At 40.6% G+C, this 72,089-nt stretch overlaps 2 protein-coding genes across 2 annotated transcripts; both read right to left on the bottom strand.

Moving 5' to 3' along the window:
• Nucleotides 1-5,794: 5,794 nt before the first annotated feature.
• MSH2 (mutS homolog 2) lies at nt 5,795-52,485 on the bottom strand. The gene is made up of 16 exons (XM_027889905.1): nt 52,252-52,485; nt 49,588-49,742; nt 48,884-49,162; nt 48,417-48,563; nt 47,287-47,436; nt 45,247-45,380; nt 27,926-28,125; nt 22,781-22,890; nt 20,493-20,616; nt 19,298-19,448; nt 16,268-16,365; nt 15,109-15,354; nt 13,400-13,604; nt 12,771-13,018; nt 8,591-8,763; nt 5,795-6,207 (listed from the first exon to the last, which is right to left on the bottom strand). The coding sequence occupies exons 1-16, from the start codon at nt 52,469-52,471 to the stop codon at nt 6,037-6,039; spliced, it is 2,811 nt and encodes a 936-aa protein (XP_027745706.1). The 5' UTR covers nt 52,472-52,485; the 3' UTR covers nt 5,795-6,036.
• Nucleotides 52,486-57,953: 5,468 nt separating this feature from the next.
• EPCAM (epithelial cell adhesion molecule) lies at nt 57,954-64,520 on the bottom strand. The gene is made up of 9 exons (XM_027889906.1): nt 64,384-64,520; nt 63,871-63,975; nt 63,029-63,269; nt 62,680-62,745; nt 61,430-61,493; nt 60,959-61,060; nt 60,601-60,795; nt 60,201-60,242; nt 57,954-59,549 (listed from the first exon to the last, which is right to left on the bottom strand). Exons 1-9 carry the CDS (start codon nt 64,451-64,453, stop codon nt 59,508-59,510), a joined length of 927 nt encoding a protein of 308 aa, XP_027745707.1. The 5' UTR covers nt 64,454-64,520; the 3' UTR covers nt 57,954-59,507.
• Between the last annotated feature and the right edge of the window lie 7,569 nt (nt 64,521-72,089).

The raw sequence follows: 72,089 nt of genomic DNA on the forward strand, positions 1-72,089 counted from the left end.
TACCACCCAAGGTGAAAAGAGGAGCAATGGGTAGGTATAGAAACCAAAACTCCTACGCTGCCTTTCCAGGTCACAGTGAACAAAAGACTACAGCCAGAGCATCTGCACTAAAATGAGTGTCAGAATCCTGTTGCTGGTAATTTGGGTGTTGAACATTGATATGAAGCTTATTGTTTATTTTTACATTCTTCATTAGCACATCAAAGCATAAGGAAAACCACTTGCCATTACATTGAGACCCTGAAAAACAAGGAAGGGACATACAAGTCAGCAACAACTTACAGCAAAAACGTTAAGAAAAATTACTGAAAATATCCAGGCAGAAGAGAATTGCTTCTGGATGGCATTTCCCACAATCACCTAAAACCCATAAGGCTTGCACCATGGTAACCCATGTTGTCATTCCTTGCAAGGCTTGAGACCATATTCTGACAGCTACATTTTTGATCCTTTGTAGAGCATTTTTTGTTGGAGCCAAAGACCCTGGAGAGTAGGTACAGCACACGGCATGGTTTGCTGGGCTCAGTCTGGCTCCCTACAGCACCAGCCTGGATGCACCTGTGTAGGGAGAGCAGGTCCCCAGGCAGCTCTGGATGGGGTCAGGCGGATGCAGAGAGGTTTAAAAGCTTGGACTGCCTGCTGTCAGAGGCATCACAGTGGTGTGGGAATGGCCACACAAGGGGAACCAGCGAGCATGCTGAAAGGACCAACAACCTCTGGTCTAAAGCTCATGGCAGTGGATGCCTTCCTGAAGTTTGGTGCCATCTCTATGCACAAATATGCAAGTAGAAAGCAAGACGAGTAGAAAAGTAGAGAACAAGATTATATTTCAAAATCTCAACATGAAAAATTTTCATGTTCCTCAGGGCATAAACCAGCAGCGTCAGGTAGGCAGAGACACTTCAGGAGTGCTGAGCAGGTTCCTACTTCCCCCCACGGCATGGTCCAGCAGCGAGTTGGAGATGGGACCAGGCTGCCAGTGCGAACTGCCACAGCCCTCCCTGAACAGCCTAAAGGTCTGCTGTCTGCCAGGGCAGTCAGGCTTGCTGCCAGAACCCACAGCAACCCATGTAGAAACAGTTGTCAAATTTTTGGAAAAAGAGCATATTGAAGCCACCCCCCTGAGAGTGCACCGCTCTGACAAGCAAGGACTTTGGTGCAGCAGGACCAGGTGGATCAGCAGGGGGAATGTTCTCATAAGCACAGGCTAGTTACTCTCAGCTTTCTCCTCAGCACCTGTTATTTAGCACAGCTGTTTTCAGCTTTCCAACAGTCTCTACAAAGACAGAACGATTGCACCCTTATGGAAACTGCCACAAGCATCCAGCAGCTCAAACCAGGTGCCAAGGCACCTTTTTCCACAGTGGTGAAAAGGCAAATACATTTTCTCACCTCTAGGAAAGTGCTACTCCCTGTAGCCGCTGGAGCAAACTCAACCTGCCGTCTGCTTTACAGTACTGTTTCCCTTAGCTACAGGCACTGCTGCTGGACACCGTGTCAGGAGGGTAAGTCCCAGCTGCCACTGAGAACGATTAGAAATTGTCACTTCCCTCTTGAGCAGCAGAGGTTGCTCCCTCTCAATTTGACTGGCAAAGCAGGACATGCAGGGTTATATCTACCCCTGTCCCACCCCATGCAAAGGGTAAAAAGCATTTCTGACAGCTGAGAGACACACACACACACACACATAAAAGTAGTACTGCAAGGTGCTCCTCTGTGTATAGGAACAGTGCAGGAGCCTGGCAGGAGTAGGGAGAGCAAAAGCAACAGGCTGGGAAAGGCAGCTGCGAGGCTGGGAGAGGAACGGGAATATCTGAGACACAACTGCAAAAAAGGCTTTTTCACCAAACAGGCAGCATAAAGAGGCAAGTTTCACCTGCAGCCACCTCACAGAAATGACAGCCCCCTCTCCTACTGTCTTTTAAGGCTTCAGGCTCCTGAGGCCACTGGTATTCCTTGTTCCCAGGTCAGCAAGATGCAAAACATTCAATGCACAACCTCACACTACTTCAGATGCAAAGCAGCAACTGCTCTTCCTTGATTTTTCAAATAAATCTGCCACACTGAAGAATAGTAAGGCCAATTGTCACACTTTTGTAGCCATAGAAATTGCTCAGCCTATGTACTGGTTGTGTGTTTGAAAACTCATTAAATGCCATGAACACCTGTTTAAACCGTCACCCTAATCTTGCACCAAACAAGATGAAGCTTCTCACACAATCTCAGACCTCAGCTGAGCTGCAAAGGCAGCATCTCCTCCAGCACAGCAATGAGCTCTTGCACAGGCTTCCCTAAATCCAGGAAAGTTGGACCACAAGCACTCCCAGGCACTTACAGGGTGGTTATCAACCCAGACCAGCTACATCTACTAAGTGCTACTGCAAAGTCCTTATGTTAACAAAGCCAGGCCACTGACGGGGGCCTACTTCTCCAAAGTATCCAGATATCCAAAGCTTTCCCTGAAGAATAAAGTCTCCTTAAGGCAGTGCCAGTGCAGCTGCCAGCGGGCAAGGACTCATATCAGTCACGTTCCTGCCATTTCCGATTCCAAAACCACCTCAGTTCCAGTGGAGGAAAGAGACTAAGAGCCACTTAGTGGCTGCATTATTACATGAGATGAACACACAGAGCTGCAAGTTAGAACATGCACAGCCGAGTCCAAAGCCAGCAGGCTGTCTCCCTGGATTTGTGAGCTTGATCCCCCAGTCCCCCAATCCTAACTGGAGCCTGCTGACTGCCATCTCACCTGCACAACCCAAGAGGTAAACCCAGCACTTTCTCATCAGGCTGGCTACCAGGTGCTCCCGCACAAAACCCGGTTGAACTCTGAACTCCTGATCACTAAAAGGGCAGTAAAACAATCAAAGGAAAATAATTCCTGCAGTGTTTGCTCGTGTCCCCTCTTGTTTTACCCCATCTAATGCAGGTTTTTTTATAAAACCCCTAGATGAACAGGAATGGCACAGTATAAAAAGACCACTTGCCTGCAGCAAGCATTCAAGGCCAAGCTTTTTCAAATGAATGAGCAAAGAGAAACTTGCATCTTTATTCCAGGTGGAGAGTACATGGCCTCACTGCTCCTCAATAGCCACATTACTTTGTTTTGAATCTTTGATAATCTCTGAATCCTTGGCACAGCTCTGTAATAAGCAGACAGGTTCTGGAATTGCTCCTGTCTCATAAGTACTTTTCTGAACAAAAAGCTAAATTGGAACCAGCAAAAATAGCCATCCGCCTGCTCACATGAAATCCCACTACCTGTAACCCAGTTTGCAAGAAGCACTGACATATGGAGACTTAACCCTGCCTGATCTCCTCTTGCCTATATCCGGCAGCAGCAGTACACTCAGAGGGAGGGGGAAGTGCAGTGTAGAAGAGAAAATAGTTCAAAAGATTAGTTTTAAAATCCCATTAACTTTTACCCTTCTTCCTTGTGAGTGCTGAAGGGCACGAGAAAAAGTGAATCCTTTTTGCTGCAGATACACGACTCCCTTCCTGAAGCACAGAGGGGAAGGTGCTGCACGGAACTGGTCCAGTCAGGGTACCCCTTCACTCCCAGGTAACACACAGGCACTGCTTTCACCCTCAGGTGGGCAAATCTGGTTACTGGGGAACAGCTCTACCAGCCTCGAATTGCAATACAAAAATAAAAGCAGCCTTCCCTCAGCATACTGCACCTGCTGAACTGATGCACCATGTCCAGAGCGGAAAGAGTGGACACAAAGAATATGAACAAGAGGGACTGAATAAAACTGGGAATCAGGTTCAAAGCACAGAAGTGGTCCCTCGTGCAAGTGGGAGCTCAGTGAGGACCAACAGTTGGACTTGATGATCTTAGAGGTCTTTTCCAACTCCTTGGCTAAGAGTGCTGTAGACACTGAAGGCTCAGACAGGGTCAAGGGGAAAACAGAGAAGTTCCTAGAAGAGGTAACCACTGATGGTTTTATGCCTGTCCCACAGTTAGGGACACGGCATGGATAAAGGGGCATCTCCGATCAGACTACAGGGATCTCAGCATATGCAGGAAGAGGCTGTAAGTACCAGCCATTCCAGTCACTCACAAGAACTGCTCATTTCTAGCAACAGTTAAAGCAGTTCGATCCAACACTGCAGTATTTGATCCTCTAAAATTGATTCGCATTGTCTATTTTATGTATAACGCTGCATTTTTGGATAGCTTATGCCTGAACCAATCAAATTTGCAAACCCAGTTATATTTTTCATTACTTTATGTAACAGATTTTTCCATTCACACACTTTTCCAGACCATGCATCAACTGCGCTGTTTGTAAGTGCAAGTCTATTTTTGTCTTTTTTAAGTAGAATGCACTTTAATTTTAAGACCAAAAAGGTGTTATGCAGCACTCAAAACTCTCAAACAAGCCTTTAGTTCTTCTGTTAAGAAGCAGACCTAGGATGTCCCAGTTCTAGTCTAACTTCAAACAAGTATTATCCAACAGTAAGTTGAACACCACACCTTGTCACACCTCTGTGACTATTGGAATGTTTAAACGCAGACCACTGCAACACATTAATCCAACACAGCTTTAACAGCAGCACTGCTGTCCTCAGCACACACCCACTGATGCAATCTCTGAACACAGTAAGTGTGCCCAGCATCTTCAGCAAGATTTTATTCCCATCATCTCATGCGATAAACACCTTTTCCCATTAGTCTTTCAACACTGACAGTTTTAAATATAGGTAGTGCTCTTGAGCTACAATTTAAAATGCTAAATTTCAAGGAGAAAATAAACTTGTACCAGCATGCTTTCAAACTGTCTCAATGAGAAAAGTACATTAGATAAAAATCAATGCATTCTCACCTTGTAGACAGACCTCACAAATCACGACCAACTCAGAACTTCCAGTTAAACTGTAACTTCACTCCAGCCTCTGCTTTCATTACAAACCCACCAAAATATGCAAGACTTATCACCACTCAGGCATGAAGAGCAGGCCCACAGTATATGTGACTCAAGCCTTATCATCCACAGAGAAAACAAAAAAAATCCTATCCATCCCACCCCTCTTCAGCTCCGTGCAGAGACACATGCAAAAATTTCTGGGAAACCATAGAAACATTTGGTTGGAAAAGAACTGCAAGGTCATCAAGTCCAGCCATTAACTTGGCACTGCCAAGCCCAGCACTAAACCATATCACTAAGTCTACACATCTTTTAAGTACCTTGAGGCTGTTTCTTTTTGTCTTGATGCTTGTTACCCGAGAGAAGAGACTGGCATTCACCTGACTACACCCTTCTTTCAGGTACTTGTAGAGAGCAATAAGGTCGCCCCATGATCCTCCTTTTCTCCAGCTCCCTCAGTTGTTCCTCACAAGACTTGTGCTCAAGACCCTTCCCCAGCTCTGTTGCCCTTCTCTGGACACGCTCCAGCACCTCAATGTCCTTCCTGTAGTGAGGGACCCAGAACTGGACACAGGATTGAAGGTGTGGCCTCACCACTGCCGAGTACAGGGGGACAATCACTGCCCTGGTCCTGCTGGCCAAACTATTTCTGACACAAGTCTGGATGCCACTGGCCTTCTTGGCCACCTGAGCACACTTAGATTAGATGGGTTTTTTTCTAATGGAGCACTAACATAGCCTTACTAAATCTTCAATGAATTAATTAATGTAATTGCATCCTACAAAAAACAATCATGATATAGGACAAACATTCTGTGTATGCACTGTTGTGTTTTAAGGCTGTGTTGGTGTATGCCACCTCAACTGTTACACTTGCTAGAACACTTCCGGTAAAATATGACGCATTCTGTTTGTGCTGCCAATAATTCTCTCCATGTGAAAAAGCACTTTATTGAAAACTTCTAGAAGAGCACAGTGGTCACAACTAAAGCAGGAATCTGGCACATAATGCGCTCAGAATTTTTTACAAAATAATTACAATCCAAGAAAAAAAATGCCTACATAAATCAGTACAAGTATCATAAGGTATAAAAGCTACAAGACAAGAAAATTACAGTTCTTTCAATGCAAAATATGCTTCAAGAGCTGTATGCTGTTCTCACACCTATCATGATGTAACTTTTGTTCGAGAAACTATTTCATTCACAAAACTGTTGTTCTTTGCCAGCACATCATTTCTCAGCTGTTTCAGCTTGATTTTGACGTCTTCTTCGGACATATCTGTCAGGGGCAATGCTTTTACTTGACAAAGAAAATCCTGAATTATCTTTTCACCTTCCTGAAATGGAGGGAAGAGAAGTAAAAGAAAACAGAAAGAATGTTTAGATTGCAAGCAGGATTTTTGCAAATTCCCTAAAGATACAAAGTACTGTTCATCAGAAGAAACTCGGTGCAGGCAAAAAACATGCTTATTTTTGCACCTGCTATCAAGTTCTCAACACCAGAACAATCCAGTTATACTGGTATCAGGAGTTCTTTCCCCTTTCAATCCCTAAGCAAAAAGCAACAGTTGATCAGCAGAAGTACAATACTTAGCATTGAGATGTCATATATATGTTCCACATTTAATCCCAGTGTGCAGACACATGAGGTGAGGATTGCCAGGAACAACAAGAATGGCCATGTTATCCAATCTAGTTACTTTTAGGAGAGACTGTAAATCAAAAGCAATGTTTCAATATGCAAAAGGAAAGAACAAACTGTAACCAAGCAACTGGAGAGTGGCCGTCACCAAGGAGAACAGATGATAATTAAGCTTTATGCATATGCTTTTACACAAACAGGCAAAGTGGAACTTCTAAACAATCTGAATTGAATAGCAAGAACAAACATTTCAATGAACAGTATTCAGAATCCCTGTATTGGAAACAATTTGCCCATAATACAGAATTTTGTGTAGTCCTCTCTATTTTAGAATTCTACTAAGAGGTTTTCTTAATTTTCCCCTACCATTTAAGGCTAATGGAGTATGTTTTCTGTGCACAAGCACTTGGAAATGGAATAGCACACTTTTCCCTCTAAACATGATGTCAGCCAAGGCAGATAAATTGCCTGGGTGAGACATCTAAAACTCTGCCATTCTATTGCCTAAAGAGTTAATGAAATATTAGGTATTACTGAAATATCCAAGAATAAAACATGACATTTGTCACAAGTGTTTGCCATGTCAATTTAATTTACATCAACGTATGACCATGCAGCCAGGTCCAACTAATCTGAAAATTTCTTCACCATGACATCTAGCACGCTGACAAAGGAAAGGTAAGAGTGGAGCAGCAGAGGTAGCTGGAGAGAAAATCTCCTGGTAGTAAAAGTACAGCAAAACAAAGATTGTTCATCTACAACATCAGATCCACTTACTGAGCCAGGAACAAATGCAGTTGACCTCTGAAATTGAAAATAAAGTAACAGATAACAGCAAAGGCTTTTTAAACGTAGAAACTGCTTTGGATACAGACTAACACTTCAAGGCTTCCATACACTGGAGTATTACCAAGATTGCCAGGAAGAGATAAATGAGGTACAAGGCTGTGAAGTTTCAGATTGACTGCTGGGACACATAACTAAGATCTATAAGCAGATTTCTATGCACACAGCAAGGAGGACCTGACTACTGGTGAAAACCAATGCAAGCCATAAGGCAGCACGTGGATTCCCTAGAAGGCTGCCACGGATGTCACTGGAAGGATTCTTAATCCAGCAACAAGATGGCACAGGGTATCCTGAGAAAGCTTCCTGCAAGCCCTTGTTTTCTTTTACACTGCCTGCTAATGAAGCTTCTTTAAAAAGAAGGCAAAGGGAGAAGAGACAAAACAGTTCTCTCAACATTACACAATTGTATTATACAATGTAGACATGATCAGACCTATGTTGAGATGTGGGTTTCCTCAATCTATGCTCAAAGACTGTGCAAAGCCGGGAACATTTGACTTCCCAGTTGGGTAGAGAAAGCCAAGCTAAAATTCTCTCCTGTGAAATGGTAAGAACTTCATGACATCTATAAATCAGACATTCCAGGTCCTTTGATATGATCAGCTTGTGAGATGTCTTAGTACTGATGGGACACAGAAAGGCACAAAGGAGAGAGCAGTGTACTCAGCTTTTCTGTGATGTGAACACACTGAGCTTTAAGAAATCAGCACTAACGAGCCCTCATATAAGGGGAAGCAAAACCAGGTGCAATCCAACTGCAGAGCTAAGAATAATCTACACAATTATAATAAAAGCTTTGTCCCAAGGAACTTTGCACACAAACTAAATAGTCAACAAAAGTGATGAACACAAAATTCTGGCTTGGTTCACAGTATAAATAAAACTCCACAGGTCAGGCAGAGACATGGTCCCTTGTATGACCCCAGTTATTCGCCAATCATACTAATTGGTGATCACTATTCTTTAAGAAAAAAAAATAGTTTCAATCTCACAACTATGTCTTCAGATAAAATTCTTGCCTACGTTAACTTGAAATGCATCTAAATCAAAACTGCACTATTCCTGAACATCTCTTCAATTCCTAATGAACTTCATGGCTAAAACATTTTGTTATGGAAAAATGTATTAAAGGTAATTATCCTCAAGCGTCGGGGGAATATGAACCCTTATACTATTTTGCTTGAGCTATTCCAGCAAAAAAAAATTTAAAAACATTTCTGATAGCAAACCTCTCTTTCTCTGTATAGTTTCTTGGCTGGTGGTTCTCCTTCAGAGTCCTTGGACTTGCCAATGTTTTGAAACTCCTCCAGCTCCAAGGCTTTCTCTCTTGCACTTTCTATCACGTGTTTTGGGAAAGCTGCCAACTCCGCTACATGTATTCCGAAACTCTGGTCACAAACACCTGGATGCAGAGAAATAACCCAAGAGTTAAGAATGTTCAGAAGATAATATGGCTACACAGAAATTATATGAACAATCTTGTAATAGTTCTCTGTTCTGAAGAATTAAGTGTGTAATATCATTTGGTTCTCCCCAACACTTTCTGATTTACCTTTTGGACTAAACCTGATAACACAGACTAAAGAATATGCTCTTATTTAATTAAGCTCTCTTAGAGCGGTAATTGCAGAGCTCCAAAGTGCTTCAGGAAGAAATGGAAAATTCTTCAGGCAGAAAGAATTTCCCTCTAGTACTTGAATGAAATTGAATAATGACTTTTATTAAAGCACTTCAGCACAAGTCTATACAGTAATTTGCCTCTTTTTTAATATATATCTCTCACACATATAAATTAGTTATTTATATAAATATATATGCGTGTATGCATAAATATTAAAAATGCTGCACTATCAAACATCCCTTTCCTCCTCTGCATCTGTGCCACATAACTCCTCAGTCTCCAGGAGTCGCCTTTAATTATATCAAAACCTTTCAACTTTAAGTTTACACTTATTTTAATTAATACATGGTTTATAACACTTCGTTGAGAAAGAAAAGTTCTCATAATTGCTCAAAATATCTAAATTATACACAGTTACATAAAACAATTTTTACTTCAATATCAAAAGCCTCTGATAAAATCTGTCAACTTCATTAGTTTACATTATCATAATTCCATTTGGCCTCCCACAAATATTATATCCTTTTAATTCTGGTCTCCAGCCAAGAGTTATGAATAAATGAATTACACATGCAAAATGACAGTTAACTAATCATCTATTAAATACTAGGTATCCAAAGAATAGGTAAAGGAAAACTTATCATTTAGATTTTTTTCTGTTTTATTAACCTTGTAATCTCTTAAATATTTCTTAAAAGGAAACTAACATTTTTAAGCAGAAACTAGTCTCCTTGATTTTAGATTAAAAACACACCCCTTCCCAGACACAAAGCTAACTCAGTTCTCGCTCAGAGAATCGTGAGCAGAGGCCTGGGGAACAGAACTTTCTGTGTCTCCTCTTCCAGTAATCTTCTCACACTCCTGAAGCATGAAGGCAGGGTTGAACATACTGTATAAAAAGTTCCTTGTCATGCATTTCAGATTTAGTTATGCATTTCAAATGACATGAAACCTGTTATTTGTTTCAAAACACAGCTGTATCCAAGCTGCCTATACTCACATCCTTGTCAGAACAACTTAACACTTCCAAAAGGGAAAGAGCACAACACTAAATGCAAAAACTTATGGGAGAGAGATCCAATTTTAGACCAGGTATTTTAAGATGAAGGCTTCATAATGTTGTATCTCCTCTGTAGATAGATAGATAGATAGATAGATAGATAGATAGATAGATAGACAGACAGACAGACACAAACTATTGTGCCTCTATGCTCAATAGCACTCCCAAGAAAATGGATGGAATGAAAAGACATTGCACGTACAGCAAAAAGGTGTGTATGACTAAAAATGGCAAAGCTGATTCAAGAAAAATATGAAACTGGGCTTCTAGAATTTTTATCAGGACCAGAATAGTTGAGTTAATATGGGTATTAAAAAAAAAACGAGTGGGTTGAAGAAAGAAAATTCATCCAACTATCTGGGGAGTATTAGGGGATTTTATCATAAGAGCTGCTATTCCAAAGGATTTAGAAGGTTTGATACAGTGTGTATTAATTTCCTCCCCAGCCAACGTGCTCAAAATAAGGCATCTAAATAAAGAAGGCCTGTTTGAAGACACTGTACATCACCAGCTCCTGCTGCACCAAAACCACTCATGGTTTCAGTGTATGCTTGCAGCAACTTATTACTACATTTTTCTTCAGTTCCCATGCCACACTAAATCATCTTCTAAGCACAGATTTGAGCAACACATTCAGAGTGCTCTGAACTGTCACTCGGTGGAAGGAGCTCAACATATGCTGGAGAAGATGGGAAACAGCAAACTCAGGAAGAACCATAGACACTGCCTCTCCACAGGCAAGGTTGGGTACCAGGACCACAGCACCCTGCACTAATAACCAAGACCATTTCCAAGGGAATAAAGATCCCAAAAGGCAAGGACACAGAGTTAAAAGAAACAAGGCTGTGGCAGCCAGAGCTAATCTACCCAGCTGTAAGCAGACTCTCAGTAAAACCAGAGGAGAGCAGCAATTCTGGTCCTGCTGTGATTCCCCTTGTTCAGAGCAGTCTCCTAATTTTACAGAAAAGTATCCAAAATCTAATTGGAAGATTATAGCCAGAGGGGAATACAAAATTAGAAATGGTCATACGTGTAATCAAAGGGCAAGAAATAAAGTAATTTCATGGATTTAAAACCAGAAGAAATGAGTAAGAAATAGTGAATTAGTAATGTCACAGGAGTAAAATTTGCATGGTACCACTCCAGGGAGGCTCAGATCAGGATATAAAAACACATTTACCAATTATCTAAGGACACTTAATAGTATGGTGATAGCCTGTGAAGATTATAAAAAATATCTTTAAAAGCATCTCAGTAAAATTTGATAGCTGGGCAGCATACTAATTACATTTCAGGACAATATATGCCAGAAGGAATGAACTGAAAACTCCTAAATTGGCTAAAAAAATGAGGAAATAGTGGAGAGAGTTCCAAGATAATACATACTGAATATGTACTGTTCATGAAAAGCAGAGTTATTAGGATGAACTAGGCAAGCAAAAGCAAGTGTCTGATATGTCAGTATAACAAAACAGCTTTTAAAATGAGGAATGTAGTTCAGCAATTGTACCAGTAAGATTAAATCCTTAACGAAAAACATAAGTAAACATCAGTCTCCAGGATCTGAGATGAGACATGGACTAGCTCCTTAGCCTTAACAAGGATGGATGATACTGAGTAACTGTTTTAGTAAAGATAACAGCCTAACTCCTGAAACGATGACTCCTTTTTTGAGACAAAACCACTCCACAAGGTAAGCTGTTGATCAGATCCAGTCTAGCCAGAGTGTTCTACAGGAGCCATGTTCTACCTATTTGAGCATCATCTAACTCATTCCTTCGCTGTGGAACTCAGAAAAGGAAAATTAGGAGGTATTTTTATATGAGAACATAGAATAACAGTACTCTGCCCAGATTTTAAATCAAAATCTCAGTCCAGCGGTTGCCAACCTGACTGAAATGCTCCAACGAGAACAATAAAAAAATCACTGTAGGGTTGACAGCTAAATTAGAGGGCCATAAACAAGCACACCTTGCAAGCCACAGTTACACAGCCCTCCTTTATGTAGCATAAATACAGGCTCCTGCTGAAGGGAACAAGAAATAATGACTGGAGATACAGAGAAGCAGGAGGAACTGCTTATTGCAGTGAACAGATTAAATTTATGCCTAATAAAATTTTGTTTAATTTAACACTGAAGGAATAACTGGATCCACTAAAGGGTTTTAATTAAATACATCTAACTGATTTTACACTAACAAAACAGGCTACTTAGTGTTTCACTATGATGCCATTTGCTAAAAATAAACCATATGATTTTTCCTACATCAAACTACCGCATAAACTGGTCAACATAAGACTAAATCATATTACAATGAAATAGACATTATCAAAAACTGTCAGTACATAAAAATCGTACTCATTTCTTTAAAAAAAAAAAACAGTTTAAGGAACATAAGTATTTTCCACCAGCATGTTAAAATGGCTGATTTAAGAAAACAGAAAATAACCCTTTGGAACCATATCCTCTAGTCCTTTAAAAAGGAAAAGGTAGTGACTCAAAAGCACCGACCTGAGTGGCAAAAATAACCTAGAAGTCTTAATAATCATCAAAATCATCAGCAACTCTGTTCACACATGGTCAGAACTCCTGCCATACACACTCTATGGACAGAGAAGAACGTGTCTATTATAAACTCAAACCCTGCAGTATGACATGAATTTAAGACTTTATCCTCCCTCAGGGCAAAATGAAGTTCACTCTGATTCACCATATACACCATCTCACCTTCCTTGACACGATAAAGCATCGTCAGTGTGTCATCAGTGGTCAGAGCAGTAACATGTAGGTTATTTACTGTTGGCACTTCGTCAGCAAGAGCTGTCAGTTCATGGAAATGTGTAGCAAACATAGTGAAAGCACAGATTTTGCTAGCAATGTATTCTGAGATAGCCCACGCTAAGCCAAAGCCATCGTAGGTAGAAGTTCCTCTTCCCAGCTCATCAATAATTATCAGGGAGTTTTCAGATGCTGTCCTAAAAACACAAGAGCATTTTGTAATGTTTGAGAACAACACAAACTCAGGATATTGGGGCATCACAAGTTATGAAGAAGCAAAACACCTTTCCTGTTTACAAAACAACATACAAATAAAAAAACCACAAACACAGTGTCACACAGATCATTCCAAACTAGTTTCTTTGGCCCATTCCGACTTTGGCCTCCTGGTAGCAGCTCTGTATTGACCACTGAAATAAATAGAAGGCAACTTCAAGAACTTATGCACCCGCTAAAAAGGCCTTGAGATCCTCCACTGAGATTCTTCTGTTAAAAAGAAAATCTTAAATGAATCTCTCTTAGAGCACCTCCTTCCCCATCAACCCCAACCAACACAACCAAATAAGCACAGGACTTGCCTAAGGATTGAAGCAGTTTCCAGCATTTCAGCCATGAAAGTAGACACGCCTTTCAGCTGACTGTCTCCTGCTCCCACCCGAGCCAGGATACAATCCACAATGGTTATTTCTGCAGAGTCACATGGTACAAAACACCCAATTTGGGCCATGAGAACAATCACCCCTGTCTGCCGGATGTAGGTTGATTTTCCCCCCATGTTAGGGCCTAAAGAAGAAATTTTGCAAGAAATAATTAGAAAAACATAATCTTTTTACAATTCAACAGTTCCTTTAGAGGAGAACAAGCTCTAAATTAAAACAAAGAATGGTTAAACGTATTAGTCTCTTGCCAGGAAAAAGCAGCAAACTTGTCTAACAGGTGCAACAAGTGGCTCCAGTACTAACAAGGCTGGTTTGTTTGTCTTGCTGAATGTGCTTTTTCAAAAAGAAGAGTGATCAGAGAGCACTTGAAGCCTTCATAAGTTTTAGGACTTTTCAGAAGCATAAGCAGTCATCTAAAACATGTCATCAGTCATCACCTAAAAGTCATCAGTACTGCTGTTCAAGAATAATATTAATTTGTTTTCACCTCAAACAACAATTAAAATTTCTCTGTAAAAAGGAAACAACTTAGATACAGAGTGGGTACAAGCTAACGGGTGATTTAAAATTAGCAAACCTAGATACTAATAAGTTAATTCTAATGAAGTATAAATGAAATAAAAATTATTTTCCAGAAAATTGATCATTAAAACCAATTTTATGCTTTTGTTAACCAGAAAAACAAGTGTCTTACCATGCATTTATTCAGATTTTCAGGTTTTCTTTTTGATTATCTTAGAAGTGTTCATTAATCATTCTCTAATTTCAGATCTTTGCTCGACAGAATGTAAGTCAAGGACATATGGATGGAAATTAAGATTCAATTAAATCTGTAAACACTAAAAATGTTTTCCTGTGTAGTAAAATGATCTTAATTACACCAGAGAAAAGGGTAAAAAATGGTAGAGTCATTGAAACATGTTTTGCATTTAAAATCAACCTTAATACTTAACAAAAAAAGCCACTAACAAAGAGGCTGCTTAAAATCTCGCCTAGAAAAGATGTCTATGTGGCTACAGTACAATTGATGCCCAGTGGAATTTTCCAAATCACTTCAGCAGGTTCAGGTTCTCCAGCTCCTGAGGTTGCCTGGTTTGTGGAGTAACATTCACTAAGGCAAAGAAAACATTAAGGAAGGATTAAATTCTTCTTTTTTACTGTGGTAGCTCCCTCTCTCTTCATGAATGACTCTTTCTAAATTAATGATCACGTTCTTCAAAGAGTGCACCATAACTACAATCACAATAACCAAATCCATTAATATTAGTTTGGATGATGAGAAATATGCCTGGATGTGCAGAAACATGTAGAATACTCATAATCAAAGGCAACATTTCACAAAAATATTGTGGACATTTTCTTTTTTTTAGTATAATAAACAACAGTAGCTTACAAACACCCTCCCCTCTTTTCCAGAGCTAAATCTTATTCCCCATAGAGAAAGATGAGTAATTTGCTAGCTGTTCACCCTTTGTTGATTAGAGAAATTGTTGTGACAGAGTTCTATTAGATTGCTGGTTTCTTTTGCTTATTGTTGGTTAGATTTTTTAAAAAAAAACATCATTATTGGAAATACTCAAGACATTCATAAAGTAAATAAAACAGAAAAAGACAACAGAAATATTTACCAGTAATAATGTGGAACATCTGCTTGCCCTTCTCAAATGTAACATCGTTGGGGATGAAGGCCACCTCATCCTGCATTTCGATGCAAGGATGCCTTGCACCTTTCAGCACAATCCTCCCCTGCCCCTTCTCCAGCATGACGGGACGGACATACGGCACTGGTGCTCCGTTGGACACGTGAGCAAAACTGACAATCGCGTCTAACTGAGCTATCACATCATTCATGGTCTGCATTGGCTCTGCATAACCTGTTTTGATTAGGGAGATACACAAATTCATTACTGTTAGAAATTTTTCTGCCCTTGCTGAAGAGGTGTCTTAAAGCCTATATCGAGCCCATAAAATTAGTTTATCTGCATTAACAATTTTGTGCATGGTGGCAGCCACCTTCTGGGAGAGTCTAAGATGTAATTCTAAAGTTCCCATGCCTTGAAGGAAGGATATTGATAGGATATATATATTTAGGATATATATATTTAGGATATATATATTTAGGATATAATCCTAAAGTTCCCATGCCATTCAGGAAGGACAGTGAGGTGCTGGAGCAGATCCACAGAAGAGCAACCAGGCTGGTGAAGGGACTTGAGCACAAGTCGTGTGAGGAGAGGCTGAGGGAGCTGGGGTTGTTTAGCCTGGAGAAGAAGAGGCTCAGGGGAGACCTCATCACTCTCTACAACTCCCTGACAGGAGGTTGTAAGCCAGGTGGGGGTTGGTCTCTTTTCCCAGGCAATTATCAGTAAAACAAGAGGGCTTAAGCTGTTCCAGGGACGGTTTAGGTTAGATGTCAGGAAGAAATTCTTTAGAGAGAGGGTAATCAGGTATTGGAATGGGCTGCCCAGGAAGGTGGTGGATTCACCATCCCTGGAGGTGTTTAAGAAGAGACTGGATGTGGCCCTTATGGGCTTATTTTTATCCCTTCAATGGGATTAGCATGTGCATACACCTCATCACTGCCCACTTGTAGCAATGCCAGGAAAGGGTCTGGCCACAAAGGACAACATATTTCAAACTTCCAACATCTGTCTGAAAGCCACACCTCACTTTTCACACTAATTCTGTGGGGAATGTTACAGTTCTTCTCTATAAAAGGCTCTCAAAGTAACTGCAAGTCCTCCCAGCATTCCACGCTGTGATACACATCAACACTGGCTTTTTCACCTGAAGCAATGCTAATGATTTCCTTAACGATTGCATCCTGAGCCTCTTCATACTCTTCTCTGTTCCTTATATATTCTTCATTGACAGAGCTCAGTTTGCTGTAAAAAAACAGTAACATTTAGAAGCTGTGGTGTTCCATCTTCACCTCCAATCCCAAACTTCTGGCCTCCTCATCTATGAGCCAATACCAGTTGTCCCCACCTGTCTTAAAAGCAAGGTTCAGCACAAGGACCACAAAGCAACTAATCTACAATTCATTCACACCAGGATATCTGCAAGATTAATTCCAAGTTGAAGAACACTCCACAAGGGCCAAAAGAGCAATTCTAGCATCAACACATGATTCTTCAAAACCTTACAATAGTTGTTTGTTATAGACACTCCATGTGATACGGACTATCTCTTAAAGCTGAACTTCTGGCCATTTTGCTATGGGATGTGGCACATTACAGAACTGGCAGAGGAGAACTGCTGCTAGGCAACTGTGTAATTAGCCCAGAGTCCTACAGCAGGCTTATCAGAGCTGAAGGCAATGAATTATTTCATTTAGTAAAAACCTCAGTGAACTACTGTCACTAAAAACAGGTTCTAGTCTTCAAAATAAGGCAAGCTGAAATCAAGAGAAGAGTTTAAACAAGTCTTAAATTTTCCCAAGCTCATCTCTCAAACAAGGAACAGAGTCTGCAAGACTAAGAAACACACTCAAGTAGTGTATCCACGCTATAAATTGAAGTCAGCCTTGTGCTTCTAGCAGCACCAACAGAAGCAACTGTAACTCAAGTAAGCACAGAGAAGTCTGTTTTATTAGTGATGCACTGGGCTGCTTCCCTAAGGGAAAGTAACAGATGACACAGAATAGGTTCTAAGTACCATCTTCTCAGTTACAGAAAAGCCTAACTTCACCATACATTTAGATTCATAACATATTTAGAACCAGAAAAGGCTGTTTTAAATTTGAGGAATGTTTCTAAAAAATATCCTCTGAGCAAATCTTAAAACAAAATGTAATTAAGGTTTACACTTTGTTCATTTAAGTAAATTGGTGTGAAATACACCAACATATTGGTTAGTGTGAACCAATATGTTTGCCTTCCTTTTCAAAGCAAAGGAGTTATTATTATGAAAGTGAGTGATTAACAGAAAACAGTCACTATTGGTAATAGCCCTGTCTTGAAACCAAGCTTGCCCTGTAGGCAGTGCTCCTCATACTTGTCAGTCAAGACCTCTCTCTCAGTAAACTCCCTTCTCTGCTGCTAATTCCAGCAGGACCAGTTATACATAGAACAGTAAGAAACAGGGTTTGTTTGAAACTGCATAATATATTAAACTCAGCTGCTTTTACCCTTCCAGGTAGCACATGCAGGAGACTTAAAATTTAGTTTTCTCTGGGACCTGCCATTGACAGACTTGTCAGAAGGCTGAAGTCCAATTAGTGGCTGATTATTAGAGGCATTTCTTAGGGCTGATACTGGGGCTGATTCTGTTTATGCCTTGATTAACAATCTGAATGATGGGGCTGAATAAACTCTCAAAGACTGTGAACAATACCCAGGAAGGAGAGCTGTCAGTATGCTGGAGGACAGGGCTGCTGTAGATATCCATTGGGATATCTACAGACTTGAAAAATAGATGGATAACAATTTCAGCAAAGGCAAATGTAAAATCCTGCACCTGGGATGAAATAACTTCACGTAACAGTAGAGACTGTAGTCCAAACAATGAAAAAAAATAATAAAATACTTTGGGGAACCAGTGGACAAGAAGCTGAACACAAGGCAGCAGTGTGCCCTGAGGCAGAGAAGGCCAAGCACATTCTGGTTGCACTAGCAAGAGTGGATCCAGCACGGTGAAGGAAGTAATTCTTCCCCTCTCTTCAGCACTTGTGAGTCCATATCTGCAGAGCTGTCTCTGTTTTCTTCTTCCTTGTGAGAGAGATCAAACCTGGAGCAGATGGCCAACACAAAGATACAGAGCTGGAGCACATGGCACACAAGGACAGGCTGACAGAGATGCCTGCCCAAGCTGAGAATCTGAAGTCAGTCCTGAGGGAAGGGGCACCAGATCTTTCTTGGAGGTGCACAGCAAAAGGATGAGATACTAAGACCCCAAGCTTCTGAAAGGAAAATTCTCATTAGATCCAATCAGAAAAGTTTTCACAAAGAGTGATTCAGCACTGGAACTTGTGCCCCACTGGGCCGTGAAGGATGGCTGAAGGATGGGCCCCTGGGCAAGGCCTTGGGCTACCTCATCTAACTTGGAAATAGGATCTAATTTCCAAAGTGGATCTGCTTTGAGTGAGGGATATGAGAAAGCCTTCAACCAAAGTTATTGCCCAATTCTGCATATCTTTCTATTTCATGTGCTCTGAGTAAAAACACTGAAGGACAGAGAGACACCTGATGACCAATGTAGTCCTTGTTCCTTCTAGAATGATCTAAAAGAGCTAAAATTCAACAAAAAAATATAGACTTTTTGCTTGGCTGACCTGTGACAGAACTGCTGTCCAGACAAGGATACATTGAAACAGCATCAATTAGCCTGAAGACTGAAATTTTTAAATAGTTTAATCAAAAGAGGCATCAAAATTGATGTCCAATACATAGGACTAAGAGAAATTAGAGCATGATTTGAACCAAAAAAAAGGTAATCACCAACAAAATTGCTGCATGTCGTATTTGGTGATAAACATAAATAGCTCTTTCCTTACTGCAGCTTGTAAAAGTGCCTGTATAAACACTCACAGTGAATGCAATTACGCTACTCGCTGCAGCTAAAAGGGAGGAATTAGTCCAAGTCAAAGGACCAAAAATAGCTAACAGTTGGCATTGGGGAATGCAGCTTTTAACACAAACTGTATGACTATTCTTCCCTCATGCCAGTCTTGCTCAATATTTCAATCTGTGAGCCAATTAAAAACGTGAAAATTCAGCCATTCAAGATGTAGGGAAACCAGTTCATCAGTGTAATTATAAAGGAACAATTCCATTACTTTCACAATAGGCTTGGAAAAGCACCACGATGACCTTATACCTGTTGGTGAATTTCACACCATTCTTCTGTGTATCAACTATTGTATATTTTGAATTGTTACGGAGAACTTTCTCCTCCTTGCAAGTTATTCGAAAGTGATGTCCAAACTGTGAATTTGTCTCCAGTTTGATACTTTTGCCAGCTTCCAAACCTTTTGGATGAAAAGAAAGAAAAAGAAAGCAACTGTATTATCACAAATCCAGCAGCCTGTCCTATTTCTGCTCACTATTCCCCAGTTTCCATGATAAGCTAATTCAGCAGACTTGCTTTGGTTCCACTGCAGGTATGAGAAATACCCAGACATAACAGAAGTACACTGATACATTCTCTGCTCTTCCACTGATATGCTCTCAAACTGCACATTCAAATCAGACTCACAATTACTGCATTGCTATGAGTTCTCCAAAAAAGTGAAAAATGTTCATAGCAAATTGCAAGGACAGTCTGCATTGCTGCTGTAAGCACAGCACCTGTACTCTTGTGTTCCTTCTACTAACACATACTTCTGCTGGTAAAATTTCTCATTCTCATCTCATCCCTACACAATCCTGTCTCTCCTTCTTTTCACCCAGGTATCTTGTTTACACAAAAAAAATATCAAGACTAATAAGAATATGCAAGGCCTTAAAGGTGTAACCTAAAATGGTGTTGCCGGTTTTCCTTGCCACATTTGCATTAAAAGTTGGTGGCTTTTGTTTTTTGAAGTTGCTCTTTGAATGCCTGATTCATCAGCTGCACATGGAATTTTTTTGCATAGGATAATCAATTCTTTAAATGTCTCATTTGCTTATACATTACATTTTGCAAAGAAACATCAAAAGAAAACTGGCATGCCCTGAATGGACACTCAGGAGAATGCACAGAGGGGGGAAAAAAAGTTTCAATGCACATGCTCAAAGGATGTAAAACAGAACTAGACTTAGCCAAGAGTTTGACGAGTTACAGTTCTACAAAATGAACTCTCCAGCATATTGCAACACACTTGATAATTTCTGAAATGCTTTGGAAAAAAAAAAAGGCCAAGTTCTAAACCAAAAATCACTGTTTTCAACAGATTGTACTGCGACAACCGGTCACACCAATTCAACAGCAAAATAATACAAATTTACCTTAACTCCTCTGTACCAGTTTTCATCACTTCATGGCAAAACATTTTACAAAAGAGGTAAAAATCAAAGGCAGTTCCAAACCCTACCTAGTTCTTTGGCTGCAGTCTTTAGGAAGGACTGCATTTGCTCTTCCAGTTCATTCATCTTCTCTCTTAATTCTGTTAAATTAGGATCAAAAGAAGACTTGACAAGAAATTCATGATTCTCCACCTAGGGAAAAATAACAAGAAAAAATTCACATGAACAGAGGCAATAAAATAACAATTACCTCCCTGATCATACACAGTGAAATGAATTCACTTAATCATGTATTCAATTTTTAAAATATGTGTAATTTTGTAATGCAATGTTGTTTATGATAGTTGGTGTCTGATTCAAATGCAAAACAAATACACCTCAAACACTCATTTTCTCAAATAATATACTTTATACAATCAAAACATACCAATTTAACAGACTCCTTTCTGCTGAAATGAAGTTGCCTGCCTATTTACAAACAAGTAACTGAGCAGTAGGCAAAGAAAAAAGAGAAGTCAGGGGAAATGAAATCTGTATGCTAGCCTGGACTTTTGCAGCTAATCCAGAGTGTAAAAGGATGGGACATTTCAAAACAAGAAGTCTTTGGAAATGGAAGTTTCTGAAACAGTAATTCCTGCCCAAAAGAGATTCAAAAGGTTATGGAAGGAACCTACTTAGTATTACCACAAGTCCTCCCCAGTTTCAACCCAGCTCTTGAGTTGGAAAGCATGTACAGTTCCTTCTAAGCTTAACATTTCCATAGGCATAGATAAAATAAGTTGTATTTCATCTTTTTTCTCTCTCTTCCCCATGCTTTCACTGCCAGGTGTCTGTACACTGAAAGCACCAACAAACACTGAAGCTGCCCTAAGCTGAGGAGGAGGTTGGAATAGAGGGTTTTTCAAAGGCCCCTTATGATTCTGTGAAAGACAGGAATGGAAGTGACAGTTTCTCAACTTCTATTACAGCTAGGTAAATGAATAACCACATCCCACGCTTTTTGAACTCAGATGTTTCTTTTTATATTAGAATGGATTATTGACATAATTTAGTTGCTATGACAACCTATCCTTCAATTGCACTCAGAATAGAGCTGGTTATTTCGTTTGAACTCCCTAAAAATCTAATAGAAATTTCAAGTCCAAGTTTTAACGTTCATATAGACAAGGGTTATCTTCCTGGTAAAACCAGCGTTGGCTTATCTATAGCTATTTTCCAGTATCTTGAAGGGGAGGAAAAATCAAATCCAACATACCAGATTCTCAGAACTTGATTAAAAATAACTGACTTGTTATTCTGTTTAGGACAACAAAACACTTTTAAAGTAGAACCTGAAAAGAAGTTTAAAGAGCTGGACTCTGAAGGGTGAAGGCTTAGAACAGCTGTTAGTTTTAAAGAAAACAGAGTCCCAGGGCACACAAACTGCATCAACAGATGGTCTGTAACTAGTATAAAGCTATAAATTTCTTCATTACCATACATCACAAATTACAGCAACATGTCAATCAAGCAGTTTTTCCATAAACAGTAGAAGGCAGTTGATGGATGCATAACACAACACAAAGAGATAAAATGCAGTGCTTCTGCCTTTGGAGAAAAGTATGCGTGTTCAAAATTTTAAAGCCACTGCAGTTTCCACAAGTTCGACACCTTGCCCTTGTACCACGTCTGGCATGGTTAGGTAGATCTCAGACTTCCAGAGTCAACTGAGACTGACACTTATGGCAATCCTAAAAGACTTCCCAAGTTTACCAAAATTACCAGAAGACCTTGCTGAGAGGGGAACATTAAATACGTTTCTAACCAAGTATATCCATTTCAAAATCCATCTTATAAGTTCTCTAACAAATATAATGGGAGAAAAGTAAAGTCAGTCTTTAAGCCTAAGTCAATAATTTTTCAGAGAGGCAAACTGTTAGTTATGAAGACCTAATCCCATCTAATAGCACCAAGTCCAATGAACTTCTTAGAAACAAACAAAAAAAATTGTAATAAACATCTTCTGGCTACATTCTAGATATAAGACATATCACAGTAACTTTAAAAATACAAAGAAGCAGAGAAATGACAAAATTACTTCTCCACTTTTAATATTGATGAGGTTTTGAAAAAATGGTTTCAGCATCCATGTATACAGAGCCTTTTCTCATTGGCTAGATAATTTCAGATAGCAGGTGAATATCCTGTTGATATTCAACTGCTATACTAATAACAGACTTTATATATTCCACAGACAAATTATCACTTACTTCTTAATATAGAAGATCAATTAAATTTAGTGAGTGTAGAGCAGATTGCAAAGTTCAATAAGAAACTTTAATTGCCAAGTAAACCCCTCCCACACACCAGCCTATACCTTATCCATGTCCAATGTTGTCTCTATCATCTCCAGAAATTTTGAGAAGTCAGAGCAGATATCAGTAAGAGGTGTTATAAACACTGCCAACAACAACATCTGGTGAGCTCCTGTTAAGAACAAACAAGAAAAATTATCATTCACAAAACGCCACAAATTTTCCAGAATTCACTTATCCCAGATAAACAACACAACTACAAAGCTGGTTAATTTTTACTAAGACGGGCTGTGATTATTTCACTGAAACATGTGTACCTTTTCCTAAATTGGCATTATCCCACCTACATTCTGATCGAGTTTGTACCTATTCTGTCATCTTTGTTCATAACTGGTTGTATTCATTTCCTTCTACTATGAGTAAGACTACAGACAAACAACAGTTTGAAAGCAAACCTGCAGTCTCAATGTTACCAATTCTTGCACATAAAAAGTTGAAATGGCTTTAGTAAAAAGTGTAGGTCTTATCATCTACACTCAGTTTTTAACTTTTCTTAAGACAAAATTACCAAAACTTGGGAATATTTGGTAGATGACAAATACAGACAACTAGAAATTGAGGTGTATGTTATTTGATTTCGTTTTCCACAAAAAAAAAAAAAAAATCTTTATAGTCACTGATGTTTCCACTAAACAGGAAGTCATCAAAATTAAATTAGTCTTTTCCAAGGTACTTTGTTAGCGCAGATACTCTGTGGCACTAAGTGACATATTGGCTGGGAGTAACCAAAAGCAGTTCACAGTTAACATGCACAGATATTGCAAATTTTGTGAAATAAGTATTTTCTTCAGGCCTACAAATATGCACCTACATCCAGCAGCCAGCTGTGAAAACGTTCTGCCAGGAAATAAATGTTTACACCTTTGCAGCCACTTCAAGTTATGATTTAATGACAGAAAGATTAGCATTATTGACTATGTGATTCACAGAAAATGTCTCAAATTGAATCCAATACTACGAGCTTAGAGTCACAGGATTATGTACATAATTATGCTATTTGTCTCTAATGTTTACAAGCAAGGCTTTGCACATTAACAGAGAAACACAGAATTGAACTTTGGCTATTCCTCTCAATGTCTCACCAGACTAGGAAAAAACTCCTAAACTTTCATAAGAAAAATTTCCATACAAATTTATACAAGTCACACAGTGAGGACATGATTACCCAAGGGAATCTCTCTTCTCTCTCAGCTCTGTAATTCAAGTAGAAAGAAAAAGTTTGGTTTGATTCCTTTTCCTCACATGCCTTTTTGCTTCTCCACTCCCTCAAGCTTTTAAAGTTAAAGCTCTAAGCTGATTAGTCTCTATTATTAGAGAAAAAAAATTATATATTATTGAGAGATTATTTAACTTGTAAAAATGGAGTTTTCTGCTGACTAAAAATCTTAAAAATTAAGAGAGATATGAAATAAAGTACAGCTCGTTTTTTATTCCAAATCTCTTGCTTGGTCTCATTCAGTATTTTTTTCCCCTCCAGTAAGAAGACACATCTAAAACAACCTAGAAAATAAAAGGAGTCAGCAAAGAAGGAAGAGACTGAAGAGCAGAAAAAATTTCACATCCACTCTTCAGAGTGGACTTCGCAGTTCTCAGTGCTCCAGCTGACACAGTAGATGGCACACACCATGAAATGGGCTTCAGTATTCCCAAATTAATGAAAAATAACTGTGCTTGAACCTAAAGTAGCTATTAGAATTTCTTTTATTGAAAGGAGTGAGTAGGGAAGTTTCATTATACCATTTCATTATTTAAGTTTGAAGATTACATCTTCAGACACCACAGAAAGATGTTACATTCAAAAATTAAAATATATTAATTTATTAAGTAAAATACCAATGTATTTACATATAATTATTATATGCTTAGAACCGATACATTGCAAAATTTATTCACACTTTCAGTCCAACTTCAAACTCAGTATCCAGCATTTGAAAGAAGTAAAATAGTGGAGTTAGTAACTACTGAGTCTTTATAAAAGTTATATGGGTATGCCTTTCTTAAAAGCATAACACCTGGCATTAAGAGAATATGAGCAAGAAACACCACTGAAAAATTCTAAATTAAACTCCAACATGTCTTGCACCTGCATTCATAAACTCATAGAGCAGATGCATAGTAAAAAAAAAACACTTTTGCACCTACTCAACATTAGCAGCATGTCAGCTAACCATTGAGAGAAAGACTAATGAACCTATTTACAGTCAAAAAGCATAGATGCATACTGATCACAGAGCCTATCTGTTCCCAGGTACAGTTTTTAATTTCAACCATAATTTACTTACTGAAGCACAGAGAAGTGTTTATTATACACATTAAAAACTTGACTATTATTATGGTTTAAAAGTGTTGTATAGAAATTAAAATCAAGCACTAATCTTCAGACTTGAAACACACAGTTAGTCTGGCAACAAACTGATACTATCCAGGGAGAATAGACAAATCTCTTGACTAAGTGCACCAGCCATTTTCATAGTATAAATGAAATTGGGATAAAAGGAAAAGAACAATGGAAATTGGGATAATACATAGTACAGTTTACTAGAGACAGATCATACCCATATAGTGCAACATCTCTCTGAGATACTGAATGCCTAAAACAAAGGGAAATCTGCAGACCTAATTTGGGCTGTTCTAAAGCACTCAGCAGGGTGTCACAGGAGATGCTAAGGTGCAAGGTCTATGATTTATGAAATGATCAGGAGGCAGATAAAAGGGACATCAAGAACTTGCAAAGGATGAATGAGCTGAAAGGACATCAGCAATACAGTTCCAAGGCTCAGACAAGCATTTATCTTTAAAAGATGTGTGAATTTTTATTATTGCACAAAAGAAGACTGCTTATAAAAGCCACTGAATTATACAATATGGAAGATACCAGTAGATTATACTGGAATAAGATGAATCAGAAATAGATCAGCACTAACTGACCTTAAAAACTGGGCTAATAGAAATGAAGTAGAATATAACACAGAGTAAGATGACACATAGATATATAAATGTGTTTCCACTATGACTAAGGGAATAATCAGCTGGATATGAGAAAGGATGGGAAACAGCCACGTTTTGATCACAACAGGTGATAAATACACCAGTGCAACAGTCTTGGAAAGAACAGTACTGAAGCAGGCAATAAAAGGTATTTCCAAAAGCAGAGGAGAGCAGCAGAGGTTCAGGTCACTGTATACAGAATGCTAAAAGTACACCTGAAACCCAGGTGCCCTGCATATTTACAGCCTTAAGATAAAGCGTGTCCATTTGAGATGGAAGATGTTTCAGTAGCTTCTTGAAGACAAAAATCTTGTAAGAACCTACATTTTATGCCCCAGTAATCTGAGTAATGAACTGCTGCTCCCTTTTGCCAGCCATAGCAAAGTGATTTGATGACTCAAGAGTCCTTTCCCATCTTATGCTGATTTCTTAGGTTTAAAACAGAAAAAGTCACCTTCACTCACTAGCTCCCTCAGGTTTCACCATCCATAAAAACAAGGATCTCAATTACGCAGTGCTTCATACTGAGGGAAAGGCAATCACTGCTGATCACTTCATGGTATAGTTGCTCCATCTCCCCATAGCCATTCATGAGGCAAGAAGTTCTGAAACTGGCAGATACTCAGAATGGTCAAAAATCTTTCTGTCTTCCCATCCACTGACGAGTTAAAACATTTTGTACAGTCACAAACAGAAAAATTATCACATCCAGTCTGAGTCAGTCACATACATTCAAAATTACCAGACCGCTCATGTAGTTTAAACAGGTGGTACAAGCACAAAGAAAAATAAAAATAACACATCGCCTATTTTAAATTATCTTTGATATACTGCTGGTGATTGCCCTACTAAGGCCAACTTATTCACATGTAGAACAGCAAGAACCTTTCGCAGTCTATTAATTTTTCCATATGGTGAGCTTAGCAGTTTGCCTTACACAGCTTGCTCAAAACTTCTAAAAATGGAATTGTTTTCCTACCCTAATATTATGACAGAGAAACTCTGTTGATCCAAATGACAACTAATAGAAGAAGGAAGCCAGCATTCTGAACTAATACCTCAGTTTAAGATGGGACTCCAAGAGCTCCACGTCAAGGCTAAAACAAGCAGAGTCTGTTAGGAAAAGCCAAAGGGGCATGACTGAGGCAGCTAAAGAGTGGCACAGCTCTTTAAGAACAAAAGCAAATAAAAAAGTTGCATCTGCCAGTTCCTTCCCAGCTTCATATTTTAACTGCTTTTGGAAATAACACAGCCAGCAACCAAAAATTAATTTATTTTAAGATTAAGAATTTAGAAGATAAGTTTCATTACCTGAAGTCATAAAACTATAGTACAGAAAGTATAAGACACTGGGTAGCTTTATGGCCTACTCAATACAGGAGAAAAATTTTTGCAACCATACCATTTCAAATAACAGTTCTCTTTAAGGCTTTGGTGCTTGCTTTATGCACAGAGGTTTTCAAATATATTAATGGGCTTCTACAAAAATATGCTGTCTGGCAGGTTGGGACTGCTATAGCTAAATTGAATCACCCTTCATTATGCTGATCTTATCCTGCATTTTCTTGGCTACATGCAGAAGAGAAAAAGAAATAGCGGTTTTCTAGAATTGCCTGTCATAGTATTGCTCTTCCTACTAACGAAGATCAGACAAAACTCTGCCACGTTACTCCTATCAAATACAGGAGCACTATGATTTTAAAAAGAAAAGCCATTCCAATTATACTAACAATGCTTAAACTGGAATTTTTTGTGTTTAATTACAACCCAAAGTGCAAAATGTCTTCAAAAGGAAGACAACAATATTGTATGAATGGTATCTTTTTTGTAAGATCATAATAACACACACAGTTGGTCAGAAATTCTTAGAGACGTGTCCAGATCAAAGATTACCACACCATCACCCAAGTATTCAAGTTCAAGTATTTCAGGTACACACTAATTGGAACACTCATTCATGTAAGGATTTGGCTATGAATATTATTAAGTATCTAATGGGCATTTCAGAATTTCAGCTCATTTCAAACTCAAATGTGTTTAAGCTTTATCCCTGCAACAAAAGAACACAGGAAAAGAAGTAATTTTTGGAAATCTACACACTCTTTCTTTGCATCATCAGTACATTATGAAACACTGAAAATAGATGGTGGTAGTATTACCTTCATGTTTTTCTAGTGCTTGTATAACATTAGGCACTTGATTAATAGCCTGGTACATTCGGTAACAGTCCTGTAAGTTTGCTGCTTGTCTCTGAAATTTCTTTGCCAGCCGGTTGAGGTCTGGAAAGCGACGTAAGAGATCTTCTTGAAGGCACTGACGTAGTTCTGGATCCATCACAAATGCTTCAACCAAATTCAACCTAAGTAAGAAGTTCATAACAATGATTATTAGCATGGCATGATACACAGATCTTTTATGACACCAGTGAGAATGAAAACACTTATCCGGTAGTTTCTATCTGTAGCTTCCCTATGGTTGTATCCATTGGCCAACTTGCCTGATTAAAAAAAAACACAAATGAAACTAAGACAGCACACGAGCTGAGAAAGCAAGGATATTTAGACTATGTCAGGCTTCTGTATTTTTGAACAGTTGAAGTTTCTAATGAACAGCATCGGAGTGAAACTGTTTCAAGCACAAATGCCAACATCTATTCAATTAAGTATGTTAGCCTCAGAATCAACTCTGGGATTAATCCTTTGCCTGAACCATAAAAGAAGTCTTCCAGTAGTCAATGAAAAAAAGAGGTATTAAATAGGAAAAAAAAACCACTGTAGGAAAAAGAAAACCACTCTTGGTAGAGTTTAGCTCCCTGTGGCCAAGGCCAGCATTGACATTGTGCAGTTGTGCAACCCTGGACCAGAGAATCAAGAGTCCTCGAGGTTGGAAGGCACCTCTGGGCACTGACTACTCCAATCTCTGCTCAAAGGGTCAGAGTGAAAGTCAACCGCCCAGAACAGTGCCCAGTCACATTCTGGGTATCCCCAAGGATAGTGCCAGTAGTGACCCCTGGAACACACAGCTAGTGACTGATCTCCAGGTGTACTTCATGCCCCTGATCACCATCCTTTGAATCTGGCAGCTCAGGTGGTTTTCAGTCCACCACACAGCCTACTTACCTAGTCCATACTTCATCAGATGTAATGGGAGACAGTGATAGCTGAAATCATAAGCCACATTCACTGTTCTTCACTTATCCAATCACCTCAATTTGTTGTAGAAGGTTATTGGTTTTGCCAGGCATGGCTTTCCCTTTGTAAATCATTTGTAACGCCAACTACTTCCAAACTGCTGTTTGTCTAATGGCAGGTACTGGGGGTGCTGCTTTCTTATCAATGTCTGTACTATCTGCCAGCCTTGTTGTCACCACTGACTCCCAGCTTGCCTTCCCTTACTGCAGCTCCCTGACATCTTAGCTTGCCTCCACTAGAATGTAACTGAAGTTTCATACATTTCTTGTTTTGGTTTGTTTTTCTTGCATCATCTCTCCATATTTTGCATTTGCAGTTAAACAAAGAGGTCAGATATTGTTTGTTTTGGACAGGCCACTGTTCTTTGGTCATACTTTCAGAATAGGAAGGAAGAGCTTTGCCTCCTTCAGAGATCTCCACACAATATATACTGTACTCATTACTGGTTAATCATATTAACATGTCATCTATCAACATTTCGGCTTCATCAGGGAAGTTAATTTCATGTAGAGAGACATGTAGGTAAAGAAAGGACAGCTTTCACCACATTATTCCTCCTGGCATAAAACTGCATTCATCTCAATTACAGTAACATTTGCACTTGCAAACTGCATTGGATATGATAATTTTTTTTGTCATTTTGAAAGCATTAATCTCTACATTACACTATGCAGTGTTCTGCAGAGAGTGCCACTTGCTGGCAAAAGTACACAGGAGTTAACAGGGTACACTGCCTCAGGTAATTAGCAAAGGCTCACTCAAGAAACCAAGGCTTTGGCTAAGGCAACACAAGAGACAGAGACCCCTGGACTGGTAGTGGTACACTTCTGTATATAAAAAATTCAAAAAGGATGTCCTTCTGTTGCAGAAAGTATTCCACTCCCAGCACTCCATGAACCTTCCGTATTATACCAAAAAAAAATCAATGAAAAAGATGAGAGAAGAATCATACCTCTACATTTACCCATTCAACTGCTGCCTTAGTAAATACAGAGACTGACATTAGTGACATATAACAGTGCTTTCCTTCCAAAAGACAGATTAAAGTTTCAGCATGTACACAGAGCTTGGGAGTAGACAGGAATATACTTAGGATACCTACTGCAAGAATGCAGAAGATTTGTATGAGAAACATCATAAAAGCCAAGTAATTTTCAATTCTGATCCCTGTTGGTGTTTCTGAGCACAGTTTCTAGCTTTCAGGTTTATGTCAAGAAGGTTTAGAGGTTTGAAAGAATAGTAAGAATTACATGATCATGTCTCCTACAGTAGATACACTGCCATGTTTATGACACATCCCTACATTTTACCAAGCTGACCTGACTTACGACTCACATCACAAACCGTCTTCTCTAAGCCACCAGCAGAAACCAGTGAACAAATATGTTTTTTAAAGACCAGATTTTTTATAAATATTAAAAAACAAAACAAAAACAAAACCCCAACCAAACTCAAGACATCCGATACAACTGCTTAACAGCCTAAATATAAGCCCACTAACCAGATGTTTTCCTAACATCCCCAAAGGATTAGAGAAGGAATCATCTTGCCAACTTCTCACAGAAACTAAGTAACTTGATCATTTTTAGTCATGTAATCTGGAAAAAATTCCTTTGGGAAAAACAAAATGGGATTCACTGAAAACTTCTCCATAAAGCAGATCCGTGTGTTGTTATTGTTACCTTCCTTGGTCTTTAGCAGTGATGGTCACGGTAAATACACAAGAGGTTGTACTATCCTGGTGTTACATGCTCTCACTTTCCAGGTAATATTTAAGACTTGTAAGCATATTTATCACTTCTCAATTATCACAATACCACCTCACATCAATCCATAAAGAGGAACTAGTTGCAAACACCTTCGAGTTTTATTACCTACAAAACTCCATGAATTTCTGGTTTAAAACAGCCTTTCATCACTTAAAAAGTACTAGGAAGAAAGCAAGACACATTAGGAGTGTTTTTCCACTAAAAAGTAAATTTTAATCTAGAAAAATACTATTCTTGCCTGCAGTAGGAAACCAGATTTCGGTGTTTTATTCAACCTGCTTAGGCTACAGACTACTCCATGATTTCAACATTAAAATTTCCAGTATAAAAAGGTGGGTTTTTTATGATTTTGAAGGCCAATCTCACACATGCAAGAATATGCAAAATTCAAGTTCACCATCATATTAGAGTCTATCTTGCCCTCTGATAGCTTATGTTTGAAGCCAGAATGCTTAGCTTCTCCTCCAAGAGGTCCTTACACAACCAGTAATACTGGAGTATGGATATATACACAGAATTACTTCTTGAAACTTGCTAAATGATGCACTGGGAAAACACCAACAGCAACAGTTTCTATAATGTCACTGGTACCTTATCTTTAAAACTCAGCTGCACAGACTTGCCTTCAACCTGACACAGAGATGCCCAACACCCTTCCTGAATCCACATAAAAGCTCTGTAAGACACAACCAGAATATACGTTCGTTCTTTCTATACACATTGGTTTATACTTTTTCTCATTAAAATCCAAACCATCCCTGTTCCCTCCAATCAGTTGGCCTGGTTTGGTCTTCATTAAAAGTTTGTTCCTTACTTGTGTCACCTAGAAAAGTACAGCTGCTATAATGATCATTAAAGATTATCTTCTGGACTCTTGAGCTTATCTCTATCAGGATTTAGACTTTTTTTTTTTCCTTGCTTGTGCCTTTTGCACAAACAAACCCTTCACTTTCATCACATGACTCCCTCAGCTTGTTCAACAGCCTCTTGGAAAAGAACTTGTCAAGGGCATTTTGAAAGCTCTAATTTTTTTTTTCCCCTCCTCTTTTGTCCACAACAATGACAAGTTCAAAGAGTTCTCAGATCAGCATGAACAATTTTCCTCTGCCAAAACCATGATAATTAGACTAACATTTCAAGACCTTACTAGTACTGTTCTATCTTCCCCCTTACAGTTGCCAACCACTAAGATATGTCTGACAGGTTTGTGTTCATGCCACATTTTGCATAACAATTTCCTACTGGTAAGAATACATGCAAGGTTGCTGAACAGAAAGGGTAATATTAAGGTCATGCAACCATAAGCCACGAATAACGCTCACAAGTAATAATGAAATCAAATGACAGTTTGTTTTTAATATAAAGTTCAACTGAGGTGGAAAAAAAAAACAACACAAAAAGAAACAAACAAAAGAATCCAAGAAAGTGTAATCACACAACAGCTGACAACACTGGATAACTTGTTTCTGCCACACAGCCAAAAGGGAAAGGAAAATAGGGCAAAACTTTCCACCACAGATCTAAGGCAGCACAGTCAAGATAACAAATACAATTATAAGTAGTGAAACCACACTAGAACATAAATGAAATCTTTGTTTCAAGACAGTTATTTAAATTTGCAAACAAAACCACCAAAAAAGCAAACAAAAGTTCCACTAATATAACTGAAAATCAACAAGAGTGCTTTTCTTGAACTTGGAAACTGTAACTACCGTTTAGCCCTGCTATGCAAAACCACAGCTGTTTATCAGCTTTGAACTCCGTGCAATAACAAGTAACATTAGGCTTAGTTTGCTGTGAGAGACAGAGAGAGAAAATAAAGCCACCTATCTCCAAGGGCCTTTTGGATATTCTGAAATACAACTGAAAGTATTTCACCTCTTCCCAGTTTTACTGAGAGGCATCTCTTGAATCTACTACTGACAAAAGACTAACGCATTACACCAAAATAAAGACAACAAAAATCTGTTTTCAGTCTAATAAATGTCACACACTTTCCCAAGTCTAAACACAGCGCCTCTATTCCACTGAGGTTGACATCACACTTGACCTCAGAAGAGACTGCTTCTTCTTTTGCTACAGCTATGCAGCATTTTTCATCACCATTTTAACGTTATTGCACTCAATACTGCCTCAACACAGAGCCTGTCAGGAGGGCTTAATTATATTTCTAGGCTTTTATAGAGCTAGATATAGAAGTTTAAGTTAATAGGAAAACATTAATCAAGATTGATTTGTATACAGATTTCACAGAAGGATGAAAAGAATTCAGTTTGTAGAAATAATAACTAAACTAAGATATGAAAATAAAAGACCAGTTTGAATTAACAGAATATTTTTAATGCCTGAGCAGGATCAGCCAGCACAAAAAAGAAAATCTAACAAATCAGTAAGCTGTACAATACAATGATTTATAAAGCACCTAAAATCTAAACTTTTCCTGCAAAAACCCTGGGTAGTTCCATGCCTCTCCGCGCATGCAGGAGGAATAACAGTTCCCTCAAGCACCTCTGCTCAGAAAAAGGACTGTGAAGTTTTCTTATCATTTCATGAAACTTGGATCCACATAAAATCAGTAATACATATTTAATAATGAGTAATATGCATTTAATTACTACTACAGGGGTAGTGACTTAAAATCCCAAATACTCGGAGATCTTTTCATGGGGAAAAAAATGCACTAACCAAAAACTCCACGTGACACAAGGAAAAAAATTGTTAATGCTGAAATCAAATTAAGAATGTACACTTTAACAGGAAAAGCTGACTTCTAAGAAGATTTTGAAGTTTGTAACTCCCCTGACTATGTAACAGCTGCATCTCCTGAAGAGTGTACATTTGTATTCTCTGCCTGCTCAAGGGTTTCTTTGACGGCAGATTAAGATCAACTTTCCTGTTCAACTTGATTATAGCAAATTTTAATTGAGAAGCACCACTTATAAAAGCAGCATATTAAGGACTGCTTTAAGATATACTGAGCCTTTCATCTCACCGTAAGTTTCAGAATATGCGGAGTTGTATCCGTTTAATTTCCTATTTTCTCTACACAAAGGAAGGTGGAAAAAAAACTTCATGTACCACTATTCTGTTTTCCCTCGGGTTTCTTTCAAACCCAGATCTCCTCTTAATCCAATGTAGCTAAGGCAAAGCCTCCCTGGACATACTTAACCTAGACATATAAAACACCATCTTACCTGTTCTAATTGGGTTTTCTTTTCCACACAAAACATTTGGGATTTTAACACCCCGGAGGAAGCCCACACTAGAGCAAGTTGCTGTAGTTGATTAATAATGGCATTTGTGTTTTCCAGTCAGAAAAAAACAAGGCACTATCCTAAGCTCCCTTTACAAACTTCTCCTGGTGACCCAGTCGTTCCCTAAACAAACAACTCTCTCACAAAAATCAGCCAAAGTCCAGTTCACTGCCTCAGGTAAGCAGTAGATACCACCTTTAAATTTGCAAAGCTCTCTTTTCATGCCAAAGAACCTCAGTGTGCTTTTCAGCCTTTGAAGTATTAAGGCAGACAGCGAAGATGGGCACATGGGAACCTAAATCAGATCTCTGAAGCCTGATATGGAGAATTACTTTAGTCCAGCACACATCTTAGCAGCATAAAGATCACACTGACCACCCCAGGTCATTTTGCCCAGTACAATCAGAGCTGTTGCATGCATTTATAAAAATAACATTCAAAGTTTCTCAGATAAGCACAAAGAAATAACAGTGCAAAATATTTAGGCAAGCCACACATGCTTTTGGAAGTGCTCAGTTATGCACAAAGGACTTTTTTTATTAAACTGGAGCAATCTTTATAAACAATTTGAAATAAAAATAACACAAAACCTGAGGAATAAGGAACCAGCAGCTATAGAGAGACTAATATCACCAAAAGCCATTTTATTTTACTCATACACTATAGGCTTAGGATCACTGATCTTCTCAATCCCCACTCAGGCGCAGTGAGAAGTTGCCCTGGTTTCTGGCAGTGAGCATCCAGCTGGTAGCAACTTTTACCCAAGCCACAGGAACAGCCTTGGCAGGGGGCTCACCACAGGCACCAGTTCTTCCAGTACTTTGAAGACACAAGACTTGAACCCAGGCTTTTGAGAATGCTGCTCTCTGGTTGAGTTGTATACACACACCTCTCCAGCACTTCTTACATATGAGACAGAACATCCCAAACAAGGGGTTAAAATCTTTCTGTTGTTCTGATCAACTTGTACCAATTTGGCCCTACAATATCCAAAATCTGACGTCTGAGCGGGAGTCCCATGTTGGTCACCTGAGCAAGACCTCTTTCAGCTTTCCCAAATTTGTATGCACAAGTGCCCGTAGTTCAGAAGCAGACAACACAGGCAATTCCAACAGACCTGGGTGAGAGGTTTGCGCCCAGGTAAGGAAGCTTCTCCCTACTCTGACTGCCAAAAGAGCAGCCTGTACATTCACATTATTCCCCTCCATGCTAAATGGCTGGAGTTTTTCTGTTTCCCACCTGCTCTTGCCCAAACCATGTGACCTGTTATTGTTTCTTCCTGGTTTGCTAGCACAAAGTTGGTTTTGTTTCCTCAGTTAAAATGCTATAAATGCCTCTTTGTTATCCAGTCACTTCACAGCTTCCCTCCCTGAAAACCATTGTTACAACCTAAAAACAACAAAAAAAACCCTGAACTAAAAGATACACCTTGCTTACATAACAAAACTTTGAAGATGACAGTGAAGTACAACAGTGCACATACATCCTCAATGCACAATTTAAAGTGCATTACTGTTTTATGCGAGGGATGTGAAATTACAGGCTTCTAACAACGAAAAGAAATTGTATAACAGATTAACAGCAACAGCAAACCAGGAACAAAGAGACCCCAGTGATGTATCTCATAGTTTACCTGTAATGTCTGTGTTCTTACAAAGACAATGCTGTCATCCCAGTAAGATTATAGCAATCCCTGTACTCTGATGATCTACCTAGCTTCTAAAAAGATTTTGCAATGATTCACAGTTCTAGACCCAAACAGAGTTTCAAAACTTCCTCCCTGCAGGAACAAAGCAGTCATAGAGACCAAGCATGATCTGGCTTAGTGGTAGGGCTTAAAAGCTGTCCTGCTCTTTACACAGGCAAGCCACGGAGCATGGAGGAAGAAAAGATGGTAGTCTGGAAAAGGGAGCTGTGGACACCTCAGGTTGACACTGAGGGTGATGCTCCCAGTTGCAGTGCTCTCCTTAAACACACATCTTAATTTGCTGTGGCTGCATTTGCTTTCCACCTCTGGCTCCCCTGAACCACCTTGCCCTGGTGTGGCCCTGCCAGCTGTGGACAAGCCCAGTTGTATCCTGACGATGTCTTAAGACGTTTAGGAAATTATGCCCTCAAGCCACAGTCCCACCAACACTTCTAAGATGGCAGAAACTGGTACTGCCACCATGAAAAGTGTGAGATAATAGTGCTGCCCATTGTTCTTCTGCCTGCCACATTTTCTCCCTCAAGTTTAAAATTAAATAAATCAAGGGATCTCAAGGCACATCTGATGCCCTCAGGACGTACTTAGCACTAAAAAATAGCCTTCACTCCACTATAACAGGGCAACTCTTCAGATTGAAGCCACTACTATTGCCTTTTAATCTCAACTATAAGTTGAAGCAACCATGAATATGATGACTGCTTTTGCAGCTCTATCGAAGTAATCCTTCGCAATACAGAGTCCAAGGTTCGAAGAGCAGCTTTAGACCCTAGGAGAGCCACAGAAATCAAATTGCACACACTTTCCAAAGCTCTGGGTACACAGAGCATGCTACTAAGCAGCTGGACAGATCAGGCTCCCTGCTGTTTAACCTGAAAGATTAAGCAATATAAGAGAAAGCCACATCCAAATATCAGTCTCCTGCCTTTTCTAGTTTTCCTAATTAGTCCCCAAACCAACAATACTGGATATTTCTAACCTCAGGATGGCTCATTTAAAGACAAACTTTTAACTCAAATAAATGCACTCTTCCAAATAATCGAGAGTTCACACTCCCCTACAACAGTTATACTCATGTAACATAAAATTAATATTTATTAGAGAAGCAACAGACTCTTTCCCACCCCACATCAATTCCTGAATGTACCATTTGAGTATTACGTCAAAGCTTAGAGATAGTAAATTAAAGCCCTGGGATTATTACAGGGGTACCAGGCACAAAGTAACTATTTTCTGTAACAACCAAGCAAAGCTTCGGAAGTTGTATGAATTGCCTGGGAGGCAACCTAATAAGCTCAGAATAAAAACACAAAACAGGATTATCAGGAAAACCAGTAAACTCCAATATAACATTGGGGTTTTTTAACTCAAAAGATACTTATGTGTTCTGAAATACATTTAACAATAATTCATTATTCTTGCAGGAGTCTTTGAACACTTTCCAAACCCAGGAGATGAGGCAGGGTAAAGAAGAAAACAATTCTTCAGTAGAAAAACAAAATCTTTGGTCTCATTCCTGCCAGCAAGGTACCACTTGATGGAATTAAGACAATCCTACTGAAGCAGACTGCTGTAACAGCAGGATTTTTAGACCCTGAGGAAAGGGAACGCCTGGCATCATGCTGAAAAACATGCAAACAAAGCAGCACCACACAAAAAGCAGAGCTCCACTTTGCCCCCTATATCCAGGGTATACATCAAAGAGAGGAACTGCAGGACTCTGAGGCATGCACATGAATTCCCTACAACAAAAAGTAAGAGAAGCAGAAAGGAATCATTTGCCCTTCATTTATGGGGCAAGGCTGGCAGTGCTCCTGATGGCACCACCACACACCTGTCCCTTCACATGGCCAAGAGCTGCAGGCTGTGAGCTGGTTCACAGCACTACAGAGGGGGAATACTTCACAGAACGACAGTGTTCCCAACCTTTAAACATGCATGTTTATACAGGAAAAAACCAGAAGATCCATCAGCAAAGTTGAATTTTGAATGCAAGATGTTTTACACAGCAAATCCTCTCCAACCTCAAAAACCCATCACAATCTTGCTGGACTAAACAGTCTCTTGCCCTCAAGGAACTGCACAGACAGAAGTGATAAGAGGATAACTCATAAACCAAGATTCTCCAAGTATCACCCAAAAACTTTGTCAGAGACATGTTTTTTCTTTCCTATGTTACCAAAGATTTCATTTGTTTATTTCCATGCATATATTATTTTCCATAAAATTTTCATACTCTGCTTTCTAAAAATAGTCTAATAGTATCTGCAAAGCGAACTTATCAGGAAAGCAGCAGGTTTATTATGCAGTGCCAGTGCACAGCTCTGTTTCACAGATTAAGACATTTTTCTAGTCCAAGGATAGGCAGATATCCATTCTATCTCCGTAACAAGTTTGGTAATCCAACTCATAACATAAATTAATTAACATAGTCTCTGAAAAAGTCAAAATACCAAGAGAAAGTAAACACAAGTCAGATTATTAAATCTGAACAACAGGTTTTTGGTATTAATTGACCTCCACTTAAGAAGATGTTTATCTTCTCATGTTTATGATGATAGCAGGTCATGGACCAGCTGCAGAGGAGCAAAAGGATTAATTTTAGATGACAACTTCCCTCACTTTTTCATGGATTAGTTTTCATTCAGGTGAACAAGTCAAATCAAATCAATCTGGAGGTATGAGACCAAAACAAAAAGGAAGTAGGAGGTACAGATTGCCCCTTTTGGCAACTGCCTGGTTTTACTGGATTAGATGCTATACAGCATGATACCCTTGATTATTTAAGCATGATAAACTCCCCATCAAAAGATGAATGAGGCAGCCACAGGAACACTAGTGCCAGTGCCAATACGTGAACACCAGTGCCAATAACAAGGGAACTGGTGACAATCCACACTCAGGGAAGTGCACTTTTTGATTTAAAGTGACTGCACCTTTTGATTTAAAGTGCTTACAGACAGAATTAGCCATCTACGAAACAACTCAGTGCCACAGGTGCATAAGTGTCAAAAACATAAAAAAACCTTCACACTAAATCTTAACCATTGAATACCGAAGAAACTTACACACAGAACAGCTAGTGTGAGCAAGTGTCAAGGACATGAGGGCAAAAAGATTCTAATTTGAATAAAGACATGAACGACCAGTTTTACTTTTTTTGAACATTGCCATTCAATCAACACAGTATTTAGGCTTCTAGAAAACAAAGGCTCATATTTTAAGAATTACTAATAAACCTCCATTTCTTATAATAATAACAAAGAACAATGAAGACAATGGAGCAACAACTCATCAAGTACTACACAGTCATGGGCACGTTTGTTAACCCCACATAGAGAAACTGCTCCACCCAAAACCTTCCAGAGAAACCCAAAATGGAAAGCAGCAGGGGCTGCTTCTCAGCCTAATGCCTAAAACCACAGAGGTTTTCTGCCAATCTTCCCTTTTAATTAAATATGGTATTATTAAATATGGTATTTGGGATCCAGTGATAAAATTATATTACTGCATGCTCTTCAAAGACTCGAGACAGCTGAGGAAAGGTGTTTCCATTATTATTTTTTTGTGCTTTATTCTTTAGAAGTTGCAATACACTATTAAAATTAAGAGGTTAAGTTTATTACACTACTCCATCAACACTAATACTCCTTTGAATTGCTAACCTGTGCATTTCTTTAATCTTGTGCAGACTAAGAGCATACTGAACAAGTTCTATTTCTTAGCCGTAAAAACCCAAATATTTCTTCATTTGCATTCATTCTGTACAGAAGAAACTCAAAACTGTATGTCAACAAAACATTAAAGACTTATACAAGATTCATACATGAGAAATTAAATTGCAAGTCAAGACAAAAATATCTTGCCAAGAGCTTCCACTGCAGTGCCCTAAGATCCACCTTCCTAATGTTTTTGCATATAAATTAAAAAGAGCAGAAACAATAATGTGTTCACTGTTCTTTCACAGAGAGTATACCATATTCCTGTATACAATGTTTAAAACAGTGACTAGCAAGGACTGTTACCAACCCCAGAGCTTTGCACATGTACATAGTAAAAGTTTTCATACAGTCCTGAACACTTAAAACACAGATTCTAAGTAAAAGTTAACAACTGCAGTAAATGCCATCCACCTCTTATGGCAGGCTGAGAGACAAAGAACAGTATGGCAGCTACAGATTCTCATTTCCCTAAATAAATAGCAATTTGATTATGTCTTACAAGTCTGAAAACCAGTTTGACATTTCCAATCACATTTTAGTTTAATTTTCATTTCTGTTGAGCCTCAAAATTCAAATGCAGAACTCACTGACTAAAAGCTTAATCCTTCTATTCATTTTGCACCAAGTAAGAACTTGTCAGGAAGAAGTGGGCGAGCCTAGGAGATACTATGACTACCTGCTCTAGTGCTGCACCACTGAGTGCCACCTGTAATTTACCGATTCGCAACACTGATTGCCGGTCCCTGACCTAGAAGACAAATGATTTGGAGAACATAACAGAATACAAACACCAGCATTGTCTTTCCCACACCTGAAGGTGTCATGGAATCTTTTTTTCAGCTTGTCAGACGAGAAAACTGAAAATAAGTCTTCTGCAACACAAGAATCTAAGCTTTTTAAAAGCTTTCAAGTGCCTGGCATTTTGATAGAAATTCCTTCCTAGAGGCATGGCCTGTGTGACACGTGTCTGACTAGCACAGGTTTTGTTTAATGTCTCTAATAGCACTCAATGTCAACCTCAGTTTCACAAGCAGACCCAAATGAAAATACAGGTAAACTGGTAGTTTTGAAAATAGTAAACATAGGTGAAAGGAGAGGAGAGGAGAGGGTTAAAGGAGAAGCATTTAGATCTTCAAGCTCCAAACATTTCTGTAGGGAACTTAGTGATGATAACTTTCGGAATGACAAAGGTGACATTTTTCTAACATTTCTAGAGGCTTATTGGAAGCTAACACCATTTTCATGTCACTGGAATGACAACTTCTTTTATGCGAAGTATTTATTGCATCACAATCTCCATGACAATAAGAAATCATACTTCTGTCTTCCAGTCGGTTCAGATTCAACCTGTATTTCAGAAGCTTCTTTAAAGGCATTAGGAGCACTCTGAGCATTTAAAATGTATTTGAATAGGTTATTTAGACAAACCTCCAAGCTGGTCACATTTTCGATGGTCACCACATACCAATTTAACTGCCTGAAATCAGTCTGTGGCTGTGGAGAAGTACTGACCTGCACTCAGAAAACTAATGAAGGTCTTTCCAGAGCTGCTAACCACAATGATAAAAGCAACAAAGCCTATTTGCAACGCTTTGCAGGGACAACTGCAGGTTAGAAAGAAACACTAAAGTAGTGAAGACGTATCGCAGAACAATTTACCCTGGAAGTCAAGGCCTCTAGGTCCAGTCCTTGCTCAAAACAAGGCTAATTTCAATTGAACACTGAACAAGAACAGAGGTACCTCCATCTCTCTGAGCACACATTCCAGAGTCTGACCACCCTCATGGAGGAGACTTTTTTCTTTATATTCAGCTTGGAGGGCCCTTTGGTGAAGCTGGTGTCTGTTTTGTCTCACAGTTTTGCTGTGCCTTTGCAAGAAGCACCTGGCTTTGCCTTCTCTCTGACTCCCACCCTCTCAGCAGCTGAAATAAGCAGTCAGAGCTGCCCTTAAGTCTTCTCTTCTCCAGGCTACAAACCCAGCTCCCTCAGCCTCTCCCTCACACCACATGAGCTGCAGCTCACAGCCCTGCTCAGTGGCTCTCTGCTGGACCTGTTCCTTTTGTCTATCCTGTCCTGCAAAGCCCTACACTGGACACACTGCTCCAGATGCAGCCTCACAGCTTCCACGCAGATGTGAACAATCAAGCTCCTTGAGCTGCTCTTACCAGTGGAGGGTCAGCCTTGGCTGCTGCCAGGGCGCTGCTGATCCCTCTGAGAGCTCTGCCAGCCTGTGCAAAGATCCAAGCATCACATTCCACCCAAGCAGGTGCTGGGTTGGCTTGAGTCCTCCGAGAGAGTCAGGGCCTTTGGTTATGTTTTGTCTTCTTGTCTCAAGGGAACAACTCAGGGTATTTTTTTTTTATTTTTAAACAAGCTGTTACTTTAATTATCAATCAAGACTGATTAGTGGGAATGTCCTACACACATGAATTTTTACCCTGCTGGAGATTTATTCATCTCAAGCTTCCCGAATATGTTACTTTCTGACTCTGCTGGAGACAGGGCTCGTTTCTACACTGTGACCCCCCATGCAGTATGACATTTAGGGATACCGGAGAAAAGCTCAAAATAGGCTTGAATCAGAACAAGTGATGTTTGAGTACAGCCTTTAACTCCTCTGAGACCCTGCATCTCTTCTACCATGGGACACAGGCATATAAGAGGTTCAACCACAGTACACATAAAGGACTAAAAAGGTGAGCTGCAATCTTTTATTTATGCTGTGTATAAATGTCAGAGTTTACCCCAAAAACAGGAAAAAAATAAAATGTATTCAGCATGAACTCTCTCCTCAAGACATAGCAGAACAAGCACTGATTTTTACACTGTGCCATATTTCTCAGACTTTCCAGTATCTGAAGAATAAACTCAGCATACTGAAGCTGCTTGCTGTATTACACTCAACCGTGTTATGTAATCAAAATATGTATTTGCACTCCCTGTCTCTGTGACTACATTTTAATTTCAGAAATATGCTGACTACAAGACAAGGAGTAAGAACCTCATGTACTTGTCTTCTGAACACATCACATGGGAGATACAGGGCTGTATCTTGTATACTTATGACTGATAATTATTTCCTTAATCAAGGAAAACCAGGTGGACAAGGGCAGAACCCCAAGTCTTACAAGACAGGCAAGTATCAGGAGCCCCAATTTGCTCAGTTCTCATTAGGAGCTGTTCCAGTAAACATCATTTTATCTGAAGCATGTGCACTATGTACTTTAATTTGTGTTGTTACTGTATCAATGGTTAATACCTACTACTGATGCAACACTTGTTCCACTTATCCATATAGGTTAACAATACATTGCAGATTATAAACTACAGAAAGAAGCTGATTCCTTTAGCTCCAAAAGATGACTTGCACCACCTGCAGGTCTTAGTGGAGAAATACAACAGTCTAACTTTTAAGAAGTTAAACTTTCAGATAACTTCTATCTCAGTGGTGTAGAACTGGTAAGTCAAAATACCTCCTGTACAACTAAATCAAGAGGCTTCCTTCAAAACACTGTCACCAAACATCAGTCCAGCCTGGGCAGTTCTGCTTATTTTGAGAAGTTTTGTACTGATTGGAGTTAAATGGGGTCCTTCAACACGGCACACTTCAAGCCAAGAAATCATCAGTAGCTCCCCTTGACTACAAAGGAAACATAAAGGAACAGCAGTCCAGGTATTTCCTTCTCAAAGCACCCATTATGGTTTGCAATCCTTAAAACAGCCACAATAAAGTAAAGCCTTTAGAAAACAACTTGGCAACTGCGAATCTATCAAAAGATATTTCAACCTGTCAATACATCTCATCAGCCCCACTAACAGCTTCTCTTACGCTTGTTTCCTTTGGATTTAAAAAGGAACAGTTCCTACACACTTTGAAAAGCATGAAGTTTGGGAAGATGGCAAACAAGCAGCTTATGACTAAATTACACTGCTTTTATCTGAAAGAATTAAATTCCTCAAAGTAGTACCTGAAAGCAAGATGCGTTCAGACAGGCTTAGCTACGCAGCAGAATGAAGTGAAAAGGTGTGACTATGGTATCTCAGTGCCCATAAGTAAAGGCTAAAGCAAACTACCTTTAACAAATTACAACTCCAATGACTCTATAGCTGGAAAAGACACAGGAGGTATCAATAGACTTCTTTCAATTTCGTAACACTTGGATACACTAACCTTTACAAGCTTCACTAAGAGCTTAACTCCATTTAATTACTTCCCTCCTCCTTTAAATGTAGCCTTTCCTTAACACAGTCAACCTTAGCCAAACAGAAAGACAGCACAAAACGTGGAGATGATCTTTACTCTATAGAACAGGTCAAGTTACATTTTCTGCTACAACTCAACCCCAGCTTTATAAAGAAAACACCATATCTCTTCCAAACTTCTAAGGTTTCTGATACACAGCAATGAGCAAATGTGTCTGACATAAAAGTTAAAATTTCCAATATTTACTTTGACATAAGAAAATTACAAAATTGGAGCTATAACTTTCAAAGCCTTTAAACCAACATAAAATTAAATTAAACTTGAATCATATATTAGGATCCAAAACTGACAGATGCAGAAAATCCTGTGTACTTAGTCAAGAACAATGAAAGCTTTTGTAACACATGCAAGAGTACGATGTAACATTCAATAAACCCGGGAACAAATATTTCAGTGTCACATTAAAAACATTTCTAAGTGGGCTCTGATCAAGTTACTACGCTTCATTCTGCAAACGATTAGGAAGAGTAGAAAAACTTGTTGAAGACAAGCAGAATAATTCAGTCTCCAGAAATCTAGAGAGAAAACTGTCATTCCGGCGGTGGTAAGCAAGCAGCTGTGCTTAGCTGCCAACTGGACTTAAACCGCAACAACTACTCCTTGCAGAGCTTATTTAAATATCAAGCCAAAATTTCTTTTTTGGTAGTAGGGATCTGTGCCAAAGTCTAGCAGCATATACAGACATACCTGCAATGCCTCATCTGAAATATGAGCCTTAGAGAAGCTATCAAAGTTAAATCCAGTCTTCCAGCCTCTTCTGCTTTGTCAAGATACGTTTTAATACACATTTTGCAATGCATTAACCTGCTGATCGCTAGAGTTGCATGAAGTTTGGTTTTAGATCATAAGAATGCAGCTATATTTAGCAGGAGTTCAAAAAACTTGTATTTGCATGGTGAACATAATCAAGACAAACACACACAGTAGGAATAGAACCTTTGCAGTTCTCCTTTCTGAAGGAGTGACATTTGCCAGACTCTCAAAGGCTTCTTATCAACTGATACTGTTATCTACTGGTAGGGCAGCCACACAGTGACAGCAGGATCAAAGAGAAAGAAAGAAAAAGACCCCTCGTATTTGAGTTCACAATATCTAGGCAAGATATGATAAGAGTGACCTACTGCCAAACCAAAAGTAGTTTTTTTCTGGAAATAGGAAGACATTACTACTGCTTAATTGTTTGGGTGTTTTGTTGTTTTGGTTTTTTTTTAAGTGGTAAACTTGAAGTGACATCAAAATATTATTACACAGAGCGAGCATTTGCAGTATGAACAACAGTTAGGAAGCGGGTGCTACACTGCCTTGGCCTGTAGCACAGAATCATTTGAATCATTATCTAAACATTGTACCTCCTCTTTAAAATATATAATCATAAAAAGCATTTAATCTAACAGTAACCTTCACTTTGCATCTCAAGAAAAAATATATTCCGCTCTGACTACGATGCATTGCCAGATAACACACAAAAGCACCACTATTATTCCTTTGTTGTAGTATTTTGTGCCTAAAAAGAAAGAGCCTTATACAAAATAGTTACTAACTTGTGTAAGTCTACCAAACACGTAATATTGTTACCTTTCTTCAATTCTGTTCTTGTCCATAAGTGGTTGTTTGATCCACTGATTAACTAGTCTTTGTCCTTGAGGGGTTCTGCATTTATTGAGTAAACCAACTAGAGATTGTGCAGTATTCGCATTTTCCACAGAACTCTGAACATAAAAAAGAAAAAATACAGTTAGTGAAGTTTATTGACACCCAATGAATGGCACACAACTTTGTTACTTAGGAAAAGGTCAGTGGGTTTTTTTTCTTCACAAGTATCAAGCTTCCCCAGATCATCTCTGGAGTACTAAAAACGTCTCTAAACTTTCTCTGTTCAGGTTATAGTTTACTATCTATAATTTAGGTTTAATATTAGCTGGACCTAGGACAGCCTTTTGGGCATTTTTCTTTAGGTTTTGTTTGGTTTTTGCACAAACAACTAGGAAGGAAAAATTTTGTTTCTAATTGAAAAAGATGAAACAAGGGTGTTTCAACTCTTGACTTTGAAATTAAAATCTCAACCCTCTCTACACAAGAACAGCTGCAATTAAAACAGCAGGCAAGCATTCAACCAGGAGCAGATCTGGATGCCTGTGAACAACTTGGATGTAGAACTAGAAGCATGACAACAGGAAATAAACACAGTGAGAAGGAGTACTGACACCTTTAGCCCCTGGAATATCTAATATCTAAAGTGGATGTGCCCATTTTCGGTGTTCTGAACAGTATTGTACATGAAAAATTTCTGAATGCAAGACAATGTCACAGAGTACACATACTATATGCAAATTACCTATTTCAGCACATTGCATTTGCAAGGTACAGCTCCATATAACCAACTGCATCTGCTGCACCATAAGATCTTTACCTACACACCTCACAGGGCAACTCAAACTGTCCAAAAATCTCCCTCACAGGCAGCTTCCTGCTACATGGCAAACCGTTGGCTCCAATGCTCTCAACAGCTCCTAAAGATAGACACGGCACTGGATTTCCTATCACAAAATGTGTAACACCTGCAAGGACTTGCAAAAGAATGCAGCTAAAACAGAACTTCCTGCAGCACCTCCATAAAGATGGAGAAGAGATCAGGAAATATAGAAAAAAAACAAATAAAACTCAGAACATCTTTCTCCAGGGTTAACCAGCCCAGATGCTGAATATATGCTCTGTTTTCCTCTAGAAATTACTCTAAGGGGACCATTATCTGTGATTTCTTCCTATAAATCTGAAACACAAGTGGATTATCTCCAAGCAAAGATCGCTAGCCAGAGCTTACTAATGTGGAAAAAAGAGAGAAAAGCTGATACAACATACCGCATTTTCCTACAACTATAGGCAAAGCAGAAAAACAGACACAGTGGGAGGTATGAAGGAGCCTGGTAACCTGTTTGGATTTGTAGAAAATGTGTGTAAAAAAGTAAAATTGACATCATCCAGTTAGCATGACATGGTGCTTTCAGAATGTTCTCAAGTACTGTCCTGTTCATTGCCCTGCAGCCAGTCCTCCCATCCCATCACCACCAGCAGTGCTCCTGCTACGTGTTCCCCTATAACCACCTAATTCAGGCTTGTGTTCTCTTCCCCAAAAACAGCACTTCTGTATATAGCAACTGTGCTTTGGCACTCCCTATCAAAAGTACACAATTCTCTTCCCCTCGCACTCCCCAAATCTGCTCCTGCCACTGCAGATGTGAACTTTGCAGACTAAACCCCAGGACAGACACAGCATTTCCCCCCACTGCTTAACCAGACTCCTCAGCAGCTATAACCATGAGGTACCATGGCTTTTCCCACTGCACTGTTCGAAGTGGCCACTTCGAACCTCTTGGATGATCTTCCCTTCTACGTTTAACTCAAACTAACAGGAAACAAAAACAAAAAAAGGTGGTAACCTGGGTAGCTAAATGTTTAAGTCACACACTGTGCAGGAGTAAATGAAAATAAAGTTAAGATGCACAAGTTGCCATTAATCAGGATCTGGGGAGTTGCAGTTGGGCATTTAGGTTAGTTAGCAAGCAGCTAAGAAAGTATACTGTAAAACAGTTACTAACTCAAGTATGTATTTCTTACCTGAAAAAGGTTGAGGGCTTGAACAGCTGCATTATCTAGAACCATATACTGACTGAGATCAAAAGTAGTCAGTTCAAATTGTCCAAAATTAGACTCATCTGACAGCAACTCTAAAAACTTGATAACGGCTGACAAGGACGAAACAGCAACCTGGAGTTTTTTTAAAAAAACACACCACATTCTAGTTAGAAACACTCCTGAATTTGAGAGTATTTGATCAATGCTCCTGGAAAATTACAGTTGGGGAAGACTTCGAGCCATGTGAATTCTGGCAGGGCTATGAGAGACTCATCCTGTTGGACAAGACTTCATTTCCATAGGGACATCCTATGGCACTGCAGCATCTTTCTAGGTAGGTGCAAGAACAACGCACCACATTTGCATGATCTGATAAACAAAATGTGAATTGCACACCTTGCCAGCTTTCCAAAGCTGTTATCAGGATGTTTCCAGCTCAGGAATGATAAATGAGATATCATGGATCATCTCAGGACATGGTTTCAAGGTTACTTTTCAGCCAGAACAAGGATCTGATCTGACTTGCTGCACGGCATTACAAAATCTAGTGCCAGCACAAAAGAGAGGCAGTAGCATGACTGACTTGTTCAGCTGCAACACACTTCAAAAAATTTTAATTTGTTATGAAACGACACATTAACTCTGAACCTTACACCTGCAAGTGAACACCTGCAGTGAAGGGCATTTTATAGCATGTTTATCTCAACAAATTGCCTCGTTTGCAGCTAAGAACAAACATGCAGGCACTAAATCATATACTTAGGCCACAAGACAGCACAAAAATATTATCATAAACATCACTTTGTTTTCAAATACCAATTTTCCTGTCATGCAAATTGTATTTCAGTCCTTAGGCTAGATAGATTATGAACAGGTGGCACCTCTTGTGCAGTCTATTTGCTTACCAGAGCTTGCTGTTTTAAAGAGATAAGTGAATGGCTTTCTCAATTTTTTTCCAGGACCCCCCTGGTATCCAGTTTTGACACAGACTCAAGCTCAGCAGAGCTGCTAAACACTTCAGCAAGACTGTAGAGGAGATCAGGTCACATTAGGTGCACACACCACTTCACTTCTACAAAACAGAGGCACATCAAACATTGCTCTGTGCTCACCTGCTTTTCCATCTCTGGCAGTGCTGCACTATTAATTTGTTCTTCTTTTTTTGATTTTAACAAACGATTGAGATCCTGAACAATATCCTTTGTTGTGAAATCCACCTTCTTCCTGTCTGTAATCAGGATTCCTCCCCTCTGAATGACCTGTTGTTCACAAACACACAGAGTTATCAATTACCTTCAATATTCAGGGGACAGATGGAAGCAAACTCTGAAGACTTATTTACTTCCTACTACACTGCATAGAGAGGAATGATAGACAAGACTTTAGAACAACTTTTCCTGACCAAAATGCGAATGAGTCAACAGTCAAATGATACATTTTGTTTGCGGAAATCAAAACTTCCTCATGTTAACATGTTGGTCCTTAATTTTCCCACAAATCATAGAGCCTAGCTAATAAACTAGAACATAGCTTTTTAGACAAAAGTTTGTGTGACTGTAAGCCACCGTGGTTCCCTTACTTGTCTCAGTTTTCCCATCTCTCCTGCAGTATCTCCTCCTGGTAGGACACACTCCTTCGGCCCCAGTTGAACCAGCAGAGCTTCAAGGTTTGAGAACTGATCATTATCTGCAAACTCACAAACACTCAATTTTCTCAGCGTGGTGTCGACATAGCCCACTCCTACCACTCTTTGTCCATCAGCATTAGACAGCTTCACTCCCACAACCCCAACGGCTGTGGACATATCATTGTTGGCAAAGAGAACTTCCTCAAATTGGGCAAGATTTCCTGGAGAACCCTATTTAGAAAAGGAAAAATATTTTTTTAAGAGTGTGTATATACACATACTTTCTTTTTTGTCTTTAAAAAGAACAACAACTGATAAAACTAAGTACTGAACAGCCCATTAATATCATATATACACCTGTTCTATTTTTTCAACGATTCAAATTTAAATATAATCTACACAGAGCAAAGTACTTCGTGTTTCCTTATTTCCTAATCTATGACACAGAAGAAGCTCTTTCAGCCTTATATCAGAAGAAAATATAGTGATATATAATAGATATGTAACAAACATATAAAAACCACGTATGATTTACCATCATACTACCCATGTCAGTCTCTTAAAATCCCAAAACTCCAAGAAGAGAAGCTTAGTAAAGATTGACAGGGGTTTTTTTCCTTCGTCTCATGGTTATACAGAAAGGTTGAAAAGTATACCTTGTAAGCTAAATACCAGTCATTTTCTTTGACAGATTTGCTCCCTGCTTTGTTCTTGTAAACTTCAACTCTGTAATGACGGACCAGAAGCAGATCTCTCACAAAAGATTCAAAGTTCATTTTACTAAGCACAACACTCTCAAGTTTCTGTGTTCCTAAAATAAAAAAAAAAAAAAAGATAGAAAGAAAATTATTTTGTTCATAAAAATTATTTTCTGTAATCAAAATCCCCAAGAGCAGCCTTCAGGAAAGCCACTATTCTAACCTCAAACAAGGAAGCATGTAGAATCCATGAAACAACAAAGCCCCACAACAATCAGCTGGTTAATACTAACGAAGAAAGCACACTCCAACTCCAAATAAAAAGAGTGTTCATTTCCAAATTTCACTAAATCTGTATGGTAATATATACAAAGAAATCTGTTCCCCTCACCCTTCCCCTCTCATTACGATATTCTTGACTTGGTTCACTAATTAACATTTCACACATTTTGATCCAATAAGTGACAGAAGCCTGCTGCAGGTTTTCCTTCTGCGTAACATCTTTTCTTTCCTGGATAAGCAGCTTCTGTTGACAGAACAGACTGTCACCCTAATCACACTCAGAAGACAGCAAGACACATGTGCCAAGACACTTCCCTTTTATCACAATATATCCTGTAAAAACAACAGATTCTCAAAATAACACAAACCTTTCATAGTTTACATTAAAAACGAACTTAGAAAGTGCTTAACTGAAAAACTTCTTGCTTCTGAGGTGTACAGGCAGACGATGCAGCAGAACAAATTTAACTCCACACAGCTGCCCAGAGGAGCAACACAACTTCTACCTCCCCCCCCTCCAGCAGCAGCCTACTCACAGAATTAGGGAGTTCCACTCTTGAACAAGTTGGGATTTCAGGTGAGTACACTAAGTTTTCTGCCAGACTGGGAAGTGGAATTAACTCAGACTGGTGTCAGATACATGAGAGCTAGATGACATACCAAGTAAGTATGAGCAATAGATATTGAGTATCACATCTCTCTGTTTAGCAGCACGCCTTCCTCACATTTGAGGCTCTTCCTTCCTTTACATTAAAGATGTTAAACGGTGAATTTCCATACCCATAGGATCTTATGGGTTTATTTTAAAGAGGACTTTTTAATTTTCTTTCTTCTTTCCTCAAACATCTAGCAAGACTTTTGTTGGTTTTTTTTTTTGAAACAGGTAAAAACCCTAATTCTAGATAATTAGGTTTTCTTTCACAGTGCAGAACTCTCCCAAAACCCACCACTTTTCTTATTTTTTTCAGTTGAGATAGCATGATATACTAGCAGGGGGCAGCTGATGTTTATGTGTGCTTTGAAATCATTCTGAAGTTAAAAAGTGTAGTTTTATTCTTTTAACTGGATATGGTAGATAAGACTTTTAAAGGGTTTAAAACTGGAGCTCATAGTCACATGATTATACCTACAAAATTATCACTTTTGAATTGAATGTAAAAATAATACTGATGCATGTGTTTCTAGTCTGAAAGACACAACAAGCTTTGTGGCTTTGGGGAGGGGCTGGAGTTTCTTTGGTTTATTTTTTTTTTACATATGAGCTCATCACAATAGAAAGTGAAGAGCATGAGAATTTCATTCTGTTTTTAATGCCATTGCTCACACGCAAGAAAACTTCATTACAAAGAGGTTTATTTTGCAGAGTATGAGCCAATAACTTAGCAACACTGTGTTCCTCGAGATTAAGGCTAATGCTAAGGTTTGTCTCTTCTGACAAGATAATTTATCTTGATGCTCTTACATCTGACATCTGCAAGCTCTGTCATACACCAGGAGATAAATGAAAAGCATCAGGGAGCGGATGGCAGAGAAAGTCTTCTGCAGTTCGTAATAAAACGTTACTTACTTCTGCAGGCCATTGTTATTCAGTGGTAATAATGAACCATCGTTTACCCAACACCTGCACTACAGAACTCTAAGAGGCCCATCCTCAGTTAGTGCAGAAAATATCGTGCAATCATTTTCTCAAATGGAAATCCGCCAATACACCAGGAAATGTCACTAATGCTGTAAGCCTATGCAACATGTGCTCAGCCAGCTCTCCGCATCTGACAGTCCTGTACCACGAGCTTGTGCGATGAGACGTGTTCTCTGCTGCAGAGACCTTCCCACGCCTGCACACCTACACCTGTCACACACGTCCCACGCGGCACGGCTACTGACTATCATTTCAGTGCTGCCAGAGCCTGAAAAAGGTTTGAAACCAAGGATTTGCATTCAGCTACGCTCCATCCCGAGCCGCGAGGAATCAGAGCGCGCACACGGAGACCTGTTCACCCCTCGCTCCCCACATCCCCCCGCACACAGGGAAGAGGGAAGGGACCCGCAGCATCGCCTGCTCGCTCGCCCGGACCGGCCCCAGCTGTGAGCCCAAGGCACCACCAGATATCACGTTGAGCCCGATCCCTGCGACACCCGGCAGGCCTCGCCCGTGGGAAGGGGGCACCGCTGCACCGGCTACCGGGGGCTTCCAGGGGGCTACCAGGGGCAGCCACCACCACTACGCCCGCCGCTCCCTCTTTCCCCCGCTCCCCTCCGGCCACCCGGGTCCCGCCCCGCTGCAGCCAGCGCCGGGGCAGGTGAGCCGCGGCCCCGAGGCTCCCCCGCGCCCCCACCCACCCGGTGCCCCCGCCAGCTGCCGGATGACGGCGCGGGTGCGGAAGAGCTCGCGGGCCGCCAGCCGCGCGTCCGCGCCGTGCACCGTGTAGTAGTCGCCGCGCTCGAAGAAGCGCACGGTGGTGTCGGGCTTCTCGGGCAGCGAGAGCACGGCGCGCACGAAGCCCGCCTCGGCCCCCGCGCCCTCGGGCCACACGGCCTCCCGCGGCGGCTCCACCGCCATCTTGGTGCTGCCGCTGCTCCCACTGCCGCGCCTCCCGCCAACAGCGCCGCGCGCGCGCCGGCGGCGGCGCCCAATCGCTGCGGGGTCCGCGCCATGCGTCACGCCCACCCCGCCCAATCGCTGCGAGGTCCGCGCGGCGCGTCACTCCCGTCCCGCCCCTAAATGGAGGGTGCGCCCGCGTTGCGGGAGCACGAAAGTTCCACCCCCCCCGCCCCCACATGGCAACGGCGAACCCGCGGGGCTCGGGCAGGGCCGCGGGAGGGCAGCGCCGGGGGCGGTGCTGCCTCCATCTCAGAATCACAAAGTTAGTGAGGTTGGAAATGACCTCTGCGATAATCAACTGCAACCTATGACTGAACACCACCATGTCAGCTAGGCCATGGCACTGAGTGCCCACGTCCGGTCTCTCCCTAAACGCTTCCAGTGACCGTGGCTCCACCACCTCCCTGCGCAGCCCGCGCAAATGTCTGATCACCCTTTCTGTGAAGAAGTTCCTCCTGATGTCCAACCTAATGCTGGACAACCAGTGTGCTCCTGGCAGCCCTGCCGAGGTGTCACTGAGGAGGAGAGTGTCCCCTGGGCCTGGAGGCCCCCAGGGCTCAGTGAGCTGAGCTGCTTCATAGGCTGCCAGGAGGCAAATGCTGTAAAACAGCCCGAGAGCAGGGCTGTCACCCTGTTCAGTCAGACTGCCAGCAGGCAGGGACCGTGGGGGACAGGCCCTGCTTCCCTTACAGCAGGAATGGTGCCCAGAGACCCCACATGCCTCCTCTGGCAAACACAAAGCTGCTCTTGCCCATCCTACAAGAAGGGCTCACTCCTTCCAGGCAGCACCAGGAATATGATAAATGCCAAAAAAAAACCCTAGACTTGACTCCCATTTACACAGGGTTACCCAGGGACAGAAAGGGCACTGACTGCCTGGCAGCACTCAGTGCTGACTGCAGTGTGGTTCCTGTGCCCAGAATGCTTCAGGGTTTTGATTTTTCCTAAGCAATTTCCTTTTTTGTTTGTTTGCCTCTTTTTCCTTGTGCTGTAAAGACACAAAGGAATAGAAACAGCATAGGTGACAAACTTTCATTTAGTGACTCTTGTGAAAGAATAAAGAGAAATTCCATGTTTCATCAGCTAAATCGAGTCTTTTTGGAAACTCCTCTTGCCTTGCAGTGCTTTTCACCTTTCCAGTCAGTTCTAAACCATTTTTCTTGTGTCCCAATCCAGCTGCCTGCACCTTATCACCTACAGATAAAACACATCTTATATTTTACATGTCTCAGCATTTCTTGCATAAATGTTATCCTTTCTTCTGGTTTGTGTACCTTGCTGTTACAGAGTGTCCCTTTGTTTGCATACCACAGCTTTCTCTCTCATTTCCACCCTATGTTCATCAGCTTCTTGAAAATCATCTGCCATCCTTCCTTTCTTCCTCCCAGCCCACCTCTGTTTCCAGCTTTGGAATGCTTTTGGGACCTCTTTTTCTAGATTTCTCACCTGACTTCTCCCTTCTTTCTACTCAGGGAATCATCGTGCTCCTCTTTAATATTAGTGTCCGTAGATACTTTCCAAAAGGCCCTCAGATACCCACGTAAGAACTACTTCAAGTTTTCACACTACCCTTTTTCCACTGGGCCACTCTAATAACTCACTCTGAAGGTATTGCCATGTGCAGCCTCTTCCACTCCAGGGAACACTTTTGTGTTCCCACCTCAGCCACATTCCTGCCCAGGGCTTGCCTTGGCTTCCTATCCCCACTTCAGCCTTCCCCCCTCAAACTCCAGTCCTGTATCCCTGAGGTAACAGCTTTTCCAGAAAAAGCCTTCAACACCCTTCTGTAAGTACATTTGCTGAATGACCACAGGCAGTTCTTGTGGCAAAGAGAAAGTCCATCCGCCTTCATTCGACTTAGGGAGGAAGGAGGAAAGCAGTTTACTAGAGCTTTGGCAGATCTGTAGTTGCCCAAAATCTTCCTCTTCTCTCCATAGCACTTGGAAAAATGACAGCTCATTTAGAAGTGGCTAATCCGGTCTGATGCTTCACCAAAAGAGTTTGCTCGCAGCAGTGCTCACATAGGCAAAAACAACCTAAATAATTGTCATTTAGCAAAGACATAACCCTCTCACAGCATCAGGCAGCCTTGTCAAGAAGCAATAATACCAGGTCAGCTTAAAACCCACACTTTTAATAGCTGAGAGACTGCTTGTCTTTGTACACTTACACATGGATGGTTACATAGAGATAAGGCAGAAGATAGGAAAAGAAGAAGAGTGTCCTGTACAAACAGCTGGAGAGGAGGTGGACTCCAGGGAGCTCATTATCACCTTCAAAGGAGGTAATGTCTGCTAAGCTGTAATTGCTGCATGTTGAAGCGTTTCCCTCTCTCTCCCCTGGGCTGGTTACACCTCCTCATTCAGCAGTTTGCTCAAGGCAGGCTCTCATCTGCCTAAAGCCTCCACCCCGATTGGCCGCTAACGCTCTTAGCCTGGTGACCACAACCCGTGAAAAACATTTATATTGTGACATCCCTTGCACAAAACTTCACAGGACTGATCACCTTTCCTTCGAGCTTCTGCCATTTTCTTTGTCCCACTTGTTCTTCCTGGGTAGCTCCAGCAGTGCACCAGCTGATCCCCACAGGTCTAACTTTGAGTGGGGACCGATTCCCTGTTGCCAGGCTTGCTTGCTTCACCATAATGTAGGTAACAGAACCCTTCCTGCTTTCCCTCTTGCCTACCGGGAGCGACAGGAATGAGAAGATGGCTTTAATTGTTACACCCATGGCAGATGGAAAATGGATGCTAATCTAGACCTTAATTAACTTCGTTGCCTTTTTATGCATAAGTGGCATACAGAGAAAAGTTGCAATGGCTTTTCAGTTAGGAAAATGGATGTGCTTTAATATCTCTACAGGAAAAAAAACAAACCACCCAATTCTTTTTCACCAGGGATGAACTAGTATACAAGTGTGATCATTGGCATCTCTAATGCTTCCAAGTTGGTGGAGATATCACCAGAAAACTGGGTTGTTAAACTGATGTGTATCTATATGTGCACACATACAGTGCAGCAGAGACTTAAGAGAACACTAACAAGATAAGAATATTTAGATAATGTAAGTTTGAAAACAGAAAGTGTGGCTGTTGCCCTGTAAAGAACCTTTTAACTTTCTTCTGTGTACTCTTTTCACTCAGATTTGGCACAGCCATGCTCTACTTGGCAGGCACCTGAATGCTTAAGAATTCTGCAGTGTGCTTAGGAGATAGTAGAGAAATAAACACTTCTTACATGTGTGAAGCTTTTACACACTATTATAAGCTGGTCAGTGTATCCTCTAACATTAGACATCACCTCCTTGTCATTCACTACCCTTTCCCTTGAGTGTGCCTGCCGTCGCATGTCACTGCTAAGCCAAGGAGGACAAAGGTTTTAGCAAAGTTCATAAAACTCTTCAATTTTGGGCCCAACTCTCCCCAACATACAAGGCACCCCTGCAGTGCACCTGACTGCCTGTATGCCCAGCGATGGACCTTAGTAATACCAGCCTGCAGCCTCTCCTGGGAGCTGCTAGAATTCACTAACTACCAGGTATAAAATGGGAGCAGCGGAGCTGGTAGCATTTTTACTTGCCTAGAATGTTTTTCAGGCTATTTCAAACAGTCTGTAATCCAAACTCACTCTATATTTTAGTGATCAAAGTCCAGCAGGCGAGGATATAAATAACATGGTTCACAAACAATGTTATTTCTCTTACCAAACTTACTCTGACTGTTCAGGAAAGTAATAAGGACAGTACTGTCAACAGACCCTGCACATGCAATGCTGACCTTTCATTTTGTAGTTGTGGAAACTGCACTTCAGGATTATTTAGGTTTCGGAAGAAGTAGACTTTATTGGTCATTCTCTCTCAAAGACATTATTTGCATACCCTCTTCTAAAAAAGTCTTTCATCGTATTTGCATAAACATATATTTAATTTTACTCAGCAGTAATAATAATATATATTTACTAATGTAATAATTCACAAGGAAGTAATAGGTTTGCACTTGCCTATACAAACACTATTTTCCCATGCTGTACATAGGCACTAGGATAAATATTATTACTAGGGTTTCTGGCACAGTTTGTGTCCATCCCTTCTCTGAAACAAAAAATCTCACTTATCCAGTCTCAAATTACTTAATAAATCTTCAGTCTGCCCTTCATGTGCTTTTTCACAATTGACATTACATTAAAAGAGGGGAAACATGATATCTCACATTTAAAAAATATGCTCCTTCACGTAAGGTAGTTAATGAATAAGACAAATGGAAGCATCAGAATATTTACCTAGTTAAAAATTGATGCAGTGACTAGTAGTCATTTAAGTTCTATTGCTTTCTTTTACAGGAAACTCACTTAACTTTACTGAAGGTTTTCCAGGTATCAAAATAGAGAACACTCAGTATTTTGCTATTTAATATTGTATTATTTTTCAATAGCAATTATTTTTTGCCAGCAGTTAAAAAAAGTTCTCTATATATGAGAAGAAATATTACATGCATATGCAGAGAGTTGACACTATCTTATAGTAGCTTTTTTTTTTTTTTATTCCAGCACATTAGTCTCCTCTAGCTATAAAAAAACAACTATAAAACACAGTAACCTGGAGGATACCAATGATGTAATTGGTAAATAATACTAATTTTTCAGGTCTTTCCCCCCACCTCGTAAATTTCCATTTCCCTGTGAATACACACTGTTATACATCCAGACTATTGGACAAATGCAGTGTTTAGTAAACAAAACAGAACAACATAAAAGCCAATATAAAGGTCAATAAAACTATTTATAATAGGAAACTAAGGAAAAACCCTATTGCTAATCATAATTTTGAGAGCTGAGCAGCATCATGTTTGTACCATAGTAACTGAGTTTAGAAACAGATAAAAAACATTCCCTTCAGATGTGGATATAGCTAAAATTTTATTTTTTTACTTCATTTCTGTAAACTTTGCGGGTTTCTAACCCCTTGGCTACTTTCAGACAAATTTGACCAGAAGACAATATCGAAACATTAAGCTGCATATCTAACACAAAAACTCCATTAGGTAAAAAAACCTGAAAAGTATCTAAATGCCTTCCTCTAGTGTGGGAAAAGTAGGGAGAAAATGCTGTTCAAACAAACGGGCTGGGACAAGGTCCAGGCCACACAGCAGGTACATACCAGCCAGTCCAGTCAAGTCAGCACATGTGCAGCTCCAGCCCAGCCACAGCACACATCTCTTTCCATCCCACAGGCCAAACCCGTGGTTGCAGTGGGGATGGTGAGGGTAGGGAGGGGAGGAGAAGAGAAAACAATGGCATCGGGATCTTAGGAAGAAGAAAAAAGTGGCAAAGATACCATATTGCAGGCATTTAAGGGAGTTAAGAGAATATTGACACAGAAGCATTGGGGAAGACAATAAAACACATGGACTCATCACAAGACAAACTTACTGAAAACTTGGCTTTATTTATTTAACAGCTTACAGAATTGTACAAAACTCATCGTACCTCAGCAGACCGCCCATAAATACCTGGGCAGAAAGGGAGTAGCATGTATCAGCAGGAGGAGAGCCTGCCCAACAGAAGTTACCACTGACAGCTGCTGGAACAGGCTGCAAAACACTCCAGTAACCCCCCCACTGCAGGACTTTTGTACAGTATCCAACACAGCAACACAAGTGTGTTGGGTACCACCTTGTTGACAGGTAGAAGGCATCCTGGTGAGCTATGACAGAGGTACATCAACACAGTTCAGCAACTTCCCTGCTGTATCTGCCAGGCACACAGATAGGGTATGCTTCACATTTAATTTTATGAACAGTACATAAAATATCCTCTCACTTTATCCTACTTTATCCGTTTTAGGCAGTGGGGGTCAAAACAAACACCACATTAGTAACAAGGTTTGTCATTCAGTTCCTTATCTTGCATCTCATTATTTCTTTGGCAACAGGAGTTACAGCATTTCCTTTATAAATCAGATATGCTGGATGGATTTCTAGCCAACATACGTGACACAGATTACTGACAGCCAAAGCAAGCTCTCTTGTCCAAGGCACTACGAGGGAGACAACCTGTATAAGTCTGGTCTGCCTCCAGGACAGTGAACAAAAGCAGAAACAGCTTCTTGCTGTGCAACAGCTTTGCAATGGACAGCTTAGCGAATCACGGTAATGGTGTAAATTGCTCTTCCCCAGCTCCACCATCAGATGCCAAACCTGCCCACCCCCAACCCTACACCAGAGATGTTCTAGATTAGAGGCTTATTTTAAATACTTACACAGCATTTGAAAGAGCAGTCTATGCATTCCTGAAATTACTACATTCTCAGCATCTTGACTTTTTATGCAACAATCGGTATTTCATTTCACTCCTGTTGCGTGCTTTTCACAGTTTCAAGAAAAACTATCATGCTATTTAGATATTAGATGGCCAATACAAAATGCTAATTGGAGTTCTAGGATATTTTCACCTATGCTGAGGTTGCTTCCTTTAAGGAAATATTAAACTACGAATTTGTAAGCATGATAACTTAGCAGATCATCATTTCAACATGGAAGTAGAAGCCTGTTTCAAAGTTTTATTAATTCAAGTCATAAAAAAGTTACAGCAACTTCAAATATGTACAAACTGCCATAAAAACCATTATGTTTAGTTATACAGGAGACAGTTTCATTACAACATGGCTACACAATCATTTTCAACAAAACTCCCACAAGGGTAAAATATCCATTTAAGCATGTATGCTCCAAAACCCTAGTAACAGCAGGTGACAATTCATTTTATCATCATAAAAAAATAAAATCAGGGAGCAATAGTTAAGTTTGACTTGAGTAAGACGGGGCATTTCAGTCAACAAATAGTAAAAGCATTGTTACCAATCTTGTCTGTTTTACCAATCATTGAGTGAGCACAACTGCCTCCCTTTCAGAAGGAAACTTTTAAGAGTTAAGATCCATGCCTCCAATGACGTTTGTTGTCTTCTTTTTTGAATCTTACTTGTCTTCGGTTGTTTTCATTAAGCATTCAGTCCTCTATGCATTTCATTCATTTCCTTCACCTGGAGGGGAGGAGGTAGAGGGAAATCAACAGCTGTGCTACTTCTCAACGTCAAGACTCAAGAATCAGCGGGATTTAGCAGCTCGGATTTTCATTAGCAAATGCATTTGATGCAACACGAACAGTATCAACCATGCCAAAACCACCAATTTTTTTTTGTTAAGAAAAAAGCACTATTTAGGGTGTGTACATGAAGCAGACCTTTCTATTTAGCTACAACATTGTTTGAATTACTTTACAAAAGGCTCCACACTTGGTGTGAAGCACCATTTTCTATTCCATTGGAAAATAGCTCTTCAATAGAAACTGCAAACTGCATGCAAATACCTCAGTAAAGGTCTTCATTACAGAACAAGACTATCAGTATTTCCTGTGGATTGTACAACCCCTTGCTATAGATATGTAAAGTAGTACTTGCTATCAGAAGTGCACCCCACCCCCCAGACCTAGGAAACAGCACATCACCAGTTCCCATTGGAAGTAGAACAGAACAACAGATGTGAAAACTAGCTACAGAATGTGAATACTTTCAGTCTCCTTGAACACATTCTGTAGCACCCAAAGCAAGCTTTGAACCTACACCAAACTCAGGAGTTTCTGGATTCTGGTCAGCCTCCTCCCCGTATGAACACCATAAACAGAAATTAATTACCTCAGCTTTCACGTACTTCCCTTTCCTTCTCCTTGTGAGGACCTGTAAGAGAACACAATTTTTTTTTAACCTCGATTTAATCTGGTTTTGACTTTAAAACACAAAACTTGAAGCTGTCCTTCCCAAGTGAGGTACAAAAGAGGTTGTCTGTGAGTCTCAAGTACTTTTAGAGCAGGAGGTACTTTCTTAATCTCAATGAATTGTTCCCCATACTTGTTTTTCAGGTGACACCCTTCAATTGTAACTTTAAAGTGACAGTACGCCCATCATCAGTTTCCCACCTCCCAAGTCTGAAGAAGCTAGCCAATTTAGAGAGGGAGACTATTTCTATCAGCATCCAATTACCCTGGTACATTATTACTTCCCAAATTGCACTGTTGGCAGCTTTGCTAGAACTTACCAGAACAACAATTGCAGCAACTATTGCTAACACAACTACAACAATGACAGCAATCACGCCAGGAGTCAGAGACTTCATGGAAAACTCTGGTGCTATTTCATCAACGTAGTAGACCACTGTCTTCTCAAGCTTCAGTGCTTCGTTATCAATGCTGACATTCAGTCTGTTATTGTGAAAGATGGAGTCACCTTTTACCTAAAAACCGATAGGAAAGAAGAGACTTGCTAGTTCACATCGTAGCAGGCATTTATCCAGGCCCTGCAATATTGTGTACAACAGCCTGTACACAACCAAACTCTTGAATGCAGTGCAACACACACAGCCAGCCTCTGGCAGACTTCACCCGTGGCACACTTACATCTTTTTCAAAGTAGTAGGCCACATCAGCTATATCCACACCTCCGGAATATTTGTCTGAGGAATTTTGCTTCAGATCAATAGTAATGTAAGGCTTTTCATACTGCAAAACACAGAGTGTGGTATTTAGAAGGAGTTTAAAGCCTAGCAAAATATTATGATCCAGCTCATGAACCCACATCCTGAATCAAGTTTATAATACTTAATCTCAAACCAACTGTTTACGGTATGATTCAAATTCCATGTTTTTTACGGAAGCAAGGTAAGAATTCATCTACAGACTAACGAGAACAGCGTAATTTCTCAGCATTCAGTTCAGATACAGCTATTTGCTAACTGCTTTATAAGTGTCACTACTTTGAGAGCTTCTAATAAGAGTCATGATCTACTGCATTAGTCAAACAAAAGTTTTCAAAATTACTCACAGCAAAATAAAACTATGGTACTTTACTAAAAATTATGTGTCTCTTACCAAAACATTAGTTATATAGCGTCCATCCAGCAAATAACGATTGGTAATTGTATCCTTGAAGAACCTGTAAGGATGTTAAAGCCATAGGTGTTAAAAACAGTATCATTTTACACATACAAATTTCAGAAGCAGAGAAGATCAGTGTACTCGTTTTTTTCCTGCAGTCTCTCTGGGGAGGGGTGAACCCCAGCCAGCAGCTAAATATTTACCTAGTCTCTCACTCACTTCCCCCTTGGCATGATTGGGAAAAGAATCAGCAGGACAAAACTAAGGAAAAAAACCCTCAAGGGTCAAAATAAAGACAGTCCGGTAAGTGAAAGGGTTGGGCGGGGAAAAGAAACAAACCCAAGTGATGCAAAAGCAATCACTTAGCACTAGCAGATCAATGTCCAGCCAATCTCTGAGCAATGGCTACTTTGTAAACTTTCCCCCAGATTTACTGCTGAGCATGACGTACAATATGGGTTATTTCTTCAGTGAATTCAGGTCAGCCCTGTCCCCCTCCCAGCCTCTTGCCCACCTCCAACCTACTCTCTGGGGCGGCAGAGCCGAGAGTCTGAGAAGGTCTTGACATTACATAAGCACTGTTCACTAACACCTAAAACACTGGGGACTTATCAGCAGTGTTTTGGTCACTGGTCTAAAACACAGCACCATACAAACTGGTACCTAGAAAGTTAACCCCATACCAGCCAAACGCAGTACACTCTACAGTTACCTCTTAACAATGAAGATGCACTTACTGAAAAATAAACACATACACAACTGCAGTGTTACACAGAAGAGGAGCTGGAGGGCAGCAGCTTTTGTTCCAGAAAGGGGAATATCTAATAACTACAAGCATATCTTTTGTGCTATATGACCTCTTATAGAGGCAAGTAGGATTTTGTTTCAGGCAAAATAGCTAAACTGTTGTTTTCCTCCTGCTACTTCTATGTAGCCCCTCTGCCATCTTTGTCAGTTTACTTTCTAGCCAGTTTCACCTATCACCTTCCATTTCCTTTAGTATATTGACTTAAGGAAAAAAAGAACGTAGAAATCAATTTTAAATGGAAGCTAATCTCATTAGCAGTTAATTTGTTTCCCATAAAAAATTAAAGCATTTCAATGAAGAATTCGTAGTTCACTTCTCACATGACTTACAAGTGAGTTCATTAGTTTTGCAATGCTTTTAAACAATTGTTTAGAATTACACTAGGTATCTAGTAGAGCATGCAGACATGCCACAACATCTTACAATCATCACTTACTTCTTTAAAGATTCAGCATTCAGAGGAGTATTTCTCTCAGCATGTTTCATTTCAATGATGATCCACCTGAAGTACAATGAATATTCTTAAAGCACGCGCCTACAAAATGCATACCAAAAAAATCTAACCCCAGGTTAAAAAACAGAGCAGTGAGATAAAAACAAAGCAAGCAAAATCCCTTCTAAACTCCTTCAATGTCTCCTTGTTTCTGAAGAAAAAAATAAAAAAAAAGGCAGTAACCAAGTGCTTATTGCTCCATCTTCATTCATCCCCAGCACATCATTCACACAAGGCAGAGCCTCATACAGGAATGTTTTCAAGTCACAGCACACCCTGTTGAAAGACTTACATCGTTCTGACTAATTGATTGCATTTCAAGTCTGCATCATGTTTGTCAGTTCTTCTAACACCAGCTGTATTCACACACCAACAGGTTGTTCCATTGCACTGCTTTGCCTTGAAAGCACCACTGTTTTCACACTCAGGATCATAAAGGCCATCAGTATCTTCAAACGCATCTTTTGGTTTCTCACGACGCCCTGATTTTGAGCCCATCACTTCTGCTTTCATCAACAGGCATTTTGGAGTCACTAAAAATAACCAGAAAGTCACGTTATGCAGCATCAGACCACGCATGTCCAGAACAGAGCTCTTAGGCCGCAGAAACACAAGGTTACATCAGCAGCAACCAGACTGAAGCCATTACATGGAAGAGCAGGTGTCTAACCTGTAGATGGTGCATAAAGACAATACAACTGGGGTATGTCAGCCTCTCAAGACAAAGGCCTAAGAAGTCCAGCCTTCGGACTTGCAGCTTCCATTTTTTACAGCTAGAGGCTCACTTACAGCTTAGCTGAGCTCGAACCTAGAGTAAGGTCTTGAGACAAGGCTCTTTTCCCTCTAGATTTGTAGGAAAACTGATGATATGTGCTCGCAAGGAAGCTAAATATTCATCTTTGAGAAATCCTTGCCACTGGAGAACGAATAGAGAGCAGAAGGGGGAGCCTGCATCAATACACTTCTACAGAACTCACAGGGGAGGAACCCTAAAGGCTTATCTTCCATCGCCACTTGATCCAGAAGGCCAGGGAGAAGCATTCATTCCTCACTACCATTATTTGCTGAGGATTCAAGGGTCATTTTCACCTATATCCTGGCGCTCTGCCTCCCCACCGTGCCCTTTTTACTCACGGGTGTCGCAGTACACGGTGATGCCGGAGCCGACGGCGTCGCACAAGCAGCGCCCATTGTCCACCCTGCAGTTGCTGACACGCTTGTTCTTCTCGCAGATACACGCTAGAAAAGAAGCGCAGTCGTGAGCAGGCACGGCAGGCAGGGAGCCGGGCACCGCCGCCCGCGCCCTGCCGCCTGGAGCCGGGAAGGACAGACAAAGCCTCCCCTCGCCGCCCGGGCGTGGTGTGACCGCTTCCCACCTGGCCCCTAGCCCTCCCTCCGGGAAAACGGGGCGAGGGCTTCCCTCGAAACGTCAGGACTCCCCTCGGGTTGGGGGCAAAGGGGCGCGGATCGGTCGCTCCTGCTCCCTCCCCGCACGTCTGGTAGAGGTGTGGGGGGGGAGCAACTTTGTTGCGCCACCGGGGCGGCCCCGCGGACAGTGAGGGGCAGGAGGGACAGTGAGGGGTCCCGGGGCGGGGGAAACCCGTCGTGAGCGGGGCGCAGAGCGGACGGAGGGATGCGGGTACTCACAGTTCTGCTGGGCACAGGCGGCGGCGCAGAACAGCAGGAGCAGGAGCGCAGCCCCGCAGAGCGGCTTCATGGCTGGGGCGGGCGGGGAGGCCAGGGGAAAGTCCTCGGGGACGCGGGCGGACAGGGAGCGGTGCGTGCGCGGCAGCGGCGGCGCAGCAGAGTGAGCCGCCCGACAGGTTCCGCAGGTGGTGGTGGCTGCGCCGCGCCCTCCCGGCTCCGGTTACACCTGGGACGCGCGGGGGGCGGCGGCGGCTCCTCCTCCTGGGCCAGCCGGGCGCGCATTAAACCACCGCCACCCCCTCCTCCCCCCGCACCTGAGCGAAACTGGATGGGGCAGGGCGGGAACCACTCCCGACCCGGCCCAAATGGAGCCTCTTCGGCGGAATGGGGAGGGGGAGCAGCGCAGCGAGGGGCGTCCCCAGGCGTGGCTGTGCCCGGTAAAAGGGCTGCGAAACCGCCCCACCCGCGCCGTGTGGGGCGGCGGGACGGGGCCGCGGCGGGGAGCCGAGGGACACCTGCCCCCGCCGCCGAGTGGAAACTGTTAGTCATCGAGGGAGCTCCCGGGCGTGTTTGCGCGGTGACACACGGGCAGGGGGAGCAGAGCCCCCCCCCCCCCCCCCCCCCCCCGGGGGGGCCCCCCCCCCCCCCCCCCCCCCCCCCCCGGCGCGGGGCTTCCCGCGCTCGCCGCTGACTTTCAGCGCGCTGGGGCGGCCGCCCCGAGGTCCCTGCCCTCGCCCCGCGGCCGCCGGGATCTTCCCTCGGTAGGGCGGCGGGGGGTGTCTCCTCTCCCCCTTCTGCGATCTGAGAGCCAGCAGAGAATGCTCACACTCCATAGTGAGTGGTGTTCGCGTCCGGGGGTGCTCTGTGAGCTGCTCTGTGTTGGACGTAGCTCCTGATAATTCCTCAGTTATCTTCAAAATCAGAACTCTTATCTGTATAAAATGAGCTATTTCGTAAGGATCTTTATGCTGGTTATTTATTTTCCTTTTTCTTATACCCAGTAGGTCTTTCTACCTTAGGGTAGGCTGTTCCGAAGAGTCGCTCTTGGTGCTGCAATATCCGCATTTCCTTGTTCAGGAAAAAGTAGTCCTGGGTGCTTTGTCTCTGAGCAGCACAGCTTTGTGGGAACTTACAAAATGGGAGGTAGTGCCAGAGCCCTGCGAGGTTGCTGAGAAGGAAACACGCGAAAGCCTGCTAAAGGCTTTAAAATGGCTTTCCAAAGAGTAAAAGCAATGCCAAAATGGAAGACAAAAGATATGCTACACTGGAAATATTTTCTGAAGCTTGAGTTTATAAAGTCAGTTAAAAAATATGCATAGATCTTTCTGAAAGATATATTATTACCTGAGAAAAACAAGTTATTTTAGTTCAGGAAAAAAACAGAATGACATCCCTTTAAGTCTATTCCTGCATGTATAAGAAATAAACAGCATTTTCAAAGCATTTTCAAGGACTTCCTCTTAACAGTTCACTGTACAATAAAAACATGTTGCTGCTTTTGTACAGGCAGACCTCAGTTAATGAAACTTTACAAGTTTTGAAATGAAAGTGCAGGTGAGCTATCTTTGTGGTTCTGTCTCTGTGCGCAGCTTGTGTTTGTGTTGTATCTGGTTTTGTGTTTTGTATCCAGTGCCCTGCTGCGATCTAGTGGGTGCTGTCTCAAATGGGTCCAAGTTCTTTGGATTTGCTCCTGGTACAGCCCAAATTAGTGTTTTGCAGCATTTATATTGGTTCTCTTTGTGTTTTTTTGTGGTTTCTTATATTCTTCTGATACACTTGTCAAAGACTCAAAAACCTGATCCTAGCAATATGAAAACTTGAAAGACTGAAGTCTCAGGTACGGACGTCTTGTATTGCTGCTGCCAAGTGATGGTCAAGGTTTTTCAGAAAGACGAGCAGGATCAATAGGCTCAGAAATGCCTGCCTTACTGTAAGCTCATTTTCTATGTAAATATACCAGTTTGTTCAAGATGAGAAGAGTTATCTTGTTATCAAATTGCCAAGCCTAACAACGTAAGCCTTAATAATAAGGAACAATAAATTTTATTATATCCTTTTGCCCTCTTTTCTTATTTTTTTTTCTTCCAAATGCTTAAAGGTAGAAGAACAGAACAGGCTGGGTGCATGCTAATCCTCCTTCTCCTCCTGTTCCTTGTTCTGTATAGACAAACCTTTGTGCCTAGTTTTAAAAATCCAAGCCTCCCTCTGCAATCTTGAAACCGCGGAGTGGCTACTGCTGAAAGCAGCCCAGCTTCTACAACCACCTCCAGATACCATACAGGTATTTTTTTTCTTGTCAATGTACAAAAAAATAGCCATAACCTTTAGCATCTAAGGGGTTGAATGGTCTTAAGTTTTTGTGTGGCCTAAAGCCTCTTACAGTGGGTTTTGGCTCTTAAATGTGCAAAGTGTGAGTTATTACTTACAGAAAGTTGTACCGTAACTGTGGTGCAGTGATAGATGCATCATGTTGCTTTTGTAGTATGGCACTTAATTTGGCTCCAGTTTGAAGGATCTAATAAGGAGCTCAAGATGTATGATTTCACTGGGTTTCCAAATCTGAAAAAATTGTTGTTTAAATGTTGCTCAGTATTTTTGAAGGGGAGTTGCTCTGCATGATGTTGTTTCCCAGCAAGACAATGGAAATGAGGGACCATTCACGATAGTGTTGATCTTAGCCTCTTTCCCAGTTGAGGGAAGTTTCTTTGTAGAATCAGAGCCAGTAAAGCAGGCTTGTGGCTAAACAGATACAAGGGCCTGAGTATTGCAGTAGCTTTATTACACAGGTATCTTGGTGTCGGTGGGGTTGGGAGGCAGTGTATTCTTTGTAACTTTTGTGGCAATTTTAACTCTTTGTGCTGGAATATATGACCTTATTCTATGGCTATTCTATATTAACTTGCCTCAGCCCACAGCTTTAAAGGTAAGGCCTCCAGTATTGGTTATAAACAGGATAATTTTGTCAACTGTTGGAGATACCTCCTCTTATCAAATAGCTGAACGCTGATTAGGCAGTGCAGTGTAGGCTAGTTGTGGTTTACTCTTATTGAATCATGATTACAGGTCAGACAAATTATAATTTAAATGCTTCAAGCACATTACTGACTCTGCCATATAGCAAAAAGAAAGTTTTTGATCACCAAGCCCTACATACACCAGCTATGTGAAATTACATTAGGAAAACTAATGTGATCTGCATTTTTCAACTTTTGCTCTGTAATTTACATCTGCTTCAGGTCTGTTTGGAGAACAAAATTCTGTTCACTGAAGTACTCCAAGAGCGGCTGACACCAGTGTGAGGAGATTTTCTGTTGACTTCTGTGAACTGTGAATCAGATCTGAGGAGATAAATCCAGCTCTTTCTGAAGCCAGTAAGAATTAAAGCGATAGTGGGATCTGAGCTAGGTTTTTATGGGGTCATTTCCAGGTCTTCACTACAAACTGGGTAAGTGGGCTTTGTGAAACTCCCGAGGCACAGAAAAGTGACAAAATCTGCTTTCAGGGAAAGTCGCAAGGATGTATGAGTCACTCCTGAAGTATCAGGAAACGTTCAAGGTGGGGCTGTGACATGCACTGTGGTCAGCAGATCAGAGAGATGAGTGGAGAGAGCATGATCAGTGCCACTGGGGTATTTGGTAATCGAGCTCTGAGATTCTTCAGAGGCTGCAAACCTGATTGGTTTTGGGTGTACCCTTCTGAAGATAACCAAAGTCTCGTCTCTAGAAAATAGGTCATGTATTATACCAAATAGCAAAATATAATCTAGTGGTTTTTTTCCAACAAAATAAATGGATTTTCAAAATTTATTATGGCTTTTAACTGGTTAGGGCTGACATGATAGAAACAATCAGAAACACTTCTGCTCAAAAGTGCCAACAGCTATTTTGGACGGTAGATGTTGCTATATACATTATCTATATTATAGACTTGCTCAGGAACTTTTTATTAGGATAGCTTTAGGATATTTGCATTCAAATTTTTTGGCAGACTGCACTGTCTACACAGAATGAAGCTGTGAAAGGACTGTGAAAAGAGAACAGTGTTGAGAAATTACATACAGTATCTTATCCAGGACATGTTTCTCTATATTCCATGTTGTCACAAATTGACATGCTACTGCTCATGGACCTGAAATAAAAGTGGTGCTTCTGCACATTTTATTTTTCCTGCAGGTTTGAAAACCACCATATAACAAGTAAGTCTTGTTACGCTGATTTGAATTATGAGAACACTGAGAGTCTTGGAGAAGTTCAATGTTTTAGCCATATGGAGCTGATCAGGTATAGAGCCAGTAAGAAAATAAAGGAGCAGTCATTTCTTTCAGCTAGCCTGAGTGTCTGACTACTTCCAAACACTAAAAAAAAATAGTTTACACATTTGGTTTTTTTTTTTTTTTTGCCTTGTCTATATTGTGACCTTTTTTTATAATAACACAGTTTATAAATATGTTTGGGTATTTTGACAAAATTTTAATGCACACTGGAGATGGAAATTAGTTCAGAGGCAGTGGTAACCCTCATAAAGCTGTCCTCGGCTTCAGAAGCCCACAGCTTGGGTCTCTGTCAGGCTGGAGACCTTTGGCAGAAAGTAAGAGTAGCTACTAAGAAGTAAAGGGCTGTTGGTTCAGAGGTTCATAAAACTAGACGGGGTGTAGCCACAGGAGAGAAATGCTCATGCCATTAATATATGTTCTATTTGTGTCTTTGAGGATTATAGAAACCAACCTGTCTGATATGTTGTGGCATCCTCACCTCTCTGGCAGGGCTTAGTCTTAACTCCAGAGGGTGGGGTCAGTAACAGGTTTGTCATCCTCATCTTTACGTACCTGAAAATACATCTCCATGGCTCTGTTACTGACAGCATTTTTTAGAACATCTATTGTCTGTATTCAAAGCTGCTTAAAATGAGCAGCATTAGATGTAAAAAACTTAATAACTCTTTACCTGGACTACTGTGTAGCAGCAAGGCAAGCCTTTTAATTTCATACTGTGCCCGATCCCTCAGAACACTCACTGGTTTAGTAGGGTTTGGAAGGGGCTCACAGGAAAACAAGAGATTACAAGTTATAGTAAAAGGAGCTCCATTTACATGAAAATTGTTTCAGTTCTGGCATCTAATTTTTGTCCCCCCACTTTTAGCCATTTTCTGTGAAAGAAGATACAGATGGAACGTTGTCAAAACACTTATTAAAGATTGATTGAGAGAGTCCTAAGTGGTTTTTAACATGTTTTATCACATTACAACATCTCTGTGCTGCAGGCAGAACCAAAGTAGATGGTTATACAGGCAGATATAGTTGTCCTGTCTCTGAATGTGGTGTTATCAGAAGGCACACAGAGTACTTCTCTCACAACCTGAATGTGTCTGCCATTGAATTTGCTTGTGCTGGACTTGTCTTATATGTACAGATTGCTACAAGGCCAGTGCGGGTGTGGATTTACAGTTTGTCAGGTAACCCACGTTAACAACCTCTGGACACAGCTGTGCCCGGCAGTGAGCAGAAGCCATGTATTCCTCAACGAAAACAGGGTCACAGCATGCAGAGAGGCAGTTTCCAGGGAGCAGCCAACATGCTGTAAATCCCCACCCACTCTTGCCTCACTCTAATTTGTGTGCGTAGTCATACCCCAAGCAAAGGTGAATAAATACACCCATGAGCTGGGCAGAAAAAATCTCATCCCACAAACACCATTTAGCATAACACAACGGACAGCAGAGAGTGGGGTTAAGAGAGATGGGTTTACCACTGGTGTCGGGGTTTTTCCCCTCGCTGAAATAAATTGCTTTTGTATTGTGACTATTTTTACAGTTCATGAGTTTCCCCTTTTTTTTTTTTTTTTCCAGTTAGCAATAACTGTTACCAAAGTTCATCTGTTTCTCTTTGCACTTTAATTTACAACCCTTGTACTAGTCATTTTATTGCTTCAACTTCTGAGGGAGAGAATTTTTACAACTTGTGATTACTGAACTCAGAGGAACAAGAAGGCTTTTTGACCTGTTGTGGAGTAATTATAGACCCCATTGCTTCTTGGGAGGGGCATTCAATGTTTAACAAACTGTGGCAACTCTAATTTAACTGTATGGAGCCCAGACCATTGGATGTGAGTTAAAAGAAAAAAAAATATCCTGGACTCTTTCCAGCTCACATATTAATTTGTCTGGTTTTAGTCTCCAAAGGGCTGTCCTTGAAGTTCTGCCTTCCCACTACTGAACTTCATGCAGCTCTTTTCTTAGCAGTATGAGGGCATTGGAGATAAACAGGGAAACAATTTTCTCTTACTTCAGAAATTATAGCTACACTACTCTTGGTTAATACTTTCATGGTGTGAGTCTTCTGAACGCCATACCATGAAAATACAGCTCTTGACAATAAAAAAATTGTCCTGTCTTAATTACTACTATTGTTACTATTATTGTTTCTTAATTACTACTCTTGTTTCCCATACTATAGGGGATGTCACAGGCAAAGATTCAATTGTTTTTCAGCAGTATAAAACCAGAGAATAAAGAGATATCATGTTTGAAAGACTTTGTGATCTGAATTTTGTGATCTGAATTATGTGATCAGTAAACTTTGGAACTGGAAAATGAAATGAAAAAGATTTGATTAAATTAACACATTTTGTCCAGTTATAGAATCATAAGCCAGGTAAGTAAGAGTTTGAAGGCTCCCACCTATTCTTCAGCCACTCAAACAGCTTTTACTTAAGAAATGCTGAACTTGCCTTCAGGAAAAGAATTAGGATGCTATTTTGAAAGCACCAGTGTTTTTCTACTTTTGATGTCCCTAGATAATAACATAAGATATATTTCCTGGATAATAGGTTGCTTAGATATTTTGTAGTTTAGTGTATTAACTTATGCGTATACGTTACATCAGTGAGACAAAGCATTTGTGTTATTTGCCAGATGGAATGGAACACTTTCAGCTAATGCCATTTTATAAGAAGAAAATTTTATAAAAACTCTGTGCGTGCGCAACACGCCAGCAGGGCCCTGGGCGTGGTGGACACGCACCTGCTCCTGCACCTGCGCCTTGGGAAGCCTGGAGCTCTTGGCAGCTGGAACAAATGGCTCCAGGGTCATGGAGGTATAGAGGAGTCCTGCTTATAGGGCTCTTTGCACAATTCAGCATGAAGAAACGGCATGGGCACAGCCGGGTAACAAGTAACCGTGGTTATTAAATACTCACAAATCCAAAATACAATCTCCAGTGGCTTAAAAAAGTGGATAACACTTACAGAAGAACTGTGCAGATCTCCTTTCCCTTTGATGTAAAATATGCACTGAGAGTTTTGAGTTACCCATGTTGAGAGATGCATCATTCATCAGTTGCCCTTTTGTGATATGATAGTGAAGACGTAATGTAGTCCATCCCATCTATTTATTTTGACAAAGCAATTTGAACTCTTCAGATAAGACTGCTTCATTTCATTTACAACCAGCACACAAGTGCCAGTTCTTAAATCTTGAGGGCTTCCCCTGTCTGCATTGAATTAGTTAAGTTCATACAAGATATATCAGTCTATTTACAGTAGGAATGAACAGCAAGTTCAAACTCATGTCCCTGGCACTTTATGTGGATTTGCTGCTGCAGAGTACTTGACTGTTTTGAAGTATGCAGGAGCAGCATGTTTAAACATGCACTGTGTTTGCTGGCAGCATTCACCTTCTTTTACCACTTGCTGTATTAGTCTTGTCAGTGC

The sequence above is a fragment of the Empidonax traillii genome, unplaced genomic scaffold (genome assembly GCF_003031625.1).
Source record: "Empidonax traillii isolate 1590-97213 ecotype Southwest subspecies unplaced genomic scaffold, ASM303162v1 scaffold275:size1536655, whole genome shotgun sequence".
Lineage (NCBI taxonomy): Eukaryota > Metazoa > Chordata > Aves > Passeriformes > Tyrannidae > Empidonax > Empidonax traillii.

Bases quoted from the DNA above. Each gene is read 5' to 3' on its own strand.
- MSH2 (XM_027889905.1), bottom strand. From the start codon at position 52,471: ATGGCGGTGGAGCCGCCGCGGGAGGCCGTGTGGCCCGAGGGCGCGGGG. The intron at 49,743-52,251 runs GTGGGTGGGGGC...TTTTTATTTTAG, and splicing joins GCAGCTGGCGGGGGCACCGG to GAACACAGAAACTTGAGAGT. The intron at 6,208-8,590 runs GTTTGCTATCAG...CCTCCATTTCAG, and splicing joins AACTATACAGAGAAAGAGAG to GAAGGTGAAAAGATAATTCA.
- EPCAM (XM_027889906.1), bottom strand. From the start codon at position 64,453: ATGAAGCCGCTCTGCGGGGCTGCGCTCCTGCTCCTGCTGTTCTGCGCC. The intron at 63,976-64,383 runs GTGAGTACCCGC...CTTCTTTTCTAG, and splicing joins CGCCTGTGCCCAGCAGAACT to CGTGTATCTGCGAGAAGAAC. The intron at 62,746-63,028 runs GTAAGTCTTTCA...ATTGTACTTCAG, and splicing joins AATCAATTAGTCAGAACGAT to GTGGATCATCATTGAAATGA.